Source organism: Erithacus rubecula (genome assembly GCF_903797595.1).
Source record: "Erithacus rubecula genome assembly, chromosome: 4".
In the NCBI taxonomy this organism is placed as follows: Eukaryota; Metazoa; Chordata; class Aves; order Passeriformes; family Muscicapidae; genus Erithacus; species Erithacus rubecula.
Genome location: NC_136686.1, coordinates 23,745,908 through 23,817,996, shown reverse-complemented (window position 1 = coordinate 23,817,996; position 72,089 = coordinate 23,745,908).

Here is a 72,089-nt window from a genome sequence, read left to right as displayed (position 1 = left end):
GAATTAAGATTTGAAAATAGAGGAATAAGCTTTAGTTCTCTCTGACACTGCTTCTCTAACAGGTTCATTTTCTCTGTAATGTAAACTTTCCCTCTTGAAATTCTTATTTGCAAGTTTGTTGAGGTTTTTAATTTTTTTTTAATTCTTAAATTATATCACAAATTGTTCAGAATACTGATAGAAAGTGCATGAATGTTGAACAGAAAATTGTCTGTACTTCAACTGTTATTATAATTCTTTTACTTTAGTATTTCTATTTTACCAGTGTATCTTTCCCAATTGCATATTTCACAATCCTTTGGTTTTTGGTTTATCAGGAAAGACCATTTTTCTCTCTTTACTGGAAGAAGTCTGTATGCCTTTCTGAAGAGCTGGATTTGCTCCCATGCAGTTGAGAAACTGATGTCAAATGCTCTGCCTAGCCAAAAGTTTTTTGAAGCTTCCTTGTGTTTGTGATTTATAATGCCTTAGCACAATCGTGTTCCACAATGTTTGTAGGAAATACTGTTGCCACCATGCACCAGCCCTGTAGGGAATATCCCTGCCAGGTGCTATTAGGAGTTTAAGGGGATTTGTTTAAAATAAAATCTGAAACAAACCTCAGTCTCCCACTCTCATACTAAGAACCACCAGATTGTGCAGCCCGAGGAGCCTGTCCAGCAGCCAGGTACCCTGAGGTTAATCCAGGTGTGAATTCCAGGTTCCATTATGATGGCATGGTGGAAAAGGGACATAAACTGTCAAAACCCCTCATGTCTCTAAGGTTTTTTCTAGGATGGGGACTTACATGCAAGTTACAGATGCGCCTTCTCCTGCTGGGATCCTGATGATGGATAGTGAATGGCGGGTCTGGTAGCCATTAACAGAGGCCATTCAGAGACTCCTGTTCCTGTTAATAAGCCCTGAGCCCTATCCTATTCCTTCTGATGCATCTACATGCAGACATCCCCATTCACTCTTCATTAACCGATTTTTCAGAAAATGTGTTCCAGTCTTCCTTATTATACTGCAACAGTCTTTTTGGCAAGTATGATTCCATGGTTATGTTTTAAATTACTTAAGGAAAAGTATTGGAGAATATACATAAATTATATACCAGAATGTAGAAGAGCTACAGATGTGGAACAGAGTATCTAAATGAGGAGCAGCAAACCTGTGAGACCTATTTTCTCCTAGAGACAAACCTGTTTTTTCTAAACAGAATCACTCACACACGGCTGTGTGCAGACCAGTTTTAATTATTTTTGCAAGGAGAATTTTTTTTTTTTTTACATTTTAATCTGTGCCTGAACAATTTCAGTACCCTCCTGGCTGGTTTGTGAAAGTTTTGCTACTTCTTAAGACATTGAATACAATTTATCAGATCTCAGCATCATGGAAGTGAGTGTACTGAAAAAGTGGAAAGGTTATGGAACAATAGTAACTGCTACCTGTGGTTAGCAACATTTTTTATTCTGCAACATTTTGTTTGTGCCAAAACCCCCAAGTTTCTCTGGAGTAAACTAAATCAAACATCTGAAGGAATAATTTCCGTTAGAAATAAATGCCTCTGGGGAAATGTTCTTTAGAGGATTTAGCTCTTACTTTCAAATCTGTAGTTCCTCACATGAGATTTGTGTAATTGTAGGAAATATTTAAAAAGTTTCCAGGCTTCAGTAGCAGCTGGGTCAATACATACTTGATTTTATCTGGCCTACTGATGAAATAGTCTCCCACTGAATAAAGTGTTTCCTTAACTCATGTTTCCCTACAGTCTGAGTAATGATTCTTTTTCCTTTTTTTCTTTTTTTTTTTTTCTTTTTTCTCTGTAATATTTTACTCTAAAGAAAAAGATTAGCAGTTAATTCCAATTTCTCATACACTTCCTCTCTTGTTATTTTCTGGTTGTTTTGTTTGTTTGTTCTGGGGGGAAGGGTATGGTGGGTTGATTTTGGTTGGATGCCAGGTGCCCACTGTACTTCTCACTTGGGAAGGAAGGGTAAAAACCCTCATGTGTCAAGATAAAGGCAGTTTAATAACACAAAAACAAAGGTTACACACAGAAGAGAAGGAAAATAAAAGATTTATTCTTTACTTCCCATTTCCAGGCAATGTCCAGCTTCTTCTCAGGAAATACTGCTTCAGTATATGAAGAGGCTGGAAGATTAGTGTCATAAATAATGACTGCTCTCTCCTCCTTCTTTCTCCAAGCTTTTATTGCTGAGCAGATGCCATGTGGTATGAAATGCTCTTTGGTCAGTCTCTTTCTGTCTCTGTCCCTTCCCAGCTTCTTGCCAAGTTCCAGCCTGCTGGCATCTGGAAAGGTGGAATGTTGGATAGACAGCCTTGGTGGTGTGTCAGCACTGCTCAGCAGCAGCCAAACTCTGGTGTGTTATCAACACCTTTGTAGAATCCAAACACAGCACAGCACTGAGAGTGAATGGCACAGTCCTGGGGGGAAAGTTAACTTCACCTTAGGTAAACCCCATATGGGTAGTGGTGTCTTTGTGTAGTTATACTGTGATAATCTCTTCACCTTCTTCATTCTATAATGAAAATTCAGGTTCTCATAATGGTCACCTGAACCAAAGCAAATGCTTATTTTTAATTAATCCCCTTCACTAAGTGTATGTACAAAGGGAAGTTTTTGTGTTTTCTTTAATGCAGCTTTTTTTTGGCTACTGGGCTGAATACTCTTTTACTACCTGACACACTTGAGCTCAATGCCTTTTCTGAACAGAGGGTACTCAAATTCTCTCTCTGGGAGAGTCATGCAGCCACTAGACTGCAGACAAAAGGAGACTATTTCCCTTTTTGTTGATTCTCTTTCACTATATGTCAAAAATCTATACTGCACTAGACCAGAAAGAAGGGACAAAAAAGCAGCAAGAGTTCGTATATGAGTGGTTGGGGATTGGCCTTCCAGCTATTGGAGAGCTTTCCAGGTGTGATTCAGGGACTGTGCATTTTCCACTAAACAGTGGCTGGAAAAAGTCACATAAACATTTCTCTGAACAGGAACCAGGTCTTAGAGTGAAGTAGGTGAATGTTCCAGGGAGAGATCTACCAGATCTCTAGTTATTCTAAGAAAGGAATAATTCCAGCACAGGATTCTTTGCTCTGCTTTCTGCCCTGCAGACTCTCTAGCAGAGAGCTGTGGGAAACCTCCTGGGAAACAGAAGCTTGCAATTCTGTAGTCAGGGATAAACCTTTGCTATGTACTGTACTGCTAGATAAAACAAAGCATCAGTGGGACTAGTAGCTTCTCCTTCAGAGGTCTTGTGAAAAATCAATAATTCTTTTGAAAATGACAACATTCTGGGCTGTCTGGTTTTCAAAATAGAAGGACAAAATCTAAGGTACCTGTAGTTTGTCTCAAATTAGGTGGCAACTGAGTGAGAAGTCTGGATCTTACTATTTGTACATAAGTGTAAGATGAGTGAAGTGGGAATTCCCCAGCTCCTCCTGCACATGTATTCTGGCTGTTTTAAATGTTAACTCTGATTCACATGACTACACCTGGTACATTTTACAAGGCACTCAAGGCACTTTTTTCCCCCATAGTGCTGGTAGTTAATGGGTTTTCAGGATCAGGAATTGGTAATGAGCAAAGAGAACACTTTGCAGAAATATGTCAGAAGTGGAGCCTTCTCAGCATCAGCCTTTAAGCTGAAATTGTCAATAAATTTCAGCTGAAAGTGCAGACTTCTTTCTGGCTGTGGGGATGGTAGCTTGTATAATACAGAGCTGTCACCAAGATCACTTATCCTACTTCCAAAATATGCTGCATATTTGCCAGCTAGTAAACAAGTTGAGCTATTTGAAAGATAACCATTCATTGTAAGGCTATGTCAGTGAAGGTGTTAAGTAAATTTCCCAAATAAAATACAGTCATCATGTTAAACAGGCTTTGGACTGAGTAGTTGCCTGCACCTTTGTTCTGTTTGGCTTATTTATCTGTGTCATCTGTCAAGGAAGGCTAAAGTGAATTTGGGTAAACAAATCTCACATATTTCATTTGTTTACTGATTGATACTTGGATGGATACTCAACGTGGTGCACCAAAAGAAAACTGACAACAATAAACCCTAGCTTTGCTCTTTTTAAAAGGGCAGTTAAAATACCCTTTAATATGGAGCAAGCTTGGGAATAATAGGACATGCTTTTACATTACACACTGACTTCTAGCAAAGAAAAGTGAGATAAATGAGGGGGAAATTATAATGCTGAAACACATGAAAACCCATAGCAATCTCTACAGAAATAATTTATATTAGTTATTTTCAGTGCCTTTAAAATGCCTTTCTGTCTGAAATTGAGGCTGGACAGGGTTGAAAATAAAAGTGTCTCATATTGATATGTCAATCATAGCTAACAAGCACTGTTGGGAGGTAATCTCTTTCAATCAGTTTCTTGCAGGCTGGGAGACAGCAGTTATTGCTCTGCAAATGAACCCTCCAGCTGCTTTTTGCAGGCTGTATCAGCAGGAGACATGAGTTGGAAAGCTGGTTAAGTGGGGTCACTGAGGAAGTGTAAGCATCTCTAAGGGTGAAGATGAAAGTAAAAGTGTCTTCTGTGGGATTTTTTTCTTTGAAAAACAAAAGAAGAAAACCTTTTTTTCCTCAAAAATAGTCTGGAGTATCTTGGGCTCTCTGAGATACATGAAAAATATGTGTCTTATTACAATAAAAATATAGTGTTTGTGACAAATGCTCTCTCTCTTCCTCCAATCCTCCCTCCCTCCCTTTCTTGTTTCCTACTTTCCATGATGGAATAGTGGTAATTTCTCAACAGTACACAAGTTTGTTTCAAAGGAAATATCCTACCTGATCTACAGCTGCCTCATTAAGATGTGTATTTTAATATACTATAGACACTAAAATCAAACTCACTGAGAGGAATAGTGCCCGTTTTGAAACATTACCTTTTTTCCTTTGAAAAGAAGCTCTCTTTCCTTACTGTGAGTTATGTAGGGCAACCTAGAAGCTCCTTCTGTTAGATCAGCATAAGAATGAGAAGGCACCTTTATCAGCTTCTTATCATGAGAAAACCATGAAACAGATATAATTATCACATTTTATGCTTTGGCCGGTATAACTTCTTGTGCTTTACAAATAATTCAAATCAATGTGTTTGACTATAATGCCAGCATAATTATGCTGGCAACATTTTTAAGAGTTTTGTGGTGAAAGATAAATTATATTTATTTGTTTATTGGATATTACACTATAGGAAGAGGGGAAGGAAAAAAGGCAATGATTTTCCCTCTACTTTACACGACTGGTATAAAACAAAGGCACAATCCTACTCTTAAATTCAGGCAAGGTCATGCATTGCACCTTAACTATTTTCACAGGACTATGAAGGTATGTCTAGAGATATAAAGGCACAGTGATGGTAATATGGTGAATTTAAAAAGTGGACAAGCTTATCTGCTTGCTACATATGAAGAAAGGTTGCTTTTCTCAAAGGATACATTTTAGTCACTGGCATTAGCACTAGGATGGTAGCTCCTCCAGGCTGGTTATCAAAGGCCATAGTGTGTATTACCTTCCTTTCTATGCACCAGGAAATTTTTTTCTCAGAAAAATGGGATTTTGACTTCCATCCATAAGACTGGGGCTGGGCCATTGCTGCATACAAACAAGTGATGTTGCGTATCCAAATCTGAAAATTATGAAAGTTTCAGTCATTATAGTTGTAGTTAATGCTAGCAGTTTCTTTATCGTATTTCTGTGAGAACAAACCTGTTATCTCTCTGTAGCAACTTAATTTTCCTGTTGAAATATGTAAATGAAGTGAGGTGTAAACGGACATGCTCCAGAGTTACTTTGGGTCATTGAAATTTTATTTTCCTGTAAGTTATTCATGTTTCTGTTCAAAACTCGCAAAACTATGCAATTTTCATGAGTTAATTTCAATGCAAAAATCACCTTTGCTGCAAGGGTTTTGGATTCCTCTGAGAAATTCTTGATCTTTCTCATGGGAACATCCTCCCTGTCCTTCCAAGTGGTAATACTGAAAGGCTCAGAAAGTGAAATAAAAAGCAGTAAAATTGTACGAGTACTCAATTTTCTAGGAATTTGCTTAACTAGGAGGAACTTATTCGAGCACTCTTAAGTGCCTGAACTAACTCTCCATAGTTTTGTGTAAAACTCATTTCTAATCAAAACACTAAAACTCTGACCTGAGTGGGCTGGGAAATGGTTTTCCTTCCTCACAAAACTCACTGGTATTGAAAAGAATAATGAGCTTTACATGAAAACAGCATCAGTCAATCACTGACCCTGTAACTGATACAGAAATTTGTTTTAGTTTGAAGATAATTAATTATTCAGCTATATGTTTCAATCTTATAGAATGAGCATAAAGGTCTACAATAAATCTGCAGTGGATCTTGAAATGCCTACTGTGAATGCTTTCAGCATCTGGTAATAAAATCACTTTCACCGATCTAATCAATAACAAAGAATGAATTTTCAATGAGAAACATAAAATAGAACTGTAAGCAGGCAGATGAATGATTTGATCATTCATGTTTGTGATAGGCCAGTCAGAATCAAGTACTAAATATCCCTTTGGTTAAAGGACAAAAGTGAATTTATCACTTAGAAAACAAATTACACTGGTCATGTTAATAGCAAATCTCTTATTTAACATGAACATTCACCAAAAAAGCTATGTTCCAACAAAAAACAGGAGAACAACAAAAACTATGCCTTTGAGTAAATAATATTCTCTAATTAAAATTGAACAGTTTTTAGGATAGTTTGCATGGGTTCTTTGGGTCAGCCTCGTTTTCAGTATAAGAAAGAAAAAATCTGTCCATAAATGACCTCCCATTTCTTCCAACTTGGTGATGACTGTCAGTGAAATAAAGTTTACAAAGTCTTAGACAATTCTGTGGGCTAGCTTCTTTTAAATGGTATCTGCTACTACTGTTAAAAGTTGCTAAATTAGTATATTAATATTTTCAACTTTGTAATTTAGTTGAAAAGTATTTATCAAATGATCTCCCCTTCTTTTCATTACAGTTCTAAGAAAACATGTTTGTTTTAATCAAGAGAAGGATAACTTGTTATCTAGACTTTTACTCTTTGCAAAATATGAAAACATACCTTTAGCAGAGAATTTTAATGAATCTAAACAATTAAATCCTTATTAGTTAAAGACTAAATAAAATTCTCAGGTAATCTGAAAAGTTTTGACAGGATTTTTCTGTTAACTGGACATTTGTTCCTTCCCAGAAAACAACTGCTGGTCACTGAAATGAAGAAATATTTCTTACACATTTTTCAGACATAAGGACACTGGCTACTCCAGGTCCTGATGTAATTTTCTGTGTGGTTAGAAAATGATGTGAACCTCAAGTGGGATTTCACTCACCTAGTTTTACATATCTACATTTTTGTTTAAGGCTAAATTTTATTAAATGTAGGCACCTAGAATGACATTCTTTGCACACTAGATTCATTTGAGTACAATGAAAACATCTCCAGAGACTAAAATATCAAAGAGGATAATTTCAGATATTTCAATGCTCGTGTGAGAAACCCACAACAAGCTAGATAAACCCCAGTGCTTTTCTGTGGTATAAATTATCTACTTCAAGGTCATATATTCAAGACTGGTTCCATGGTCAATGAATGACAAAGGCACTTTGAGTTGTCTGATTATCTCTGAAAATTGGCATCTAAAGCTCATCAGATGAATTGTGCCCTGTAAATTTTATATGGTGGATCCCTTCATTTCATCTAACTGTTCCTATGCCTGATGTAACTATAATAAAGATTCATTTTATATAGAATAAATTACATATTGTTTAAATTTAATGGTGGAATTTGAATAATGAATTCATATAAATGACAGATTGAGCAAGTGACAGATAGAGAGGTTTATAAAGTGGCATTTTGGTGAATACCCAAAAACAACATTGAGCTGCCATACCATGGTCCTTGCTTCAGTGGCTCCTCCCAGGTAGCACTCATAACACCTATGGTGGCTGTCTGTGCTATTTATTTTGCTCATGTCTTGCAATGATATATTTTTCAGGTAAGTGAAGTTATTCACTTGAAAGAGCTGTCTGACTGTCTCACAAGTAGTCTGAATCTCATATAATTCAAATGAATTCTTGAAGAACTAGGCACATGGTACTTATAAACTAGAAATCAGTGGTTTCATTAATAAAAATGTCTATGCAAGAAGCTGTGGAAAGGCCTTTCAGGGATTACTTGTGCTGCAAGGACTACCATTATATTGAAGTCTACCACTAACATAGACAGAGGATTAGAAGAAAACAGTTTGGAGGTTTTTTATATTCTTGTCATTCTCATGAGCACCAAGATTAATTAATTTAATGAAACTTATTTTATGTTGATATATCTGAGTCCATATCAAAATATTGTTAGCATGGTGATGGCAGATAAAACTTTTTTCAGCAAAATATATGGCAGCATAATTTTTCCCATTATGATTTTTAGCCTACCATTAGTGCATGCAAATACAACACAAAAAGTGATGTAGCCATTACAGTTTTTTGAGGGCCAAGTTATGTCTCATGAATAACAAGAACCATTTTGCTCTTATCAGGGGTATCTAAAGATAAATGTGAAAGATATTTCTGTACTTCCTAATAAACCTTATATTCAGATTGCCAAGTCATTCAGCTTTGGGCAGGACATATGGAAAATTAGACCAGATGAAATAAGTTTTTCCACTGAATATCTCACTATTAAGACATATGTTCATAATCCTAAAAAGGCCTAGGTCCTGCTGTGACAAAAATCATATATCCTATGAATTGTACATTCTGTGCAGCTATCCAAGATATATGGTCCAAGAATAAAGCAAAAGAAAGAAAATATTAGAAAACATAAAGGAAATTAAAAGGCATTAATATTTTCTTTCCTAAATGGACTGTGTAATACTGCAATTTTTAATATAATTTCAAATATCCCTCAGGTATTGATTCTATTGCAGCTCTGTAGAAAAATAAAATAGCAAGAAAAGATTTTAAAGAAGAATTATTATATCTAGGATAATAACAATACAGTGAGAATAAAACAACAAAATGATCAGTTGAGAACAGTAATAAGTGAAAAAGAACAGGGAAAACTTAACATTTAGAAAATTAGTAAAAAACCAAAAAAATTCTTTGAATATTTGATGTAATTATAGAATCAGAAATATTTAATTTGGGAAAGACCTTTAAGAGTATCAAATCCAACTCTTTACCCAGCACTGCCAAGTCCATTGCAGAACCACGTCCCTAAATGCTGCACCCACATGTCTACTAAATACCTGCAAGGACAGTGACTCCATCACTTCCCCCAGGCGTCCTGTTCTAGTGTTTGATGACCCTTTTCACTAAGAAATTTTCCCTAATATCAATCTAAGCCTCCCCCTGTGGAACTTGGGGCCATTTCCTCTCATCACTTGCTGCTTGGGAGAAGAGGCCAGCACTCACCTGGCTAAAACCTGCTTTCGGTCAGTTGAAGAGAGTGATAAGGCTTTCCCTTCCTTTCCCAGGCTAAACAACCCCTATTCCCACAGCAGACTTGTGCACTCAGTCCTCCACCAGCTTCATTGCCCTTGTCTGGGCATGCTCCAGACAAGACCTCAATTTCTCCTCCAAAGCAGCCCAGAACTCCAGGTGTGGCCTCACCAGTGCCAAGGACAGGAGACAATCCCTTCTGTGCTCCTGCTGGCCACACTACTGCTGATCCAGGCAAGGATACCATTGTTCCTGCCACCTGAGCACACTCTGGCTCATGTTCACCTCCTGTCAACCAGCCTCTCCCATTGCTGCAAATGCAGGATCCAGCACCTTGCCTTGATGAACCACACAACTGGCCCATCAATCCAGCCTCTCTAGATCCCAGCATATTGTCTTTGTGCAGGTCAATAGTTGCAACCAACTTGGCATCTTCTCTAAAAACATTGAGGATGCCCTTGATCCCCTCATCCAGATGATTGATAAAGATATTAGACAAATCTTGTCCCAATATTGAGCCCTAGGAAAAACCACCAGTGACCAGCCATCGACTGGATGCACCACAATTCCCTGGCCTGCCATCCCGCCAGTTTTTGACCCAAGGAAGAGTGTACCTGTCCAGGAACAGCCAGTTTCTTCTGGAGAATGCTGTGGAAGACAGGGTCAAATTTTTTACTGAAGCTTAAACCAGACAGCATCCACAACTCTTCCAACGTTCACTAAGCAGGTTAACTTGTGAATGAGAATGAGATCAGTTTGGTCTGCAGGACCTGCCCTTCGCAAACCCATGCTGACTGGATCATACAGAGAAAAAAATTAAACAACTGTTTTTTAAAATTGTGTCTGTCTGAAGGCTTGGCTAGAGTAAAAAAAAAAGAAAAAAAAGAAAACTAGTGGATTAAAACAGTAGATGGGTAGGAAAAGCAAGCACTTTTAAATCTGAATTAAAGCTTGATGAAACAGTAAAAATTAAGGGAAGTCAACTGCTTTTTCAATTGGTAACCCTAATTTTCAGACTATTAGAATGCCTTTTTTAAACTAAGACACTCAAATTCAGTTAATTGCTATGCTTTCTTGCTATATTATTAGCTGGCAGAACAAAAGAAAAGATATTTGATTGGGGTCAAAATTTTGTGACTGATATTTCAGGGCAAAAAAAAAAATGAAATCTGCTCTTCATTTCCAAGAGAATTGTTGAAGAGAAATGATTACAGAATCAAATAAAGTTTTCTTTCTTTCTTCCTATTAGTTGCTTTTTATCCCATTCCTTTGTTTATACAGATAAGACAGCTGTTATTGCTTTTCTCTCTGTCACAAAGATGCAAGGTATTCTTGTTTTGTATTTTGCAACCTATAGTAACAATGTTAAAATATATATGTGTGTATATATAGTATGCTGCTGATGTTTTACTGTAATACAGTGAGCAAAATCAAGGAAATCATGACACTAAACAAGAAAAATTTAGCACTCACTGATCTTTAAGACAGTTAACTTCATAGTTAGTCTTACCCATGGAACCCTAACTTGAATCTCTTAATTCAAATAATATTTCTTTACATTATAGTGCAACTCTATAAATGTGTGCTCTTCCAGAGCTAACATTTCATGTTTCTGGAGCCATAATAACCACTTGAAAAAAAGAGTAAGAATTTTATATATATATATATATATATATATATATATATATATATTTATAAATAAACTGTTTGGTATCTTATGACCTGAATGGACTTTTAAAAAGTGTAGATCCTTTGTTTGAGTGTTCAGTGGTCACAGCCTACCCATTCATATTGAAAGTCTGAGAAGATCCACAGAGGTTTTCAGAGGCAGACAATTGATTCAAATTTTAGCTTTTTCCATTAAGATAGGGCTGCAGTTTCAGTCCATGCTGAGAAACAGAGAGATGGTACAATATCTTCAAAAACTATTGCCTTGATGCTTTCAGTAAGGGCAAGACAATAGCTTTTTCTTCTCTGATCTTGTTCTCAGAAACATCTGAGTTGTTTAAAGTGGCATTTTCAAGGACATTTCAGCCTGAGGCACAGTCATTCTTTATGGAATTACTAAATTGAGTGTTCAAGTTCAGTAAAGTAAATTAAAACAGTGTTTAGATGATGGTTAGTCCTGACTAATGAAATTCCAAAATTTTAATTCTTTAAGTGTTTATCATTTCTTCCAAAATATACTTGAGTTATCTTGAAACAGAATGAAGCTCACCTAATAGCATTACATTGAATTTTGACAATACTAAATTTTTGCTATTAATGTAAGATAGACCTATGGAAATTGCAAATTAAACTGTATATTGAATACACTAGTCAGTAATTATCTGGATGAGTCCTGTGAGTCGCAATGAGCAAGTTGAGAGCTTGCTCTGTTCGTCTTGATTATACAAATTCTGAAAATATCCAACACAAAATTCAGACAACTAAAAAGCAAAGATGAAAACAGTGTCACAAAGAATTTTAAATGCTAGGAAATTAACCCCAGTATAAGACACTCAGTCACAGTTAAATCTAGAACAAACACAGAATATAATTATGTAAAAAGATGGAAATGGTTAACCATTCAAAACCTTGATTTCACCTGGCATATTGCCTGGGTATGGTTGAACTTATATACCCATATAAGTCACACTGGAGGATGAAGCACATCTACGATATTTTTCTCATTCTTCTCTGCTTTACAAACTGCTGCTTGATTTATTCATCCTGGAGAAGACTCTGGAGATATCTTAGTGCACCTTCCTGTACCCAAAGGGGGTCCCTCTTTAAAGAAGGACTCTTTAAAAATGGCACGAGGTGATAGGACAAGGAGGAATGGCTTCAAACTGACTGAGATTAGTTTTAGGTAAGATATAAGGAAGAAATTCTTTCCTGTGAAGATCACGAGCTACTAGAATGGGTTTCTCCCCATCTTGGGAGATGTTCAAGACCAGGCAGGATGGGACCCTGGGCAGCCTAGTCTAGTGGAAGATGCCCCTGACCACAGTGGAGGGAGGGAGCAAGATGGGACATGGCTTTATGGTGGGTTTGGCAGTGTTAGCTTCATGGTTTGACACAGTGATCTTAGAAATCTTTTCCAAAGACCCTTCCACACTAACCAGCTATGATTCTATTCTTCTAGTCTGAAAAATTTCTCACAAACATGCAGTACTCTTGGGAAAAGCTTGAAAGGTCCTGCAGATATTTATGAGGTTGTCTTCACACTATGCCAATCTACTGTGATTTCTTCTCTGGCACAGGAAAGTAAAAGTTTTGGCTGTAATAATAGTCAACAATAAAATAAATTGCTATTTAAGAACCACCTGATAAATCAGCTCATAAAATGTCTTCTAAAGAAAAATTATGTCTAGGGCACATATGTATGTTGTGCTTGTGTAACAGGAGGAAAAAAGAAGTCTTATGAGGGGAATGAAGACTTGTTATAAAAAGATATGTTTCATAAAAATTACTCTTATTTATTCAAAATTATAACAATGAAATCCTGCTTCTCAGACAAGAACTTGATTAGGATTGATTTCTTGTTTCTCAGGAGAGCTATATTTCACATATACCTTCCTCTGTATGCTGGCTTTTAATTGTAAACATTTCTGCTAAAGTGTCATGGAGATATTTGGGGCAGTCTTCAGCAGTACAGCAAACATAGCAATTGTGTGGTTAGAGGTATAGTCCTGTCAGGAATCATAATCTATGGAGAGAAGTGGTGGAAGCATACTTCTTACACACTAAAACAGTAGCACTTCAGGGAAACTGCCCATGGGGAATATTTAGCTAGAAATTTGCAGGTTATTTTTTTTCCCAGGAGTCAAATGCTATTACTCAAAATCTCCTGGACTAGGAGACACACTCTGGCTTTAATAAATAACCTTCACACAAACAATTGCTTACAGCCACCAGCTTGGACTGTTGCTAGGATATCAGTGACATCTCAAACAAATTTCTTGCTTTTTCTCTCTAGGCCATACTTTTTCTCAGGGCCTTGAGTGCAGCAGCATTGCAGCAGTCCTCTCATTAGAGATGGAAATGAGCCAAGACAGACACTCATTCAACAACATGAAAAGGGTCCCGGTTTATTCTTTACAGCTTTGCCATCCTGACTCTGACTGCAGCAAGCTCTTGCTGCAGGGTCCAGCTGCAGACTCTGACTGTGGCTATTTCCTGCTGGACTGTGACTGTAAGCATTGGTTTGCAGACTCTGAGCACAGCTTTCACCCAGCTCAGCTGTGGCTGCAGGCTCCAACAGCAGCTCTGACTCCATCAGACCCAGACTGACCTCACAGTAGATCTTTTATTCTCTTTTACAGCAGATCTTTTACTCTCTTCCTTATTTCATTCATCTTTGTGTCTCTCTGGAGTGTTTCTTCTTCCTAAGAGCTCCCTCCTTCTGAAGAGCCTCTTCCTCCAGCATCCTCTTTGACCAGCCAATCCACCCTTTTCTCATATTTATCTCTATTAGTCACAACTCTGACCTATTAAGGGCAAGGCTGTTCCTCTTCTTTGCTAATTTGTACAACTTTGACTTATCAGGGGTGAGGTCACCTGTACTCCCTACTTCTACACATACACAGCAGTATCTTGCTGTCCTGAAAGACTTTTCTCTGCACTCAGCCTTTGCAACCCTAACAGCTCTCAGGGATTTAGTTGTCCCTTTCAAAATTTGCTCTGATGTGGTTCAACCATGTAATATTAGATCAAGTCTCTGGAAAACAAAGGAGCAGTAAGAGGAGATAAAATGAGCATCCCCTTGCCTGGCTGTTGATTTATCCGTCTGTCCCCAATTATGTTGCAGTTTTCCCTGTGTCTGTGTCATGCCCACCCCTGGCCATGGCCTAACCTTGCTGAATCCTCTCCCAGCTTGACCTGGGACCTGCATTCCCATTACAGAGCTCCTGGAGGCTGGATTGTTGTCAGCCCTGCTCTTCATCACCTGACCAGACCTGTTCAGCTACAGTAAGATTGTGCCCCTGCTGAGGAGGTCTTGCTGACACCCTTAGCTCTCCTTCCTTTCTGGAAGCTCTTCTCTACTTCATAGGTATGAAATACATTATTTACCTTATTTCTAATAATAGTTACTTCCTAAGTGTATTGTATGAAAATTAGCATCCAATTCCACTTGTTATTTTCTGTTTCACGAATGAAAAAAGTGCATCTTTTTTATTTTGTACAATGAACTCTGCCCAGTCTTTAAAATTTAAATAAATTAATTTTGGGATAAAGCAAAAAAATGCACTTCTTTTTTTTTTTTTAAGTGTAGAGAAATCAGATGTGAATGATGCCAAAATCTTTAACTGGGCATAGGCACATTTTTAAATTTTCTTGTCAGAAAATTTTCCTAACTTTGCAATATTTTTGGAGGTTGTGATTATTTGAGGCTTTTGGATGGAAGCGTAGATGCTTTACACCAGCAAATGTGTAAGAACATCAACTTTTCTTAGCTGATAAAAATTCTACATTCTTTTTATGTATGTAACTATGTTGCCTCTCTAATGTCATTATTGAAGCATACTCATCACATATTTCACACCTATATGATTCAGCCAGGATTAAACTATCTGAAAGAATTTAACACATCCTATGTCATGAACAGCAATGAGAGGCTATCATGTCTTGAAATGAAACCTTGTTTGCACTATTTCACAATCTTAGGTTAAAAATGTGATGTAATTGCTTTGAGAAACTATTTTCCCTATAATTATAATAGCAAGCAGTGTGTCCTCTTTTGTAAGCTGAGATTCCCCCAGAAATGTTGAAACAAAGGTAAATTAAAAGACAGCCTACAGCATAAAGTTATCTTTAGATTCTTTTATAAAATACCTTGTAGTGTTTTTATAGTAAGGATGTGCAGTCTAAGGCAGGATAGGAAGAAATATAAATTGCAATTTCTTGAAAAAGCTAAAAAAAATTCAGGTTTATCATATTTTTTATTGATGGGTCATATATTTATGCATCCACAACCATAAATTAACATGTGTTTCAACAATGAGAGAAAAATTTTGCTCTTCTCTAATAGGAGAAGGCAGGTTCTGGTTCTATCTATATAGATGGCAAGTTTGCCATGTCTGTTACACTAGAATTAGAATTAGTTTAAACACAAAGGACTTACATCTTACTTTTGCAAAGTGTTTGTGCACAAACCAGTATTTATCCTTCATATTGAACAAACTCCATCAACATAGAGATAGATAGGCAGACAGACAGATAGATAGATAGATAGATAGATAGATAGATAGATAGATAGATAGATAGATAGACATGAGCACACAGATATGTTTTCAACACAGAAACAAGTCGTCTGCAAAAGCCTTATTCATAATTCCCATGTCTTTAATCTTTTCCCTGTTCTGTTCTGGGCAGTTCCATCTGATCAGACAGAAGGCAACAAAATCAGGGATATTTTATAAATTTCTATATTTTTTTAATTTAAAAGGTAAAGGATGTTGCAAATTAGATTATTTTTCTCATATTATACTTGCATCCTTTTTGCTATTATAGTTTTGACAGATGAAATCTGATGGAGTATCTGCAAGGAAAAAAAACCTCGCACCCAAAACTAGTAAAATTGACTATTCTCCTGTGGGTTTTCTACTAGGAATTGTGATGTATCTGGCAATTTCTAAATAGAGTTTGCTACACAGCTTAATGCAAGAGACATATTAGTGTTATCATTGCTGCTATACTGCATGCATATATTCATTTGACACATTTTTGCATTTCATAAAAATTTCAATTGATTTTGGGTCTTCTGCAAGTGATGAAAAACAGATACTAGAGACAATTAAAAAGCAATGTTGTTCAGTCATTCCCATGAAATCCAATATGCTCTCTCTCATAATATGGTCATTTTATCATCGAGATGTGTAAGTGATTATTCTGTTTGCATTAAATCTAGAAAAAAGAATGCAATAAGCTCCAATTGCAGGTGCTTAAGGGCCAAAAGACAATCAGGTACCCAAGTCCAAAGCAGAATGCAGCTGATGAACAGTAGCATAAATATTTTAATTATGGAATTGAAAATGCTTTGGGTTCAGTAGGGAAAAAAATAAATTATATATATATATATATATATTTTTTTTTTTTTTTTTTTATTGTTCACTATAGTCTCAGTGGCCAAATGTGACTAAATATGGATTTTGGTATTTCTTAAAATAATCTCCAGTGTCCTCTTGGCAGACTTTAGCTGGATGGTGGCATGTTAGCAGGAAAATATCTTGAGATGGGATACCAAAGAACAGACAAAGGAAGACTGAAGAAGACAAACCCCACCCCCAAAAAGTAAATTTAAAGAAAAAAAATGTAAAAAGGAATTAAAAAAATGTATTTTCAAGTCATACAGTGCTAATAGTAAATAGCAAATTTATCCTCTAAATAAATGCAGACTATACACTGTATAACACTGCATTTTGTTGTGGGGAGGACTACTCTCCTCACTAAGGTTACTTATTATGCCAGTAAATTCTGTCTATATTTGCACTCCAGTAGATGTTGGCATAAAGGAGAACCAGATGATGATTAGCCTAAATCAAAAGAATTTTAGAAATGATGATGGTCTGTAAAACAGTGAAAATATTTATTGAATGTGGTAACTCGTGTTGCATGATGTTGGAATCAATGGGAGGTAGGTATATAAAAATTCTCCTGGGATACATTTCTTTTGTGATTCAAACTCTGAAATCTGTTTGAATTCATCTCTCTGCAGATACATATGCCCTAAAGGGTGATTTTTGTCTTGGAAAATAATAGGTGTTTGGCACCTATTCCTCTCAATCTATTGTGATGAACATCTTGCAAAAAACATCTCAGTTTTTCAGGGAAGCATCTTTTACTCTTTTATTTTCAGTTTCTCAGACTTAGCAGGAGTGCTGATCTCTTTAACCAGAAAGACATTTTTCACTCATTTCCCTTAATTACTCAGTAGTTTTTATACTCTTACTACTTGCAATCCACATGCTGGGTGTTCCTTTTCCCCTGAAAACTACATTTTTCTGGAAAAATTACAGTGGCTAAGACTCTGACCACATTTGAACTAAAAATGTTTTTCAGTGTGGCAATCCTGGTTAGGGACTCAAATTTTGCAAAATGTTTTCCTGGAACAACTGCATATTCATAAGGGTATTTATATCACATAAATGGCTTTTGCTATTATAGCTTTCTTCATCTCAGCAGCTAGAATAAACAAGATCAGCAAATTTGAGCTTCTTACCAATTACACCTATCTAAAAAGACAGGCCTAAATATGCTCAGATCTTATCAAAGAAGGCTTGAATTCTATAAACTTAGATATTGATATCTACATATATAGATATCTTTGTACAATGCAAAGGAATAAATCTGTTGCAAACAGTAGCTTAAATTAATGACAAATTATCTGTACTTCAGTAGTAAACAAAGTAAAGCTTTGTTTGTGTCTACTAGGATAATTATATAACTCTGCAGTTCTTTGTAGCAAATGTCTAATTACAAAAAAGCTAGATTTTCTTCAGTACTCCCTACTGGTTTGTTATTATGTGCACATATCAGCAGCTTGCACTGAAGATGAATTGGGATAATCAGAACAGGCATCCCACTGGATTGACTTATTGGAACATTGCTGCATCTGACTGAGGCCTCACGAGGATTTATATCTCAAAGGTAACAAGGAGGCAGCCAGAGATTGTATTTAGCTAAAGAGCAAATGCCATGTTTGTGCCTGATTGCCCCCAGAGTGTACTTTGTTTCTGAGCTTCTGACTTACTGGAAATAATGATATAAGGCTGAAAGTCATTATAAGGAATCTACTTCCTTTAAAATACATATTTTTTGTGATGTTTAGCTTTGAAATAACAGTACTAATTTCTTAGAATATATTTTTTTGTAAGATGTATTTTTTATGCTGAAAAAGGACAGCAGAAAATGTACTACAGTTTATGTTATTTAAACTGCTATGCTAATAGCAAGTAGCTGGTATTAGTCACCTTGTGAATTCAGACTTACACAACAAGTACAATATAATTACTTTATAAAATTCTCATGTTTATTGTAAATCTTCAGATATGCTTTCTAATATATTATTTTCCTTGTGTTTCATTTTTATGCAAATGCCAATTTTCATTTTTAGAGCAGAGTCCTGTAAAAAGCCTAGAGCAGTTCCTGGTTTCTACTCGTATGCTTGGCCTGAGATGGAAATTTGCATTCTGCTGCATCTTTCTTCACTCCCACAGGGAAGATGTTCCTTTTCCTTGGTATGTCACACCAATACCATAGGAAAAAATCTTAATTGGAGAATGCAACCATCCCTGAGCAATTTTCCAACTACTTTGCAAAGTTTCATGGATAGCAAGGAACTTAGGAACTTTCCTCTGAGATTGTTCCTATGCCAGTAGGTACAAGGTGATTTACAATTGTTCTGCCTGGACTAACCAAGGAGATGTAGAAATGAGTATTTATGTACCTCTGTTGTGGCTGGATGAGTTAGCTGGATGAACAGTATATGTCTACCCTGAAAAGGCAAGTTGTTTTATCTCAGGTGCATTTTCGTCAAATGAAGTTGCATTGTTTTTAAATCTGAATTTAGGCTTACAGGGACTTGTTCTTTGCCATATAAGCTTGTCAGACACACTCTTCTGGCTCAGATTGCTGATCTTCAGTATTTTTTTCTCGGAGTAGATATACTTTCAAAGAAATCATGACTATTTTCTGCTTTTTTCAGTCACAAGCCAAGCCTAAACTTCTGTCAAAGACATTTGTTTCCTTAGAAATGCTGACCTTCCCAAAGCACTGGCATTCACCCAGGCACTTACACACTTGTCTCCTTGGAGTAAAGATGTGTTTGGCTCAATTTTGAACAGCACAGACACTTCCTTTCACATTTTACTAGCCTAGTTTAAGTGTCCTCCATGTGTCAAATGAGAGAGGTACTGAGATCTTGAAAGACACATAAGAGTAAGAATGACATAAAATAACCTTTGCAATAATATGTCTGTTGCTGTTATAGTGATATGGGCTACTTATTATTATGCAATGACTTTGAAACCTCTGTGTCACAGAGGAACATCTAAGAAATTCATAGCTTTCTTTCTTTCGTCCAGGCATGAATGGGGAATATGAATAAACGTTTATCCTTATGATCTTTTTGCAAGAGATTATAATAATGGATTTTAATTTTATAGCCTCTCTTAAAAAATCACTTCTGATTAGTTACTAAGAAATGAAAGAGTAAGATCAAGATAGGAAAAATGTAGTTGAATAATTGCTAGCAAAAACTAGCTGTTTGTAAAGTTCTGCATATGTGAGAGCAAATTCTTCCCAGAGAGAAACAGAGGATTTGTGTCCCAGTCTGGGGTTCCTCCTTTGACCCGAGATCACCCCAGAGGGACACAAAGGTGGTTCAAAACCTGGTTTTCCCCGAAGCCGCCGAAGAGAGACTGCCGGAGACAGTTTTCTCTTTTTCCAAGGACAGTTTATTGTTTCTTATCTCTGGGACATTTTGCCTGGCCAGCAGCGGTCTGCTCAGCCTGGCATCCATGGTGGAATCTGCCTGGTCAAGGCAGGGCTTATCTTATATAGTTAGTACTACGTATTACATGTTTACAAAATTTTACCAATACAATACAATTTTATTAAATGGTCCAGCCCTGACCCCAACCAATCCAAGAGGCCAACGTGTCACCCAACATGGATGACATGGAGAAGAAGGAGGAAAAGGTGTCCACCCCCCAAATTCTCCATCTTGGCCACGTGTCCCTTATCATAAACATTCAAGAAAACCTATTTATCTATGTTCTAACATTCTAATTTACAGTCTACTCATCATTATTTTCTGTGTCTCTTCTCTCAATGTGGGCAGATTCTCCCAAGGAGCCAAATCCAGGCCCTGCAGCTCCTGGGCAGCACACAGGGGTCTCTGAGAGGTCTGCCAGGGGGGTTTTTGCACCCCCAAAGGAGCCAGGGAAAAACCCTGGACTCCCACAGATTTGTTTTTATGCACTATTCAGCCATTTAAAATAGTTTCTTTTAAAAAAATTTGGTAATTTTTTCATGCATATCCCTTTATTTAATTTTTTATTTTTTTATAAGGCCTTCAATGGCTTAACAATTTGGCAAGTGAGGTTTAAGTGCAGAAGTATAATACAGAAGTATTAGGAACTTACTGAAGTTCAGTAGAATGGTGAAAACAAAAATAAACAAAAGGCTACTACTTCAGCCAGCCGGAAGCTGAGAATGAGAATAAAGCACTGTAAAACAAAGGACATTATTAGAGTTGTTTGAATGTTCTAGATTAAAAAAAAAAAAAAACAAATAAAACTTGGAAGAAATCAAATGTCTTGTTTTCATTAACATTTTAATTCTTGCACAATCTTTTCCAAACAGCAGAAAGTTTCTGCTCTTTGTAAATTAAATTCACTGATGAGTAATGATGTAATGTCAATCATTAGGTTGGATAAGCCAAGGAAAATACATGGGCCATTATATCCTGAAATACAGGTTTCCTCTTTCAGGCTACATGGTACCTGCTCCCTGTTTTGTCATCTTTGATCAAATGGCAAATGACCAAATGAGGAAGAATCTTCCTTTGTATGAGCCAAATTATATGCTAGAGTAGTGAATGGCAAAATTTTTCCAAATTACGTCATTCCCTTTACAGTATCCTAGAATCTGATTTTTAATGAAGGACCATCTTTGAATGCTTCCTTCCCGAACCCATAAGTGGGGCCTCAAAAAATATGTTATTCTGCTCTTGGAAGGTAAGTCCTTGAATAAATGTGTATTCTGTCCTTCGACATTCATAAACAGATGCTCCCAGCTGGTGCTTTAGGTTTCTCTTCTCAAAAAAAACCTACAACTTTGTAAAATGTCCATCACAAACAAAACTTTTCTTTCTGTATCAAAGTAACATTAGAAAAAATCCAGGTGCTGGACTTACAGGTTTTGGTCTTGTGTTTTCCCTTATCTGGCAAGTGTTTGTCATTGTTTGGTGTCATTGTCTTTGGCAGAGTATACCAACAATGTGAAGGACAGCAATGCCTACTTTTATTTCCTCTCTTCCTATCTAGGTGTCTTACAGGACCTACAGTGGATACCAAAAAAATATCTCAAGTTAAGAAGAAAATTAAAAATTTATTAGTCAAAAGATTTTAGCAGAGAGTTTATATGTAATTTCCTCTAATCACATGATGAAGAAGGTACAAAGAAATGGCAAATTTTTTTTTGTCTACTCTTACTTGGTGAGGCAGGAAGTTTCCTATGAATTACCATAGTGTGGGCAACAAGTCTGTAAGGATTACTTCCCAAGTGTGCAAGAATATCAACAGGCATTTGTCTTCTTTGGTTTTCAATTTCATTTGTTTTTCCTTTTTTTTTTATTTATTTTATTTTTTTTTGCAATTTGGGGGTATTGGATTTTTTTCTCCTCTATTTAATATTTTGCCTGATTTCAAATGAGTTCCAGCTGGGAAATTTATTATTTATTTATTGTTTATTTATTTATTAATGGTATAGTCAAATATAGTATAGTTTACATAGTTTTCTATAGTATATAAAATTTTAGTGATTATGGTTTGCTCCAGTAGCTGCTAAAATAGCGTTTTTGAAAATGGCAGATAGATGTTAATGGTTTTATACATTACCAGTCCTCAGCATGTCTATATTAATTGGTTTCATATCAGGATGATTAGCTATTTAAGTACCCCTTTTCTCCCAGGGAGAGTTAGTGTGTGATTTATAAAAATACATTCAGATTTATTCCATTCTTAAATATTTTTATTCATGATTTTTAATTTAAGGGAAGACTAGGTGGCATATAGTTATCTCTTTCTTGACTGGCCTTACATCAAGTAATTACTGTGCAGTCTTTACTTTAGATCATCTGCTTGACAGACTATTTCTTTTTATGGATATAGTAAAGACAGCAAGGACAAGTGGAGCTATTTGTCCATGGTGACTAAGCAACCTGGAGCAGCAGAGTCATGAAGGCCTTCTGAGACACACAATTCTTTATGTGTTGATGTGTTCAGGCTCTTTGCTAGAGAAAATTGCTGTTACTTTTGCCTTTTGTTGCTCTACAGAACCAAAGTATCTCTCAGGGAATGAGCCAGGCTTGGTTCCAGCTGGCACCTCATCAACCAAATTCCTAACAGTCAGATTGCAGGGTCTTTGTAGGAGATGTGCGAGCCAGAGAAAAGCCAGCTTCACTTTCAGAGCCTAGGATGAGTTTGAGAACGGAACACTTAGAGGGAAATACCACAGCTTTTTTACATTTAAACTGAGAACTGAGCAGAGGTAGTATGGAAATCATTGAGACACAATAAACAAGAAACTACCAATCCTTTTTTAATTATTTAGATTTTTATTTTGGGGCCAGTTGACAGGGCAAAGCACCACTTTAAGGATTGTAACTGCCATGGTCTGACTACATCTACTTATCTCTTCTTACCAGCCTACTAACTCCACACATGAGAAATTAAACTTGCAAAAATCTCTACAACTCTCTAACTGCATTTCTAATAATATTTATGTAAAACAAAGAAAAAAGCAAAACTAGAGTCTACTTTTTGTTATATTTGCTGTTTGTTTTTTTAGAGATTAACAAAATATTTTTAGGAAAAGTTTATCTGACAGATTTAATTCTTATGTATTATTAACAGAAAGACTATGCATATTTAATAATTTGCTCACTATTTATAGTTGATTGAAATTTTGTAAAAGTTAAATAAAAAAATATGTAATGAAATATGAGATTGTTAAATCTTTACTTGTTTACAAGGTAAGATATATAAAGCATTAAATACTAAGTAGTGAGAAACAGACCCAGATGTTGGCAATTTAGAAGCTGTTATAAACACTTTTGTTTGTTATTCTCTTATCAGTCATGTTAGTCATTGCTCAGTGTAATGCAATCATAGTTTCTCTTTCCTGATATGTTTAACAGCAATATAAGGCAGTTGTAAGCAATCCCTGGACTCCAAGGAAGGAAGGAATAGTGCAGCTTTCTGTGGTTTTGGTTTACTTCTGTTTTCCCTTTGTCAGTATTCCACATTAAACAGGTCATGTGTGCCTCATCAGACCTATGTGCTATGGGAAGAAATGAAGAACCAATTTGCCCTAAATGGGCTTAGGCAAACTCTTTTATTTTGTCAAATTAGCCAGAATACTTGATTTCAAATTTATACCAACTTTTATGGATTTTTTATGTTCCATGCAGGAGAACAGACTCAGCTCCATTTGGCATAAAGTTGCTGATAAAAACTTAATTCATCAGGCTGCTGGACGATATCTGAAAACAGCAGAAAGAAGCAATCTGGACTGGCCCTCTACATCATTGAGCCACACTGTTTTTGATCTGTCACCAGGAGCCATGCAGGCAGTTTAACATATTGTCACACCACGGCCAGATACAGCTTTGAGTGAGATAACTGAGGGCTGGAGACAATGTTGCCAGCCCTGTGCAGCTGTACCAGCATTGCAGTGATAGCACTATCTTGCTTTTGGACTCTTAATTTAGTATTTCAGCTTGACACCTCACTGTGCAGCATGGACATGCAGTGTTCTGGGACCTGAGTGAACAACTTGGTTTTGGCTGCATGCTAACAAAAGAGCATGAGATTTTACTTGGATCTCTTAGACTGTCTTTCCTCATAGCTGGAACAGGTGGATTTTTTTCATTTTCAGTTTGGGTTGTGTCTTCAGACAGATTTTTTCGCCATGAAAAATAAGATTAAGACCACATCTGCTACACAGTTTTCTATTTTTTTTGACCAAAAAGATTGGACTATGACAGTGCCAAAGGAAAAAATAACTTCACCAAACCAGCTTATTCTTTTTTATACAATCAAAAAAAAGTGTCCTTGCTTCTTTGAAATGATTAGTGGAATGCTGACAATTAGTTGCCATGAGCAATGGAGGCATTTCTACCAGCTATTGGGTATATATATATATAAATAATGTTTCAATGATTAATCAGAGAAATTAAATATTTAATATTTATTGGATGAAGTAAACAATCAATACTCAATTGAAATTACTTTAGACCATTTATTCCAGGCATCTTTACAGAACAAAATGAAAGTTTTTAATCAGAATCAGCTTGAAAACTGTTTATGAACAGAAAACTCCATTTTTATTATATAATATACTCACAAAAAGCTTTTTAATCTACTTCTTGATGGGTTGGATGCTTTATTGTGTCTATGAAAAGACTGTGTGGAATCACAATCTCTGTAACTACTCATAGTTTTATGCTCACAGAGTGTTTGGTTGCTCATAAGAATCTATGTAAATATTCATGAATATTTTGTAACATGTTAGAAGCAGTACTGTTGTTCTAAGAAAAAAAGTTGAAAGTTGGAGCCATGAGCAAGAAAAAAGGGTTAGCAATGTAATTATTATTCTTAAGATACTGTCAGGAAAATGAGTTTAACCTGCTACTCGTGTACAAACAAATTTACCAATAATCACAGCCTCACACTCTTCACAAATTTTTTGCATCCTGAATTTCTGTCAGATTATAAAACCCAATACAGTGGTCAATACCAGCCTATATTTTACTGACAGTCACAATTTCTGGTTTTCAAATACTTCCTTTTAGCAGTGAGGGAGAATGTGTGAAACACTGCAACACTTACATCCTATCAAAACAATTTTGCTTCTGCTAAATTGCATTACAACCATTTATTTGTGTTAAAACAGTTTAATATTTTGACTTTCTAGAAGAATAGCAGAACTATGTCAGAAATACATGTTGCATGTGTCATACAGAAGTTACCAATTATAACAGGTTCAATACATTTTCCCATCATGTTCTAACTGCTGTGGAAAAAGTTAATTGACTATTATCCAAAAGCCTAGCCATCTTCTCTTTTCTTCAGTGTCACACAATATGTTTGTCTCTTGGCATAGGATTTGATGAATTTCCAGCACTTGGCTTGCACCCCTTCTCTGTGAGATAAAGTATGCATCCAAGATGTTGAACCAGTCCTCTCACAGCTATTCAGTAGCCAGAAGAGTGCTCTGCAATATAACTGCAGTTTCTAGAACTTTTCCATTTCTTGCCTTGTTTAGGGAAAGAATTTAGTCAATGTCTAACTGGCTTTCAACAATACAAATCATAATTTGATCCAGTTGAGAGCTTCTGCGTTTGCTGTAATGAAATGCTTCAAAATATGAAACAGAGATCACTCTGTGCAGGGTTTTGTTTAGATGCTGATTCTCTGCCAACATACAGAAGATGGAAACCTATTTTGAGGAAAATAATCAGCCTTGAAAAGGGTCAAACTGCTTATTACATTATGGTATTAGGCTGATTTAGTTTGTTAATGCATTTGTACTGCTTAAATAAATGTTTGAAATGAGCCCTTTGGATTCATATATGAATGGTTTAATTGAGGTCTCCCATCAGCTGTTACATGGCACAAAATCTTTGATTTACACTCTCAGCTTAAATGCCACATGGTACTGCTTTCTCTGCTGTTTGCAGGGTATCATACAGTATTTTGTATAAAATATAATTTTGAATCATGGCTTATTATGCTGACTTTTTATGTCTGTACCCCAAATTTTCCCAAATGAATGTGATTGAGACTACTCTAAGCAAACCTTCCACAACTGTGGATATTAATTCAGAATGCTACCACCTGTTAAACAGGTCCCCAGCAGTTTTCTGTAGAGCATACTAATAGCTTACCACAGACCAGGACAGAGGTGACACATCTGTTCACATGCTCTTATGGCCAAACCACAAGCAGGAAAGGAAATGTTTAATGATGTATTTCATGTTGCTGCTTAACAGGAAAAAAAAATGGAGAGGGAAAGCTAACAGCTGTACAAATATGTGCAAGACTCAATATCTGGCCTGTTATGCAACTCTTTCACAGGTTTCAGAGCAGCCATCCATAGTTGTGGGGAGGCCCTGTGTGCTGCAATCATGGGGTGATGTAGCAGAGCACAGACTGTAAGATCCATACAGTAAAATCCAACAGGGAGGTTAGTGGCTAATCCTACCCAACATGAAGAAAGGATTAACATATGCCTAGCAGAATACCTGTGTTTGGTAATGGGGTACTTCTGCCTCCAAGAGGATGTTCTGAGATGGCTCCAGAAATCAAATTAAACACTCACTGCTTTTTTGTAGGATGTGTCCACCTAGACTTATGTGCCCAATTAGGGCAGCTTAATAAATATGTGCTGCAGAGCTGTGGACAGAGATTCTGACAGGTTACGTTCCTTGTTACCCTGAATTTATTTATAGAAGCACCTAATTTTGTTCATCTTTACATCTTCATGTAGATTTATTTGCCTTGGAGTCAGGGACAAAAGAGTCTCTAGGACTTTATGCAGAAAATCAATCTCAAGTAAAAGTGTTTTCTCTGTCCCCAGTCACTATCTGTACTGCACATAATGCATATGTATGCATTGAGGCAAGCATAATGCTGTCATTTCAGTATTAATTTTCAGTAACATTGTTAAGTGCTTTACTGAAATTCTAAAAAATCTTCTAAAGATAGTTTTGGGTGTTGCCAATATTGTTTTGAAACAGGGAAAGAAAAGATAGTTACAAACATTCTTTTTCATTATAAAAATCCAACATGGCTATTTTAGCCCCATTATTAATTACAACTGTAGAATTAAAAACACAGTCCTGTAGAATAAAATGTGAATTTTTAATTTTTTATTTTTAATAATAGTGGTTGTGTTTGTCATGATAATGTGGAGAAGGATGAGGTAATGCTCAAATTTTGGGTTAATTGGAATGGTTTTATTTGATGGTATTTATCAAGCTCCTAAGATATTTCAAAGATATTGCTGCTAAACTCACATCAGCACATTCCTCATTAATTATACATTCTGTACTGCAAAAATATCATGAACCATTTTGAAAAAAAAATCAATTAACATTTTATATTTTTTGTATAAGGATAGGTATGTATAATATCCATGTATTATAGTCCATTGGTTTGCTGTAGGACTCAAGGGAGGCAATTAACATTTTTGCCATGCAAAATGAAGTAATAATTTTCCTAGCTGTTCCATGAAGAAGATATTTTTACTTTATCAGCTCCATGGTATTGTTTGTTTCACTGCACTATCTTCAATCAGCTAAACATTTTATTGTAGTTTAATTTCATTTGTTTTAGTGACTGCTTTCCATTTTCCATTAAATATGCATTATTCTCTAATATGAAGAAATGCAACCCTTAAATCTTAATTCTGAGAGTTTTTAAAGATTCCTACTTTCATAAATAGAAAGACTATACTTATGATACTTGGCTTTTCATTCTGATGTGATTGAGTGATGTATCTAAAATAAAGAAAAACTCTTTCTGATTCATTAGAATCAAGATTCAGTTTATCATAGGTCCTTGATACATCCTTTACAAGAATGCACCTGTGATTAACTGGAACCATGTTCTGAAACACTGGTTTAGAATGCTCTCCACAGAGAAGCATTTTTAAATAAAATATTTGTGTTCATACCTTGATATTTCTTGAAAGAATTTATAGTAATCTTGGAAAAAACCAAAAAAAAAAAAAAAAAAAAAGAAAAAGACCTCTTCATATTAATTGTTCTGGAATCTTGCATGTCTAATAAAAATGAAGAAATATATACATAAATATAAATAATATTTTCCAAAGGGAAACAGATAAATGAAAATTATTTCTATATTCATATTTGAGATATTTTTAGTGAATTATTAGATACAATTGATACCACTGCCCCTATTTTTTTTCTAACACTTCTCTATTTTTAAAATTATTTGCTATTATTTTGCATAAATACTTCTGTATTTAATGCATTTCTTAAACAGTATGTGTTAAATTTACACACAGGCAGCAAGAAAAATCTAATCCATTAGCTCTCCATGACAAATGGTTTAATATAGATGAAGTAGTCATTGGAATCTTTCCTGCAGCCACAAGAAGCTGCTAGCTTATCAGCTGGAAACAAAGAAGGATCATAAAACATTTCTCAGCAAAGCCAAGAAGAATGATTTGATAACTAAGCCCCCCAGTAATTGAAAACATATAACCCATATATTTCTGAATTATAGCTGTGACTAATCTATTATGAAATAATTTTTTCCTCCCAAATACTTTCCATAGTGCAGCAAAAGCGCCTGTGAGTTAGCAGGATGCTCTGAGATATAGTCATCAACAGAGTTACTTCCCTGGATGCCAGCTCCTTCCCCTCTCACTAGCCACCATACAACCTACAAGGCAGATGTGAAAATGAGAAAAAATTCATTTTGGATCATTCTTGAAGGCACATGTCATTTTATTTATAGTTCTATCCTTCAAGTGTTTACACTTATGAATACATAATATAAAAGGAATTCACCTTTCATATACATGAATAGTACAGTTAGTACAGATTTTGTCATCAAACATTTTCTTAACTTACAAGAGTTAAGGAATGTGGCAATATGGGTGGAATATTAAAACTTGGGTTTAGGTAAATCAGTTAAATTTGATGAGTCATTAGCAGTATTTTTGTCAGAAACTTATTCTTTGACCTGTATGGGATAAGTGGGTGGTCTTTTTTGTGGGCCTACCCAGATTGCAGAAAATACTGCCACAGTTGATACAATCTGGCAGAAGGGATGGATAAACTTCCAAAGACCTATTGTATAGTAATATCCAGATAATTAAATCCCAGAGCTTTATGAACATCATAGAACAGGATGAAAATGTCCTAAAAGGCAACTTTTAGCCATGCTTTTTATCAGACATTATTTTTTATGTAGGATACTCAGAATGATTTTATTAACATGGGACTAGCAAAGAAATCTTGGATCAGACTATCCTGCCCTTGCCACAACAGGCAACAGAATCTATTAATATTGTCTTAATGACATAAAATTCTATCTCAGATCATCAGTCTCTGTTATGAGTCTTTCAAGACAGCTTCACTACTTCAGTTTCTCAGTAGGACACCACACTGCAATTTCCAGCATGATCTCCTCTGTTTTATATATTACTGTGAAACAAGGCCTATAGTTTTGTACCAAGTACTGTCACTGATTTAGGATAGTTTTAAAACTGGTAAAAAAGTATTCAACATGTTATGTCATTGTCCATAACAGGACTCTTTTAGTGTTTTCTATTAGCATATTACCATCAGGAGAGATGCTATAGCGTGGGAATTTCTGCTCTCAGATTCTTTCTGAATTCTTTTGAAAAATGACATATGGCGGACACATTTTTAAAACTATAAAGCTCAAATATCAAAAGAAAAATACAAATATTAATGCAGTTAGCAGATTTTTTAAAAATTCTTGCTTATGCTTGGCTTAATGAATTTTTATTGTTTTGTAGCCAGTTAGGATCTTATTATGTTTCATACTAATATTTTGTATCTTACAAAAAGAGTTTTCTTTGTTAATTTAAAAACAACTATTTAATTTTGTTGAAAAATAAGCTTCATAATAACCTTAATTTATTAATACATGATTTTTTCAATTAAACATATGTAGCTATTTCTGAAATATTTCTAAGCAATTTCTGAAATAACCGGTGAAAATGACTGGAAATGAAAGAAATTGTAGTTCAACCACTCTTAACTCAGTACAAGAGAGAAATAGTTCACCAACTTCACTTTTGAAGCAGAGATGTAGCAAAATCTCTAAAGACAGTAAAATTACAGGGGGGAGAAACAAAATTATTTTCCCCCCAGAATCTGCTGTCTAGACATCAGTAGTTTCTTCAAGGAAGGAGCAGATTTCTATGAGAGATTTTGCTACCAGTTGAGTCTGAAAATAAAGGCAGTAGAGCTTCCTATCACACCATAATAACTGAAGTTCTGTGAGTTCTTAGAGGAATAGAAATCAGGGCATGGATGGAAGACATTTTTTTCTATATATTTTGTGTTTTATGTATTTCCTGTTTCCTGGTGTATGCTTGTGTTCTTGAATGATTAAATGCCATTCTTATTAGACTCTTTCTGTAAGTGGTGCTAAGATAACACAAATTTTACTGGTACTGATAAAATGAGAAGGTATTGGTTTTATGATTTTTTGCTTTAGTTCAGTAATTGTACTTCAATTATTTAAAAAAAAAAAAACCCAAATAAATAAACTAAATCAACCAATTAATCCCCTCCACTCCAAAATCCATTAAAAAATCCTCTCAAAAAACCTTAGAAGAAATAAATAAACAAAAAAGATTGAGCAGTATTTTCCTCTTCATGTCTCTTTATCCCTGCACCCAGATATAAAGATACACTTACCTAGGAATTTGTAGAAAAAAATACTGTTAACTTCTATAGTGTGCTTGTTTTGTGCCCATTCCCCATTCGAGGTTTCCTGATGCCTAAAGAATGTCAAAGATTGAATTTTACCAGTGGCCCTCTAAATCACTTATCATTAGTTAAATATCTATGTAAATGTCAGAAAAGGAATCCTAATTAAAAAAAAGAAAAAAGAAAAAGAAAAACTGTTTTTGCATTTAACAATAGTATAGAACAATAGCTAATACATGCTCTTATATGTAGTAATGTGTTGCCTGGCTTTATATTTTTCCTGTGCTCTCTTCAGTTTAGAAGGTTGTCAAATTAAGCTAACTCTCAAGATATTTCACACGCCTCCTCAGGGGATGGAGCACATTCTTTTGACAAGTCCTATCCTTAGGCTTGTTTTTCCATGAAATGAATGTAGATTCGGAACATACATCTTCCTTCCTGAACCGAATATCTGTTGAGTAGAAATTCACCCCTGGGGCTTCAGACACCTTCCTTGCTCTTGCCCTGAACTTCCAAACCTGATAACATGGTGATTTATCACCTAATGCCTGAATACTCTGTTGTGGGGACACAAATCCACAAATGGTGACTTTTGAAGACCTCTCCTAGCTGGCTGGGTTTCAGGAAAGCATAACAGTTCTGTAAAAAAATTTATTTCGACATAATTTTTTTTCCCCTCCTGTTCATGTTTGTATCATCATTCTTTTTTTTTCAGTTCTATAGACTTAGAGTATCATGAGATATCAGTAAGGTTATCTTTAGTATGGATAAATGACTTTCAAAAAAGGAAAAGACTAAATTGACTCTTTCAAGTATTCTATAAGTCTATTTCTAGTGAAAGTAATATTTTTCAATCACTCAACACTTCCATATCAGAAGATAACAAAATTTCTATGAACATCTTTCACCTGGTTTAATTTAGGATAAATGCTTAATTTAGGATAAATATTAGTGGCAAGAAAAAGGAATAGGATGTTACTAGCATGAAGATTTTAAATGGGAGGATACACTAATAGTACTGGGATTTCTGTCTGGGTTGAAAGAGTCATGTTGGATAACATTTAATCTTCCCAGATAGCAAATGAAGAAGCAAATTTTATTTAGAGAATTTTGGACCAAATCAAGTTTAAAATATCCATTTGTGATAAAAATTTTGAATTTAAAAGATCCACTTCACTGTGCTGAGCAAACAGAAGGAATCTATCAAATCTATCACATACAACTTGCCCTACAAAGGACTGGTGTTTGTAGGTGTGTATTTGCTTTTATGTGTTTTCATGTATTGGTACCTGTCTCTGCCCACCCAGGGATGCCACATGTCCCAGCCTGAGTTTTCTCCTTTGCCCCGAGATCACCCCCGAGGGACACGAAGGTGGTTCAAACCCTGGTTTTCTCTGAAGCAGCCGAAGAGAGATTGCTGGAGATGGTTTTCTCTTGTTCCAAGGATTGTTTATTATTTCTTATCTCAGGGACCTTTTGCCTGGCCAGCAGCAGTCTGCTCAGCCTGGCATCCATGGTGGAATCTGCCTGGTGAAGGCAGGGCTTATCTTATATAGTCTAAATTACGTGTTCTATGTTTACAAAATTTTCCCAATACAATGCAACTTTGTTAAATGGTCCAGTTCTGACACCATCCAATCTAAAAGTGCCAACGTGTCACCCTAAATGGATGACAGGGAGAAGAAGGAGGAAAAGGTATCCACCCCCCAAATTCTCCATCTTGGCCACATGTCCCTTATCATAAATATTCCAAAAAATGTATTTATCTATGTTCTGAAAGTCTAATTTATACTTTACTAATTTTGGTAGCTTGTTTCCATTCCCTCTGGATTTGTAATTTTTCCCAGGGGTTAGAATTCAGCACCTGTGACACCAGGGTCTCACTCAGGAGTCTTTGAGACCCTTGCCAGGGGGGTTTTGAGACCCCCAAGGAGGCCAGGGGTACGCCCTGGGCTCCCACAGTACCAAATCTGTGGTAATATTTTTAAGAGTAAAAAATGCTGCACAACAGCTTCTGGGAGAGATGAGTGAGAAAACATAAGAGGAACAAGCCTGCAGACACCAAGGTCAGTGAGAAAGAGGGAAAGGAGGTGTTACACAACTTTCGTTCCCCATCTTCCTACAATTGATGGGGGGGAGGAGGAGGTGGAAATGTTCATAGTAAAGGTGAGTGTAAGGGAAAGGAACAGGTGAAAGCAAGGTGATTTCAGAGTTGTTCCTCTTTCCCACTACTGTACTTTGTTACATTTAACTTGGCAATAAATTAAATTCATCTTCCGTAAGTCTGTTTTACCCATGACATTAATAGGCAAATTGTCCCTATATACTTATCTCAGTTTCTGAGATTTCTTTTATGTTAAGGAGGGGAAGTGCAAAAATGGCTTGGTAGACAGGCAAATTTAACCACCCACTAGTTCTCATCCTTCTTCTATAAGAACATGTGAAAAGTCTCTTACTGAGATATTGTGCTTTGATTTTAGACCAATTAACCTGCCAACAACATCTACAGTTCTCTGTCTGTTAGGATAATTAAAAAATAATAAAAGCAAAGTTCAACTGAAATTTACCTCTTACCAAGGCCAAGGACAATTACTTAGACCTTCAACATATAATTTTCAATGCTTTTCCTCTATTCGGTATTTGCCTCTGTGTTAGCAGGGGACAGAGCATGTCAGCACAGAACAAGTTTCCTGCCTCTTTGAGTCTTCCATTGCTGATTTCCTGTTGCATTGTGATTGACTTATAGCCTCAATAAGTATTATTATAGAGCATTGCAAAAATAAAACACATCACTAAAATATTGCTTGATTTACACAGTCTGAATGATAGATACAATGAAATTAATATTATATTTTGCAAAGCTTAACACAGACAGATGGTAGAAATATCTGAACTGAAATGTTTGTTTGATTTGGTAGTTCATATGCCCAGATTTAGGAAACAACTACCTTTGTTTGAAATGGGGCTTTTTTTGCATTTAAATATGACATATATCTGCTTACCACAAGGCTACAGAGGCAAAAGCACATAGACACACATTATCCTCCAATTATGCTGCAAGCAGTTTTTGTCTTCAGAATCTCACATTACTTCTATATTTAATTTAATCAGAAAACAATGTTCTTTTGTTCCTCTCAGAGGGCTACTCTACCCTCTGGGATGATGTGAATAGTTTGAAAGAATGCAGAACCACTATACCCAAGGGAAATGTTGGTCTTGAATTGCCCTGGAAATCTGAGTGTGTATTGCAAGACTTCTCATACACCCTGCCAGCATCATCTTGCCTTCAACCTTTCTCAGAACTTAGGGAGCAGGGATGTAGCAAACAATGTTTTGCATGGTTTATATTGAGAACCTGATATGTGGCTGCTGACAGTAGTCATCAGACAGATCACTTATGTATTGTTCTGGCTTTGTGCTCGCATGCATATAGTCCTATGAAAATCCACACTTCTGACTCCAAATTATGTATTTCGTGGACTCCCTCTGTCAATAAATTACCAAATTTTTGCAAAAATTAAGCCTAGAAAAATAGCCAAAGCTTAAGTCAAAAATTGAACAAATGTGGGAAAAGCTTGAACACTGATGGGAAAAGCTTCTGGCCTCAGATTTCTTTTTAAAGCAGAATGAAGAAAGCATTTATAGATTGGCAAAAAGGTCAAGCAAATGATTTATTGCCTGTGGTTTTAATCTTTATTTTTCATATTAACTACTATGTTTCAGTTGCTTTGCAATGGGGAATGTAGAACAGCCATCAACAGTATTTACTGGTCCATTAGTCTGGCTAGGTGAAAAAGTTTCTTCGTGGAGTTGAGAAATGCACCACAGCACAGACTACCAATGAATCTGCACAGTGCTATTAAAGCAATATAAATAAAGCTGGAATACTCAGGATTTTGGGCTAATTGGTTTTTTTGTATACTAGTAAGCAAGGATTCAGAGAAAGGATACTGATCTTAGTATCTTAGCCACTTTGAATTGGCATAAATGCCTCATTATTACTTCTATCATCCTCATTTTCTCTGTTGCAGAATATGGAGCAAGTAGTTAAAGAGAGCTGGATGAGTTTTCCTGTAAAAAAACAGCCTGTATAAAACTAGAATAATAAAACATAACACTTCAAAATGTGCAGGTCTAGCTCATGTGGGCTTTACATAATGACTTTAGTGGAGTTACTCCATAAGTACACTGCTGGATGTCACTAAACCCACAGCATTAAATGCAGAGCTAGACATTGTCTCCAACAGAGTTTTGACTCACTGACTTAAAAACTAGAATGATCATATAAGTCCATTACCCTTCCAGCCTGTAGAAGACATAAATCTGGAAGGAGATTCTAAAAAACTGTGTTGCTCAGCAGGATTATTTACATATTCCCAAACTAAAAGTATTTTCTTTAAAATGCTATTTCTTTGCTGTGGACAACCTCTTCATGTACATAAAGGCAGTGGGAGAATAAAAAAATAAAGCAGTATGATTTTGTGACTAATCTTAGCAAACTCTGGCTGTTTTTGTCTGTTTATTTGTTTGTTTTCTTTTTTTGACAGTTTGATTTGGTTGGTTTGTTTTGTAAGAGTAGAATATTTTTCATATTTTCAGCCCGTTGGGGAACTTCTTGTCTCCTATAGTACACATTTACCAATGAAAAATTTCCTTTATAACAATGGATATTGTAAATTCTTCTTATAAGCTTCATGATCTCTTTCAGAATAATGGACCTACTCAACTGCAGAAAGCCATAAAATTCTTCAAAACAGTGTAAGAGACTCAAATGTCTATGCAAATTGGAGTTGTAGGAAAACTAACCTTTTGAAAAGTCTGTTTGTTTCTCTCTTTTCCAGTGTAGTGGCAAATTCAAGCAAAGCCTGTTGTATTTTTAATCTTATTTATTTATTCATTTTTACTTCCTGTTTTAGAACAGTTATTCTGGGTTCTTCACATGAAGATCTCTTACCAAAATCACCAGAATATGTTTTCCAAAAATCCAAGCTTTGCCTCACGTGTCATATTCTTTTTAACACAATGCTTCTCAAAATAATATTTTTAGCCTCCAAAACTGAATTTCCATCACAAATTCAACTCATTCTCTTTCTAGTTTTCCATGAGAAGATGAAGGGATGGGGAAGAAAAAAAAAAAGAGCCCTTAACTTTGGTCCTGGGATAAGATTACCCCACTGTGCTGATTCCCTCAAGATTTCCTGAGAATTGTCTGAAGCATTTAGAGCAAAACCAGTGTCAACCCCCTCCTGTGGAGCACATGCAAGCAGCCATAACATGTGGAGGCAAAAAGTGGAGAGTTGCTCATAAAGTCTTTTATATATTGGATAAACTGATCTAAGACTTGATTTTAAGCTATAAGGTAAAATTTGCCTGGTGTTATAGGTGCCTTCCAGGTTCTGTACACACTGGGGGCTCAATTATCTTACTACTTTAGTAGCATGTAAATACAACATGTGTAAGACAAATCACAGTGTGCTATTAGCATTGCTACCTCATGCAAACAGTGTTGCTGCTGAAGTACATGGCACATTACTTCCTGGTAATACCACAAATGGTTCCTGTCACCACTGGGTTATTAAGAGCTTTTGTGACATTCAGAAATTTTGTTGTTATTTAAAAAAAAAAATTTTATTACTCTTTCTATTTACACTTTGATAGTTTTCTAAAGCAAATAATAAACAGAGATGTCTTTTTCACTACATACATGAAAGGAAAGTGCTTGTCTGTTGTATGTTCTAGCCTCACAGGACTCAGATCAGAGCGTTGGCTTAATTCACTGTCATTTAAAACCAGATGTTTTTTTCTGGCACAGTGTCTTGCAAAAGCAGCAAGGAAATCCATCAGATGGTACTCAGGGAAGCTCTAGTGCATTAAATTAAATACCACAAAGTAGGAACAATGAAGAACTGAAAACAAATCCTTAAAAGAAATACACATGAACAAGAGACATTTTCCTCAACCCTCTACTGAGTGATGAGTTCAAAGGAGGTCTTTAATACAGCTTTGCTAACAAGATGGAAAGCTATTGCATTCCTTAAAGAAGGTGCTGATGCCACATAGACTAGTATACACAAGTCTAGTTATCACTACACAAAACAGTTATAGTCCTTGCTGTCAGGAAGGGAATAGTGTAAAAGTACATGTACTGGTTTGGAATTGTAGGTTTTACACAGTTAGAAGCTTTTGTAGAAAGTGAACTTTGTGTTGGTTCTATATGTCTGCTGAGCTACTGAACTTTAAAGTTGCTTGCCCCAGATCTGTACCTAGCCCCTTATATTGTCTATAGATCTAACAGGATAAAGGAGACAAGTTTAAATACAGAGGGGACGGGTTAAGGTATTCCTTCTCCTTCTCCTTCTCCTTCTCCTTCTCCTTCTCCTTCTCCTTCTCCTTCTCCTTCTCCTTCTCCTTCTCCTTCTCCTTCTCCTTCTCCTTCTCCTTCTCCTTCTCCTTCTCCTTCTCCTTCTCCTTCTCCTTCTCCTTCTCCTCCTTCTCCTTCCTAATAACATTTGGATAGCCAGCTCCAAGTCATGCTGAAGACTGTGTGTACAGCATCACAGACACACACAGGACACAAAACATATCACGTATTAGGTAAATTTCCCCATCAGTTTATTGATAAAACTCAGCTTTAATTAACCCTAAATTAAATAAATTCTGATTCCTATCTAAACCAAGAAACTCTACTAATTCATGAAACCTGAGAATCTACATTGAGAAGTTTCAAAGCTTAAATTGTCCTTTATCAAAAATATCATTGCCAAAAAGGTGAAGATAAGACTTTTCCCCTTGTGACGGTGAACAAAAAAAAAGCTGAAACTTTCAGGCTAAGAGAAATATGACTTAATTATCTAAAGTGTATACTCATCACCAGAAGGTTTTCATTCAAAAAGAAAGCCTAACTAAGCAAGAGAAGTCAGAGAATCAGTTGAGTAACTGTGAGTAATTTTAGCAAAATTAATAACAGAGTTAGGGAAGACAGTTCAAGGGTGAAAATTCTAACGAGAATATATAGTTATATAAATCAAAATTAAGGAAGATAATAGTAATATAAATCCTTCAAAACTAATTCTTCAAGCAACATTGTTTAACTCTAAAATGAGAAATGTTAGAAGTTCCACATTGCAAAGCCATTATGCTCCCTGGTGATGATATAAAGTCTAAAGACGGGCATGCATGTAATGTTCAACACATGAGTTTGACAGAATTTACAAAGGTTATATGTTAAAACAAGGACCTGCAGCACTAACTCAATACATAAACAGAAAATGTGAATAAATGGGCCTTCTTTCTTTCATTCACTGCATAAAGTCTGTTAATCCTAAGGCAATAGATAACAGAATTTTAACTCCCTTCCTTTTAAAGATGCTTTATTTTTCTGCTTTTTTGTCTTTCTTTCACAGTGAGTCTATTTTCTTCCCCTATTGTTCTAATTTGAGTAGTCCATCTTTGCTTCCCCTCAGTCTCTTATGCTAGCACAAAAAATTCTAAAATGCTTGTTGAACTCATCCCTCAGACATCATGTGAGCAGCATGAAAGCAAACTGCAACAGTTCAAAGCAATGTTTGTGGTACTGAGAATGTTGCAATATTTTCTCTCTCAGATACTGGGGTGCCAAAAAGAATATGCTGAATCATTTTCTCAGGTTTGTCAGATGCTTCTGAACCTCTCCCACAGAGACTAATCCTTCCTTAAATTCATAAGCACTCATGTGATTTTGAATAAATATGGCACATGATTACTACTGTATCCCCTGTCCTTCCTGGACACTGCTTAGATCCCTGAGTACAACTTTTATTTTTTTTATCTTCTGCATATTTAGAACTAGTGGGGAAAAAAAGAAATTAGAACTGCAGCACTAGAGGGCACTATAACCTCCAAGATAATATTGGGTAAAATTTTCCTCTATAACCAACATGCAAATGTATTATATAACCTTCCACTAATTTTGCTACATTTGAACAGTCAACAGAAGTGGCCTAAGAGTGACTATCAGTATTTTATTTAAAAAAAAAAACAAACCCAAATGATTTCTCTTTCCTTTTTATTTTAAGATTCATGTATGACTAACCAAATCCATGGGACTGGGTACTGAAAAATGCATTGGAATTTTTTAGATGCAAAGAAACAATAAGAGATGAAAAATGAACAAGGAAAGAAAAAAGCAGAAGGAAACAGAGGAGAGAAAAGGAGGAGACCATAGTAGATGAATTTATTATGAATTTATTTAGTGTAATATTTGATGTGAAATACCTGCAAAATCTCCCTTTCTGATAAATTTGATTTTTGCTAGATACAAATAATCTGGACTGAACACATGGAAATATGAAACATGATAACAAACAGTAAATTATTTTTTCCCTAGAAAATATATGGGGAGTAATAATATAATAATACAATATTCGTATACATTTATATAGGAAAGGTAGCAATACAGAAAAAAATCAGAAATTACAACCAGAATCCCATAGCACCCAAATAAGAAATTACTTTTAATAATAGTAATAATAATAATAATAATAATAATAATAATAATAATAATAGAGATAGAATTGCTGATATTTCACTGAACAAGAAAGAAATATTTTTTTTGTGCAATTCCAAAGCACAATTTGAAGTCTATACATACACAGATTCGTATCTCTGGAGTTATATTACTGATATTTATCATATATCTAAGAAGATTTACATGATTAAACACCTTTCCAGTTATGGACTACATTTTTTTACATATACTGTTTCCCAGAATATACCATTGAATCAAACAAGGGTTGAGTATTTCATTCTGTTTTGGCAACCTGCTATTTTTTGCAGCCAGTACGTCTTTCAAGAACCATTTATACTCAGAATGGATAACTGAAAGTGAGAGGAGTTATTATTCTATAGAATCATTATCATATATTGGTTTGAGTTTGAAAAGGACCTTGAAGATTATCTAGTTCCACCAGTTATGGAATTTCCCATAACAGTTCTCGACTTGTCCCGTAACAGTTCTCATACTGGTGCTACAAAGGTGGTCTCAAAATTATTTACTAGCATAGAATATGAGCTAAAGGAAAAATGTGATCAGACAAATCATCTTGCAAGGAAGCAGAAATACTGAAAGAAGCAGGAGAGCTAGCAGAAGACAAAAAAAAAAGCAAGAAACAAAACAAACCTCCAAACTGATTTTCAAGATGGGAGGGTAGAACAAACAATTGTTAACAAATTACTTAATAATAGACTGATAACAACATTTTGTTCTCCAGGGTATTCATCCCACTCTGTTTCCACAGTAAAAAGAAGATGGTTAAGCCAGAGCATTTTGAACAGCACCTGATACAAGTGCTCCCATTCAACTCTCTGGAACAAACCTTTTCACTGATTACAGACAGAGCCTAAGGACACTACCAAAGCACTTAATGACAGCCATTAAAATAAATAGCTGAAAGAAAAATAACCTATATTTCGAGATGGAAGTTGTGAGGCAAAGAAGAAATAAGAAGCTGCTGCATAGTGACAAATGTAGCCATGCATTAACTGTGTCTGAATGGGCCTGCAGGTGGTCTTGGAGGGAAATGCTCCTTTCCCCGTCAGCAGGAGATGCCCTGCTCAGAGATTTCATTACCTGGAGGAGTATCAGAACTAAATGGTTAGGATTACATAATTTGGCTATAAAATTTGTGGTTGACAGAACAAGCAGTCAGAAGCCAGTGAGCTCTGCAGAGATTGTAGTCTTTCACAGAAATCAGGAACTATGAAAGCAATTATTTAAAAGGTTAAAATGTATTAAAAGTTGTTAATGAAATTTCAGATTGTTACTAAACAATAAACATCTTCAACTCCTGACAATCTTCTAGCCAAAGAAAAGCAAATAACTTCCCAAAATTTGTCCACTTACAGCGCTATTTTGCCACAGATGGAGAGTTGGATTTTCAATTCTTGACCTTTCCCTGACTTAATAAAAAAAATCTCATCAAGTTTCACAATTTTTTTTTTTTTTGAACCCACATTTTTTGTCAACAATAACTAAACTTGTCAAGAGAGGATTAGTTTTAAGCTTCCTTAGCAGTTCTGTATTATGGGAAAACCAGTCCAGCTATGTTCTGGAAAAAAAAGAAAACAGGAGGTAAGCCTGCAGCTTTCATAAAATTTGTACAGAATTTGATATTTAGCTAAAATACTTCATTTTTCATCTCATTGATGAAAAAATATTTCCTTCTAGCACAAATGCTTTTCCCCTGTCTCTCCAAATCCCCATGACATTTCTTAGAAATCTGCAATGAAAATCTTTCAACTCACACAGCAATGTTACTTCCAGCTTGGGCTTTTATTAGGGACATTTTTTTCTGTTACCATTGCTCCAATGCAACCAACATAATCTATGTGAAAGTTCCAGGGGTAGATCACATCTGGCTTGTTAACCAGTCTAATACACATCACAATTGGAATGGGATCAGCATGAAGGATGGCCAGATGTTTGCCACGTCCTGGCAGCTTCCTCTGCCAAGGGCAGGGCTCTGAAGCAGGGGAGGCTGGCACTTCCTTGAGCAAATTGAGTCACTGTTCAGCTCCATAGGCATGACAAGACAATATAGGAGGGGTGTTGTAACCATGATAGAGAGAAAATTTCCTGAAAAGGTAGCAAATTTAACCCTCACAAGTAATCTTTTTTTTCAAAATTATCTTGAGGTGGACCATCTCTCTCCTCTACCTGTAGTAGAGACTGTCTATGAGCTTTATGAAAGCATCATATACTGAACACTCATAAGAAACTTAGTCTTTTATTTTTTCACGGATATTTTAAATTTTTTAACCAGAAATTCTGTTTTTTGTGATACACAGCTGGGATTTGGTGCCCAGTTGATTTAAGCACTAAATCTATATAAGTGAAAGTCAGATCTTTGTTCCAAAGAACAATTAGAAATCCCAATCCATCAAATACATTTTACTGTATTTCTCAGAAGTGTCAGTGTTTATCACCTTCAGCAGCTGTGTTGATGATGGAAATATTTTGAATTTTTTGACATAATGTATGGAATTGAGGTTTGGAGGTTTATTTGTGCTGTTACAATTTTCTATGAAATATTTTTCTATTTTTATAGAAAAACCTCTGAGCTAGAAGAAACACCATTTTTCAACATAGATTTATAGCTCAAGCTATATCAACAAAGAGCTCATAAGTTCAACTACAACATTGTTCATTTCTTTAAGAAAAATTTTAAGTCTGATAAACAAATGCGTAGTATCAGTGGCCAGAGATTCTATGATGAGTTTAATAAAATCAAACATTTTATGTCATATAGGATGCTTTCAGATGTCTGCTGAGAAGGGGTATTTTAGCACTTAGAAAATGAGTGTATAATTATATAATTAGACAACTTTGCAACTAATAATAGCTTCCAGGGAATTTAAAGGGAGAACTAATTTTCCTTTTTCTATTTTTCTCCCAACTCCCCCCTAAACAGTGCAATCAAATTATTTTATTTGCTTCCATTCTTATTTTGGAAAAAAAAAAATCCCCCCCAACCAATCAAACAAATCCAAAATGACAAAAGGTAAAGTAAATTAAATGGTAATGGAATTTTGGATATTTGAGATCTACAAATTAACATCTCACTGACTGAAACTATTCAGATTTTTATTCAACTTGACTCCATTTGATCAAAGTCTTCTCTGGGATGTTCAGTATTTCTGAACCTGCTAGTGAACAGAAGCACATTCAATAAATCACGGTTTATTTGATAGCTCATTTCAGAAATTAAAACAATAAAGACTCTTATTGGTCATATTGTCATGAGAGAGGAGATAAACAATATAGGAAATGAGGAATAATGAGGGAAGAGAAGAGGAATAATGAGGAAAGTAGGAGGAAAAGAGGGAGGAAATCGTTATGAAAGATTATTATTTCTGAGGTTATTAATTTAAAAATTATAGAAATTCTTAATATAGTTACTATGTTGAGATAGAATTTACATTATAAAAGATACATGTATATTCTCATAAAAATATATTAAAGCTGGCACATTCTTGCTTTTAATGAAAGATTTACAAGATTCCTCTCCTGATACTCAAATGTTCACAATGTTTTCCAACCCAAAGACAATGCAATGGAGGCCTGTGGTCCCATGAGGCATTAACCTCTTGACATCATCATCACTACTGGAGTTGGAATACAGCACTGTCAGGTCACAGAGGCTACCATATATAATTACACAGGATTACTACCACTGGAAGAAATGGAAAGTTGTGTTCTACTTTCCTTTCTGGTTTGCTTTTTAAACAAACAAAACCAAAAACAACAACAAAAAAGACAGATAAGTTTTCTCTCAGAGTTTGTGGAATTGCTACTTCCCCCACCTTTTTCACCCTGCCTGAGGATGAAGAACCTGATACTGTCAGATCATGGATGCATTGGACTCTGCAGGGCATGTATCAGGAGGTGAGCTAAAGGAAAGAAAAAGGATCAACAGAGGATTGTTAATCCACCATAACCATAGTGGAGTCCATCACACCAAACTATATCTCCTAAGAAAGGATTCTGGATGTGCATCCATATGTGAAAGCAATATGGGAAATAAGAGCCAATTTGCTGAGTAAAACCCTCACTCTTGAGAATACCAAATGTGTTATATGGTCATTGTATTTAATTTTGACCAGCTCTAATTTAGGGCCATGGACTGGACAGCCACTAGACACTTATCAGTGAGAGGCAGAGTACAGAAATGGTTCAATTCCACCTGAGACAAATCAAGTGTGCATGTTCCAACACTATTCAATGATATGTGATAAGGGATGCTACGTGGGTATATTTGGGAATGCACTTCTGACCCAAATGAAAATCCTGATTTAGACCATAGGAACTCTCATTTTTTCAGCCCAAGCTACTCAGCTTAAGGATATTTTTGAACTACTTTCTCGAGAGTAAGGCCATATAAATTGTCATCAATCCTAGTAACTATTCCTTTGCCCTTTCAGCCATGTTGGCCTGCTTTTTCCCTTTTATTTCTGCTGCATACTACACACAAGCATAAAAATGTTACATGATAGGGATTGATTTCCTAGTCTAACTAAACAAAATCTTCAGTTACTGTGACAAAGAATAACACTGTTGAATGATGTATCAAATAGTATGGAAAACAGAGTTCTGCCAAAAAAACAGAACTAGCAATCTTAGAAAATACTTAAATGAGAAACTATTTCCCCCTTTTTGTTCTCTTTGAGCTATAGAAATTATAGCTGTTACTGGAATCATTAGGCTGTAGCTGACTTCAGAGAAAATTATAATGTTTAAATAGTTTATTTTTATCATGAAACTACAACTCAAGAAGCTCCTGAAATAGAGCCTTAATCCATTTTTACTATTGCAACAGTAAGAAAATAAAGCTAAAAGAAACCTCAAAGGGTCATGCATGGAAGCACTTGCCTGGTTTACACTTAACCCCAACAGTGGAAGCAGAACTATACTGAGAATTAGTTATTTTTAACTTCAGAAAAATTTTAATATTTGAAATTGCTTTGTAAATTCCCTACCTAGTTTGTTATCTGCTTAACAAGATTTTGTCTGCTCCATAAACAAGGGGAGCAATTATTCCTGCCATTGGGAGATAACTGGCACAAAAATTTGAGTACAGCAGTTGAATGTTCTTTTATTTTCTATGGATTGTGAGCTGAAAATTTTTCAGTCTTCCCTCATTGATTATATTTCCCACATTATTCTCCAAAGATGCCCACAGTTGATAAATAGCTTTCTGATGGTTGTTTTTTTCCTGAAGCAGAATATTTTGTTGGATATTTCACCAGTGTTGAGTAGAACAGGAGAATTACTTAATGAATTTAGCAAATACTTTCCTATAATGCAGGAAGATCTTTTGGCCTTTTTGACCAGTTCTAATCAGACAGATCTTGGCCTTCAGGAATAACCTACAGTTGAACAGAAACACTGTGGGAGATATACAAAGACTTTGGGATATTAGTGAAGAGATCATTACATTAGTTCCTGGTTTCAACTGACAGAAATCCCAGAGAGCTGATAACTCAAAACTTAAGGAATTGCTGCCAGCATTGATTAGAGATGTATGACTCCTCAGTGGTTTGAGATGTGATGCTGACCAGGGAAAGGTGATGTATTACTTGTTTCCAAGTAGTCTGAACAACATATCAGATTTACACAAAGCAGTATCCAGTCGTTTGGGAAATAATTCTGGTTAAATGTTTGTTAACCAGAATATGATTATCTGCATGACTTAGCTGCCCCAGAGCTTTTGAGGAGCTCTAAGCATCTGTTTTGACTTTATTGTTTTTCAACAAAACCTTATAAATGATTTACAAATCCACCCCTGCTTTGTCAGCCTGAGAGGTTAGCAAGACAGATAGGCCAGAGATATTTTTGTGTGACTGATTCATCCAAGATTCATGATAAAGAAGTGCCCTTCACTCTCTTTCCTGAATTAAATAGATTTGGGAAATAAGTTGTAGCTGGGTCTCAAGCCAAAATAAAAGGTCAGCAAGCAAAGTTTTGAATCTGCTCTGAAGGATGTCAGAGAACTGGAGGACTGAACATCCTTTAGTCTTGCCTTTCTGATTCAGTTTCTTGGCCTAACAGGAATAGCATGACCCTTTTAAGAATATAATTCATATTTCCAGGTTTATCTAGAAAGACTAATTTATTCTGATTTTTAAAAAGTTTCTAAATCTTTTCAAGGATTTAGGCTGCAATATTCTAAAAGTAGTTTATTTCTAAACAGTTCTTTTCAGCGTAAAAAACAGTCAACATATTAGTGAATATGTTATTGAAAATGGAGTCTTGAGATTGCAATATTATGAATATTGGATTGGGTTTATCAGCAATCAAAGAAATTCCTCTAAAATGTTACTGATTGTTTGCTATCTATCTTAAAGCCAGCATTTAAATAAATACAAGAGAAATACCTGGTAGAAAAATATTTCTCATATTGTCTAATGTATTTAGAACAGTGTGACAAAGTATGGAGCCTGAGCATTTTCTGGGTTGGCATGTAAATTAAAAGGTATAATTTTTTAATTGGTGCAGTGGTAGAAATTAAAATTGTAGAAACAACTTTGTAATACATTAAAATGCTACTTTCTTTTCTGTGCGTTAATATTACATTGGGATCATCCCCAAAGATGCCAAGTAGGTATAAAGTAATAGGGTGCTTAGAATTAAGTGCTCTGCTAAGACATAAGTGAAATCACAGTAAGCCTGACATTAGGATTTAAGCAATGTTAGAACACATATTCCACTGCACATTATTACCTTCTATTAAGATAGGTATTTCATGTATGAGAGTATCTAGATGTTAAGGACAGGACCCACCTTCAAGAGATAAGATTGATTTCTCTCTGATTTTGTTCTTCTAATACCAAACCAGCTCTGAGTACTATAACGAACAGAGCTTTATTTTGAAGTGAGTTTTGGAATATTTTCTTCAATAGATCTTTCAGATTGCATCATGTTGCTTCCATTGTGTAAGTATTTTGCATTTTAATTTAATTTTAATATGACTGCGTAGGATGAAAAAATTAACACTTAACCAAATCAGGGTGGTGGATTTAGCACACATAAAGTCACTCCCTCAATGCCCAATATACCCTTGCCAGCTATGGGATGAGGTCAAAAATAGAAGTAAAAGTAAGAAAACCAATGATTTCAGATAAGGACTGTCTATTAAGCAAAGAAAAGAGGGAACTTGCAAAAGCAATCATTCACCATCTCTCACAACTGACAAATGGCCAGTCAGCCTCCAAGAAACAACCAATTTGTAGGCAATTCCCCACCTCCCTCTCCTCTCCCTTATCCCAGCTTTACCAGGCTGTTTCTCGCCTCCACCCCTCCACTCTAGAGGTGGGGTCCCTGTGTGCAGAATCAGAAAAAGAAAACACTGAGTCTGTTCACTAATAACCAAGGCTTTGGTGTGATACCAGCAGTGCTTTAGTCATAAACAGCAAGCACAGCACCATATGGGCTGCTGTGAAGAATGCAAACCCAGCCAGACCCAGCACAAATCAGTTCACTGCTATTTAAGTGTCAACACTATAAATGTGTAAAACATGTGACTATTGCTTGGACATTTTAGGTATTTCTTCACACTTTGGCCCTGAGGTAGAATCATAGCATATGCCAATGTTCACGTGTTAGGTGCAATTAATGCTGACAAAAGTGATGCTACCAGCCAAAATAGACAAGATAACTTAAAGCAAAAGACAAAATCAATTTCATTCCCATACAGCTTCTCAACTAATTTTGAATTAGAAAACGACTTTAATTCTAGTATTCTTCCCAAAATAATTTTTTAAAAAAGTAGTTAATCACTGTGAAGGAGAAAAATTCTGATCACACATTATTAATTTCAAATTGAACTCTTTTCTTTGACATTACCATCATGCTTGTTTGATATCAGAAAACAAGCATGTTATCAGACAACAACCAAGATTAGAAAAGATAAAATATCAAAGTGGATGCTTTCCATTCTAATCTTGTCCAGATTTTTCATTAAATGGAAGAGCTCATTTACCTGTGACATGAACAGGACCAATATTGGCTGAAATTTGGAATACCTAGAATTTCATTTTTATGTCAGTGCTTCTCATGTTATGAAAATCTCTGCCTCCTAATCAAATGCTTTTGATTGACAGAGAAACTAAAGATCATCCTTTCAGTCATTTAAGAAGAGTGACTACACACATGAATACACTCACAAATCCAAAGCTTCTAATCCAATAAAGTTTTCTATGATTTATAGATGCTGAATTCATCTTAAAAAAAAAACCAACCAAACCCAAAAAACCCAAAAAACACAACAAAACAAAACAACAAGATATTTAACCACAACTCTTTAAAAGGAATATTAACACTTGCCTTATCCTAAAGTCACACTGCAGCAAAGTACCTAGCAACAGAATGGAGAATAAGGTGCACAGGGAAAACTAAGCCTTTAGGGAATTAGCTTTAGCAGCTGTGTAAACAAGATAACTGTTTCTCAGTTTAAAAGGGGGCAATAGTGAGTTTCTTTATGTAGACTGAATGAACAATCCAAAATATTTGTTCAAATTTTAGTCATGTAGCCACTCAAGCAGACAACACTACATAGCAGAATTTTCAAGAATTTCAGCAGAACCCTGAGCATGTGAGCTGTGGTGCACTGGCAGATGCACTGCCCTGACTTTGTGTGCTATCCCACTATTATTAACACTGAGGAACACCTTCTAGGGCAGGCAGAGAATGATCCTAATCTTTGGTGCCAGGATTGGGAAATGCATTGGCTCAACTTCCTTCACAAAACTATCTGCATCCTGCTTTCCATACGGTACACAGAAGTCAGGAGATTATCTGTCTGTAAAACACCTACTGATTCTGAGCTATCCTACTGCAGCTTTTGGGGGATGACTTCTGTGCTATGATGCTCTTCCACTGAAGTCAGAACACCATGTTTGAATGCACAGTTAGGAAGACATCAACTGAATATTATAAAAATGGTAAAGAGAAGAAGATTAGTATAGTGATTTAGGGAAATGATGCACAAGCTTTAAATCCTTAAATTACAAGCTATCTGGATCCTACAGCATTTCTACTATATGCTAACTATCCCTTAGGACTGCTTTTAATCCAGATAATTTCAGCAATCTACTTTAAAGAGCTATGAAAACAGTCCTGGCAGAATGTAAAGCAGATGTGGAAATTTGTGTCCAGAATGAAGGGAAGGGTCCAAAATGTCTCTACTTTTCTCCACTGCTGAAGCCAGCATATTTAAAAATTATAATATAATTGGTTCCTCTATCTAGAACTATATATGACCTTTATATTAATTCTGTAAATGAGAACAAAAGTGAGGAATCTTCATGCTGTGGCTAAGGGAATGCAATGTGAAGAACCATTTTACACAAATGGATGAAAAAGCATTAAAGGAAGTTTCTCTACTCTTCCTCCTTAGGCTCTTCAAAATGTACTCTTCCCTCACACAGAAATTACCTCCCTCTGCCTTACCAGGAGTTATTACAGTGACTAACAAAGATTTAGTAGTTTCATAGTATAATTTAGAAAATTCTGTAGCTTTTTTTTTTTTTTTCATAACAAAAAATAATATTTAAAGTGTGAGTAAAAAAATTCTATGCATTCTCAGTTTCTTCCCCACAGTAATTCATTGCTAAAATTTCTCTTTAATGTGAATAAAACTCTTTTGACTGTGTGGAAAAATCATCTGTACAAATATCGTATGCACAAACAATAGTTGGTCTTAAGGAAAAAAAAATCTTTAATATAAATTGCAGTTTTTATCGCTTATTTCTTGCTAATTTGCCATGCACATTGTTAATGGCTGGTAATCTTATTAATCTGTAATTTTCAAGGTGACCAGAATTTCCTTTGAGCTATGATTCACAGCATTTACCATTGGACATTCTACTATAGATTGTTGTCCAAAAAGATTCTAGATCCTTTCTTTCAAAACTTGATGCTTTTTTTTGTGACATCCATCTGAAGCTTTGGAGTGCCTCCCCTTTTATCTCCTTTTCTCTTGCATGAAAGCAACAAAATAAGCATTTTGCTTTCTTTGAAAACAACAGAATGGATAAAGAAATAGAAAATGTGGACCAAAATCAAGACGTTTTCTTGCCATTAGTTATAGTTAATAAATGCAAAAAGTCGTGGTCCAAAAGCAAAGCAGAGAAGATTTCTCTTGTGATTGAATTTCTAAGAATCCAGATCTTAATGACTCAGAGAAGCAGGTAAAAAAATAGGATAAATAGAAGGTCAAAGAGATCTTGAATAGATCAAAGGTCTGTTAAAAGATAAATGATAGGAAGGGAAAAGAGTCATGTTTTTCCTAGGACTAGATGAAACGGAAAAAATCATTTCATCTGGAAGTTTCTCAATCAAATAAAAATAATTGCACAAGAAAAGAAAGGAAAACATTACTAAACCCTTCAACTTTTTAAAAATTCCAACGTTAGTAAGAAATCTATATTTTACCTAGATAGTTTTAGGATTTATCAGCTTATGTAGTCAATGTATTTTCAGTAAGTGAGTCAAATGACCTCTTATCAAAAAATGAGTGAGGAAAGTTGCCACCTTTTACTTAAAACTATCATTGAATTTAGTATGTTTTGAGCCAAGAAATTATAGATAATTTTTATCTGTTAAAAGAATGAAACATACTAGATATGTTAATTCATGAATGACTATCCAGATGTGATGTAGAATAAAATAGAACCCTAATTTCTATAATTCTCTTGCATAGTTACAAGATGACTAATTTCTTTTTATCTGCACATATTTCCACACCAGAATGAGAAAAAAAAAATACAAACAAACCACAATTTGTTTAGGTAGATTTTGGTTGTGGACCAAAGTTGAGCTTAAGCCTTGTTTTCTTACTTTGAAAACTTGAGAGTTCATGACTGGCTAACAGAAACTTTATCTCTTCACCCTATGGAAGTGCAGACCTTTAAAAGACTCCAACTCAGTAAGAGTTCAAAGCAATTTAAAATACTGTTTTAGTTACAGCCTGGATTACCAAGCAAAAGAATGCAGTTTTCCTAGGGTTGGCATCTTTGAAACTGAGCTTCTTAATGCCATCAGAAGAGAGTCTGGTGGTTTTATGCAATATTATTGCTCCACCTTTGCACTCTGACTTTGATTTCTGACTTTTTAAAAGCCTGAATGACACCAAAGTATTTGCTACTACTCTATAACACATTCATCTGGTCATCTCATCCAGATTAAACTTCTTTACTGGTAAAACTTTATTAAATGTGTATAAAAATAAGGAGGTCTGACCTTAAACACATTGTAGTGCAAGATATGAACATGGACCCTCTGAAATAACAGAAAGAAGGAATCAGAAAATATATAGAGGCTATGAAAATTAGTGACAAGAAAGATAATGTTATCAGCCATAAGGAGGGACAGGGGGAGAGCTAAGAGGCAAAAAAAATTCAATCTCTGAACACAGTTTTCATCTCATGTTTAAAAAGCCAGCTCTGAGCATTCTGCATTAATCCCCTTAAATAAATGAGTTTTTCTTAATTTTTCTCATCTGCTGATTTCAAAACAAGTCTAAAAAGTGCCATTTTGTATGGAACATTTCAGTCTGACATTCTGACATTACAACACAGAAATTAAATTTTTTGCATCTTTATCCTAAATAATTTAAATCCAAATTATAAATTAAGCACCAGAACTAGAAGTACAATAAAGAAATTTAATCCAATTGCATAATATATCTTACACATGTAGATTTTATTTTTTTTACGATTTCTAGTCACATTTCTCCTTCATGTGAGCAGGTAGCGACTAAGGAGAGAGGGTTGAATTAAGTCACTGTCAAAGTTGTGGTGCAATTACTAAACTGAAAACCTGAGTTGTTTGCTGATTAACATGTCCATTGTGGGATCCATGTCTGTCAGCTGGGAAAAGGTTAGTGTGATCAAATTTCTTAATGAGGGAATAGAAAAATCTCACATTTTACTCCAGTCAATCTGAGGGTTACATGGTTTTAATGGATTTCAAAACTTCTACTCTGTATTTTTGCTCAACTGCATGTTGTCTATGACTTTTCAGACGTCTTGTCATCAAATTATCTTGCTTGGGAACAATATCTACAGGGACTGAACACACTCTGCCAATTGGTGACTCTGGTAAGAAAAATATTTTGGTCATCTGCTGAAAATATTTTGACAGACATTAGGATGCTGAATGATGTTAAATGTCAAAAGTGTTTTGGAAAACTGACATCACACAAGTCAATAAAAAACTTATGAACTATGGGAAAGACCAGCACAAAAGGACTTGAACAGTAGAGCAGTGCACTGGCAGATATTGCTTTGTATGATCATTGATATTGGACTGGATGCTTATCTCATTGGTAGATACAGCTTTGGCTAAGCGAGAATGCTTTCCAGCTGAGTAGTACATTCAAGTTACCAGATGTCTTTATTAAAAGAAGGCTATAAACATGCTGTGTTTTAGGCTGCTGGAAAATCTGGAAGTTGTTTTCCACACACACCTTGGGGGGAAAAAGCCCTGCAAAGAAACACTGCCAATTTTCTAAACACACACAAACCAAACCCTTTGATTGCATTTTGTACAAACATATAGCTGATGGGGTGAAATGTTCAGATTATTATGGCCAATGTCCACAATTCAGAAATAAGTAACATGATTTGCTGCCCCTCCTCTCTCCTGGTGTGATGCTCATCCATCCTCACACAAGTCACATTCTCTTACACAAGTTGGTTATAAATACTGTTGACATCTTGCCTTGCTGATAGTACTCAAATTTTTTTGGTTTTTTCAGGATCACTAGACCTCATAAAATTTGTTCCTTTAAAATTTTCAGGGTAGTTCTAATGCTGTCTATATTATAGCTGCTTTAAATATTCCATCAGGGTATGCTCTAAAAAATTCAATCAGATTAAATATTTTTACCTTTGGATCTGTTGTTCCCTTGTGAAAAAGACACATCTATATAATTTCTGTTGAGAACTTCATAAATTGCTTCACTTCTAGGCAAAACCAGTTAAAAATAATGCCTCATACAAGATTAAGCCTACCCACTATCAATTAGAAAAGCATGCTTGCAAGGCTTAGTTAATTGAAAGTTTCCCAGCAGGATTACTCTGAGAACAATGATATATTTTCACTCTCAATTCTTGTTAATTAGTCAGTCATAAAAACAGTTCTTACCATAAATTCTTTCAAGTTCAATTCACTAGGATAAATTTCATTCTGCCCATTGTTTGTTCAAGTTTTGATCAGATGAAAATGCTGCTTATTATTTTTCTTAGCAAGATGCATACTTATTTATAACATATTTATATTAATTTACATATCAGAAAGTTCTGTTTGAGTAATACTTTACATACTTTTACAAAAATCTTCTTCTGGTAGCATTAAAATATGTACATTTTCAGATATAATTATTTTGTAGGAAAAAAATAGCATGAAGTATTCTGCCAGTGGTGTATAAGTTTTGGGGTGTGAAGAAAAATTAAGTGTATAAAGAAGCTGTGACCAAGAAAGCAGTGGAAATAATTTAGAAAGAACATATCAACTAGGTGACTGATAACTTGACTATCACCACATGAAGCACAGGTGGAGGCAGTAGTACCATACCAGTAAAACTAACCATGGAGAGTCAAATACTCCACAATTTTTTTCCAGTACTAGATTTTTTCCAAAATAGATAACACCACTAGTTTTCTTTAAATAGTAAGTTTCACAAAAGGTCTTACCAGTGCTTCATCCATTTGCTTAGTTACCGACATCTTTGAAAGGTGAACAGACTCTAGAATAATTGGTCAGAATTAATTGAGGAAATTAACTACTCTTTCTTCAGGGCATAACTTAGGGCTGTTGAACCTTTACAATTCAGCAAGATCACTTTGGCAGAGCATTTAGTGCAGCCTTCAGTTCACTCTCAGAAGAGCGACAGTTTTGACACCTGCTCAGCCAGAAATATGCCTTACAGTCTGCTTCCTTTCTCCAGTGCCATCTCTGTGGTTAGGATTTCCATTAACTTGTTGAAATTAAGATTAAAATATTCCCTTAAGGACAGATGGTTTGTAAGCATGTTGAGAAAAGAACAAGAACAGCAGCAAAGACTTTCAGGTTTCCTTGCCTAAGGCTTCATTTTAACACCTTCACAGAGCTCCATTTTCTTTCCCACCCTTCCCACTCTATTTTCCTCATTTATTCACTGAAGCAGACACTGAGCCCCATGAAGCATATGGTAGGAATATTACACATGCCCTTTTTTTTTTTTTCTGGAATAGTTCTTTGTTTCCAGGACTATCACATCTGTCCCAAGCTGAGTCATCATCCTTAGGCTGCACTTGCTGTGAAGGCACCTTGTAAATTATGTCAATAAAACCGTGCAATGGGATTCTCACAGCCGTCCCAAAAATGTGGCCTCACTTTGGCTGAGATGGTAAGAAATCCATGAATTTCTGAGTTGTCAGCTATATTTTTCTGAGGTCTACAAATTGCAGTTAAGAAGAGATGTGTAAGATGGCCTTTTTGCCCTTCTGATCTCAATCCACCTGGCTCCAGGACATTTTCTCATGTGACCAAAAGGTTGCTACCAGTTAAGCCAGCTGGCAATGACCTCAAAGAGCTGATATTTTTTCACTTTGTATTAGATCTGTAGAAACTCTTGCCAAATTGGCCTCTATCCAAAGCCATGGAAATTCTTTGAAATATACTTGAAAACCAAGTTTACCATCTAGAAAAGATAAAGATGTGATAGATAGGAGAGGCTCCAATCTACAGAGATTTCTGGCAGGAGTTAGGCTTCGGTAACATGGTCATCAGATGGTAAAGGGGAGACATTCTAGTAGCTGATGTAATTTTCTTTTATGGACATAGAGACAGTGATCTCTGTTTGTACCACAGGCTTTGGATAGTCCTTAAACTCCTTATGACACAAACAGGATTCCAAAAGTAGATGGCTGTTCTTCGAGCCACTGTTTCAGTTGGTTCTGCAGTCTCACACAGAGATGTTTCTATACTCTCCATGACTGCCATGCAGACTGCAGAGAACATTGATATTCTATCCAGAATGATGCATAAAAGACTTGGACTAGAGACACAAGATATGTGTTGAAGGAGTGTGGCTTTTCTATCAATTACATCCACATAAGAAAAGACATTATTATATCATCAGTGCTACTAGTACTGATAGTCCTAATCAGTCTTTACATACAGGGAATAATTTTCTCATATCAAATTTTAATATAAATATAAAATAGAAAAAGTATTTTCAAGTTGTAGTCTCACAGTTGTGCAGTTTCTTGCACAGAGACCACACATAAACACAGAAACTGGAAGCACTTTCCTGTCTGTAGATCAGAGCAAATACCTCCACTGTGTTCTGATTGCAAGCCAGTGGACTGTCCCAGTCCACTCTCATACTCTGGTGTGTTAGCAAAAGCACTTGTTCAGTTTGTTCCAACATGCATTGTTTTGCTGCCTACACTTCATTCAGTAGAAATACTACTGTGTCCTGTTTGTGTGTCTGTTTCCTCTAGCTATATATTTTGGTTTAATAGCAGCTATTATCTCTCTCTGCAATTATTCTGTATGTTATGACATACATGCCATATATGCCATGACAGATTTGGTGTAAAAATATGTGACTTTTCTGTGAAGTAAAGTAAAGCCTTTGTTTGTCAGCATGGCCCTTTTTTGAACTCTGGAATAGAAACTTTCACTTTATTATTATAGATATTATCGATTGAGAAAATGTAGAAATGAACATCCAGGTGGTATAAAGGTATATTACACATTAAGTCTTTAATACTGAAACTTAATGGCCTGTCTTAATAGCCTTCTTTTTTGTGTCTATCACCCCAGGTGCTTTTTGAGTAGGGCTCATGCTATGTCTCCAGTCTTCTCGTGGGGCTCATCACATACTCAGATTTAATTTTTTTTATGCTGGGTGTCTTTGGCTGTGGAATGCCCTAAGCAATAGAAGCTGGCAGAAAGCAGCAGCTGAGCACATTTCTGCTGCATGGCCTGTTTAAATGGTGGGAGGATCATTGTCTGTTGTTTGGCAGGACCCCTGTAAACAAACTCACTCCAGTCGGAATCATTCAGGCATCTTGAGCTTCATGGAAATGAGTTCTTAAAAAAGGTGGTGCTGCTCTTTGACAAGATTGCCAACACAGCTGATAAAAATAATAGCATTTTGGAGATGTTCTTCAGCTTTTACTAGGTATTTGAATAATAAAAAGATAATAAATGGGTTAAAGGTAAAAATGAAGAGAAAATGAAATAAAATAAATCTGGGACACATGAAAGTGGAACAAACCAAAACACCTTACTGGGAAATACCATCCAGTTAGAGACTTTCCTCATTTGAGGGTAATTCATCCCTCATCTGAGGGTAATTCTCACTTCAGTCTCTGTCAATACTTTAATTATTAAGTAGAAGAAAATCTGAAATAAAAATAAAGACGGAGGTCAGAGACTGTGGGAGGGTAAATTATAGTGGTGAGATGTGATCAAAGATAAAAAATATGAAGTCTTTCACAGTTTTGTTATTAGGTCAGATAAGAGCTGGAAAGAGCTGGGTCATCATTCATATGAAGGGGAAAATATTGTTTTGTCTACCCCTTGGAAATATTCAAAATTCAAAAAGCTAATGTGGCATACTCTTAAGTGGATAAATAGAATTTATTTAAAAGATCTAATTGAACAAAATATTAAAAATACTTACTTCTTGGAGATATCTTCATCATTAAGTATTTTAAAATACATTTTAAAATAAGAAAAATAAGCAAGAAAATATGCATTTTAGAATAAGAAAAAGATAATTTCAGCACTGCAAGTGATTTCTTCAAAAATATAAAATCATATACTATAAAAATATATGGTTTATTTTTACAAGGGATTTAAACACATACATGAAATATGTTTGTATTTTCAACATAGCTTAGTAACATAAAATCTAAATTTTCAGAGATTATAAATTATGGGAGTTATATGTCTTTTCACACTTTAAAAAGAGCATAAAATCAGTTTTCAGTGAAAAAAATATTCTCTTGAACTGCCCACACAGGAATTATCTTTTGAAAGCCACATATTTTGATTATCTGTACTACATTTCATTAAGGGATTCTTTTCTCCCCGCATGCCCCAGGTGAACTCTAGGTAATGTCTTGAGATCTTGAGTTAAGAAGAAGTATTTTATCACCTCTTGAAATTAACATGCTCAAAGATGATCCAGTTAGAGCAGTGAACTAGTAAAGAGTAACAATGATGGTAGCCCTTGTAGTGTGAAAAGAGGAAGAGAGGTAAGTTATTTTTAAAAAAGGGCTGAAGAGAAAACAATGTGAGCACTTCTACCTGCTAAAGGTCCTTAATAGATATATTCTCTTGCATTTTGACTTCGTGTATGTGGTAGCAATTGTTTTTAATAATGTGTCAGCAGTTACCCTTGAATAGACAATAGGAGAGTGCAGTTATGTATAATGCTAGGGGATTTCAGTTTATGAGATAACCAAATAGCAAAAAGCAGGCTTGAAATAGCTTCAAGTTCTTTTGCAATATTCTACTTTAAATGCAGTAATTTGCAGTTACTATCTTCTTTTCCTGCATATATATAAATATAGCAGGTGTCAATAAAATAGAAAAAAAAGAGGGAAATTAAAAAAAAAATTAAAATAAATAATGCAAAAAATTCCTGAGCAGACAAAATAAAGGAACTGTGAATGAGCAGAGCTAAACTTGCATAAAATATTTGTTAAATGAACCCAGCATTTTACAAGAGCTGGTATTCCTATACATAGGGTTCAGTGATGGCGGCACTGAATGGTTATTGATAAGCCTTTAGCACTACTTATGCCAGATGGATCCTTTCCTGCTTAATAAAAAGTTAAGGCAAAGCAATTTGCTTTGTGGAATGAAAAGGAATCTGAAGAGTCCAGGCAGAGAAATCCAATTTCATCTCCAGACAGCCCCAGTGCTATATGCCTTCCATTTTAATGACTGACAGATTCTATTCCTCCTATCCCCTAGTGAAGAGCTCAATGTTATATTTGGAGGGGCTTATTTTAGTTGTAAAAATCTTGCAATGCATATACATACATTTATTAATACCTTGCTTCCTTCTTCCACTAATTCAGCTAAAATATAATTGCCAGGTTAATGAACTGTAGGCCTATGTAAATTCTGTATGTTGCTCCATCAAGTTGATTTCCATTGATCCATTAAGCATGAGCCAATTGCAGATTTCTAAGACATAAAACACCTCTCACTGGAAGACAAAAGCTGTATCTAAGCCTCTGAAACACTCATGAACTTCTATGTCAATCTACAACACATTTTTAAAAGCCTATTTCTTATTTTTCCTTCTCCTGTCAGAGACAGTTTTTTAACTTTACTCTATCCTCAGACTTGTTTTACTTGCTAGTTCCAATAAAAGACTCAAATTTGTCCTGATTTGGCAACAAATTTTGAAGGGAAATTTCTGGGTTTAGGAGACAAATCTTCAATTTGTTTATACATCGTGAAGTCTCTTGATCCTATAAATACATTGAAATAGAATTAGAATTACTTAATTGCTAAAAATCTGAGAAGCTTTTTATTGTTAAAGATGTCATTCAGCTTTACCAGTAGTAAAGGTTCTTCTTTATTACACACTTCAATGTTTACATATAAATCTGTTCATACATTCAGACCAGAAAAAACATAACCCAAAATTTTCATTGTGTCAGGAATTAAGAAGTTAAAAAGCCAAAATAACTGATCTATTAAAAAAAAAAAAAAAAAAAAAAAAAAAAAGTGAATTATAGTGGCAAACATTTCATTAAACAAATTGGTGTGCGTAGAAATATTATTAATGAAACCACCTTCAAATCTAAATTATTAGGGCATTATTCTATGATTTTTGAGAGACAACCCCTAAACTTGGATCCCTACAAGGATTTTCAGATGTCCAGATTCAGCAGTGGCAAATAACATCTGACATTGGGAATGGAAAGCTAGAATTTGGGGACGGTAAGCCCAGAGTTTGTGACCTCTGAGCTCAAGTCTCTGCATGTCCAGAGTTAATAAGTAAGTATGCAATTGAAAAAAGAGTGGATGTCTTGGAGTAATATTCTACTGAACCAATATTCTATTCCTTCAGAAATTAAAATGAAACTCGATTTTTCTTGTAAAATATAAAGTGAATGTTGTGACTCCAAATAAATGAATATTTGCAACACTTGCGTAAAAAACTGAAATAATTTGTAATATTATTTTCCTTTGGAACCTGTCATAAATTTTACATTACTTACTTCTTGACTGTAGAAATCAACTTGCATGTACAACAGTTTCATTTCTCCTGATTAAAATGACTAAAATCTCATATGATACTTAAACTTAACAGTTGGTATAGTTCAGTCCTCAGCCTTTTCCTAGACTAGTAGAGATCACTATCCTAGTCACAGTTTATTAATCTATTGGAAATAAGTAAATTGAAAATGTCACAAAAGACTTTTTTTATCTAGTAATATATTTTTTCGTGCTATAATTTTTTTGCTGCAGTAGGAAAACTACATGAACTTATAAAATTATGACATATATAGCTAAATAACAGAATGGACAGGAACTTAATCTTCACTTGTTCCACTTTCTCATATGCTTGTTTCTTGAATTTCTTAGTATTATAAAGTTAAGCACAACCTGAATGGAGTTTGAGGAGGACTTTTCCTGCCTGCTTGCTTGTTTGCTTGATTTTGGAGGTGATGTTTGTTTGTCCTTTTTTTCTCTCTTCCCTATTTCTCTTCAGTTTCCAGTAGGAAAACAAATCACAAAAATCCAACAGAACTTGAAGTTTATCTATTACTTGCTCACTGAGTAACATTTCTGTTTTTTCTAAATGCTTCACTTTTAACTAGATCAAAGTGAAAGAATATGATATGATAAACAGTCCTTTAAGCATCCTTAGGATATGCAGAGAGCAATCTGTTAACGCATAGTATGCAATGCACTTTTAAAGTATTTAATTGCTCTTCAAATAAGGTCAACATACTTCCAATAGAGTGCATTAGTATAACATTAGCCTTCTAAATGCTATTCATTAACACATGTGAAATGAACTCATCCAAGTATTTTATGAGATGTCAGGATGTTTGGGTTTGAAATATGCTTACACTCAGCAATATAAGAAATGTTTATATTTTAAATCAATCTTGTGATTGTATTCTGCTTCTTTCTATTTCTTCTTCTGGTTTTCTGTATCATTTCCTGACTAACCATTTCCAATTTTTTCCTCTATAACTGTAAGAAATGAACTTGGCAGGTAATTGGTAGTCTTCATTTGATTGCTCCCTGCATGTGGGCTTCACAGTATATTATCTTTCAGCATTTTATTTTTTACCCTGGGAGCTGATTTCTAGAACTGATTACTTGGAAAAAACTGAAATCTGCTCAATGTTTTTGAAGTCTTAAGAAAAGCTTTTTTCAGCAACATCATCTCTTTTGGTATATTCTTCAACAAAGCTTGAACTGTTTATGTTATTTATTGTTTTTATTTATCTTTGTGGCCATCATCTGGAGATATGCTTAATCATATCAGCTTTGCTTTATTGCCAGACTCTAGTTTCAGGGAGATAAATCAGGATTTTGTTGTTTTAGTGTACTGAGACAGAAAATTGACTTTCAGTTAAAAAATGTTGGCAAGGGGAGAAGTATGACAACAAACTTCCAAGTTAGTACAAGCTTTCCTAAAGTGGGGTCTTAGGTTCTGAAGTAAGAACTTACCAACAACTAGAGCAGTTTTAGGACTACTCAAGCTTACTGTCATCATTTAGGGTGACTGTGACTCTTAGCACAGTTTTTTTGTCAACAATTTTAAGCATGACAGTGATCAACAAAATGTGGTCTTACATAAATAAAGAAGTGGCCTGATTGCACACACCAGTTCAGGTCCATGCAGCTGGTGCTGAGACTTTCCCCACTTTTCAAAGGTTGAGATTGAACACAGTGATAACCAGTATCTATGTGGAGTTAAGGATTACAGCTACAATTAACAGTTTGCTTAAATTACCACCAGTTAGTAGACTGTATATAATATTGCCATAATACTGTTAATATTGCCATAATACTGTTAATATTGCTGTATAGAACATCTGTGAGAACTAACACCTAATTCATGTGAATAGGTGACTTGATGGCTCCTTGAAAATAGTGAAATTATGAATCTGCATCAAAAATGTTATCTATCACTTTTGCACAATACTGTCCCTGTACTTAACTACTGACATCCTTCTGAAACAGCTTAGAATTTACACACTTCAGAAAGTATAATTTTCTAATTGTAGTCTTAAATTTGATGCATACTAAGAAAAAAAAAAAAGAACAAAAATAACCTAAAAATCAAACCAAGCCAAAACAGTAAGCAAAAAATAACATTTTAGAAGAAGATAAAATCAAAATTAAAAAAACTCTCCTAGCATGACTTCATGCACAAAATGTTACTGAAATGTGTTAAAACTATTTTAAACTCTGAAAAAAGTGGGCTTCTGCAAAGTTGTTCATGTTGGTTTTTGGGTAGTGAAGAGCCCTTTCATTTTGCTTTAAAATACTGTGATTATGATACAAGACACTTCTGTTTTACTACAGAAGTAATAATAGCAATTTAAAGGTGAACATGGTTTAAAGTTGCTACTTTTGCCAGTTCTGAATATAGCAGTTCTTCAAAACAATCATTCCTCAGCAGCATTCATCACACTGTTTCTAAAATGAGCTCCAAGTGATCATGGTGACAACTATAATAATGCTTTAAAGCTGTCCACTTTGCAGTTTATAAAGAGTAACCTTCATGCAATCAGCACCCTGAAAGATGATTTGAAAATTGATGGAAATTTTATTTTAAGATCATTGCTTCTTCAGTGTGATTTCATATAGAAATTAAAAAACAAAACAAAATAAACCAAAACAAAAGAAAAAAAAAAACAAAAAAAAAAACCAAACCAAAAAAACTCAAAAAAAGGCCTAGGAAATCTCTACATTTATATCTTACCTAAATGTAAAATAAGAACTTCTGAGTTGGCCAAGACCAACTTCTCAGCTCTAAGTGGCAGAGCTCAGCTCCTATTGTACACAGAGGACTGTGTCAGAAAGTGGGTAAATATATTTGAGACAGTCCCAGGAACAAGTTGAACACACCTGAGCTGGCAGACTAAGCCTTGCAGTCTGTGACAAGTCCATGTGCCCTAAGAATTTGTGATTATGTCTGTTGCTTTCAAAGGACAATATACCTGAGCTTCCCACAACCAGTTAAGATTTGAAGATATATTCTTTAGTTTCAGGATCTATTCCCAATCCAGCTACAACAGTTTGAGTGTTTCATTTGAGGGAAAGCAAACCAATTATGAAAAAATAAAATTAGCCCAATAATTTTATTGTTCATTGTTCTGCTACAGAAATACAATTCTAGTAGCCTTCCAAGGCTCCAGAGAACTGAAGTTAACAAGAAGCACAATTTTTTGTGTTTCTCAAGATTTGCACTTCCTTCTTAGATCTTTTGGTCACCTAAATCCCATTAACTGGTGTCCAAGTGTCTGAGTTTTACTAGGAGCAGAAATTAACATCTGTTTAGCATGTAACAATTGCAACACTGCTTTTAATAACACACCTACAAAGCAAGCAAACAAGTTCAGAACAAGCAAAGATAAATTAATGCTTTATTAGACTATTGAATTGGCACAAGTAATGCATGTTCTAATCTTTTTTTCTCATAAAAGCCTTGAATAATTTCTTTTCATCTTTAGATGGAATCTAAAATGTTGATTCTTAATTATACAGGCCTTATCACTATATTTATTGTTGGCCCTAAGTACTAAGTGGTTCTGCTCAAATCTCTACAATTGTAACTACCGTGCTTATGCTCCTGAAAGAAAACATTCAACAAAATTCATTAATTTGTTTCCCGTTTTCATTATCTTTTCATTATCTTTTGGAGTGAGTCTACTCACTGTAAAATATTTCTATTGATGTAGCTTCCAACTGTTAGTTCCAGGAGGCAGATTTTGACAGAGTAAATAAAGTACAGGAAGTAACTGATTATCTTGGATACTGTGAATTTCATGCTGTAGCTGTAGCTTAATTAATTCCTTTCCCATATACCTGAAGCTAGAGACTGGTTGCATAGCCAAATATCTATGCATGTGATGAATTAATCCCCTCAGAAAAAGTTTTCTGTTTTGTTTGGGGTTATTTTAAATTTTATTTATTTATTATTTCCTTCTCTTTGTTTTATCTTGGATGAGATTGCCATTTTACTGATATTGCTTTGACCTTTCAAATGTAACTGATTACAGATGAACAGATCAAACATAATTCTTTGTGAAATAGAAAACACCCCACATAAAACAACAAAAATCAACAAAGTTAATCTCTATGGCTCAAATCACTTCTGATATATGTGTATATATTTTTTCCTCTTGAATACTAAATTAGTAACTCTAGTGTGTCCAGACTTAGAGGTGATTTCCTTGTCTTTATTAACTGTACTTACAATACACTGAAATTTTTCCATTGGTATGTCACACATGCATCTGACTGTATGTATGATATAAATCAAATTATTTTGAAACATTTGGTTCTATAAGTGTATTCCAGGGAGGGAACAAATAGAAGGTACAATTATTTGAGTTAGAAAAAAAAAACCAAACAAAACAAACAGGACAAGAAAAAAATAATTTTAAGCCTTAAGATAAGGAGGCTCTCTTTATATAATTTTACATTTTTGAGGTTTAAGTAAATGAAAACTTTTGCAAAATCTGGATAATAAGGATGGCAGCTGGTTAAGATTTTTTTAATAATAATTTCTTTTTGTGAAGTGCTGATTTGGCAAACCCAAGGTTTTTATGGACACCTGCCAGTTTTGATTGATCTGCAGTTAGAAAACATTTCTCAGAGCCAGGACATTTCTCTCCAAAGTGAAAGGATCACAAAAAGAAATCAGCTGTGGAATTCACCTAACTCTGGCAGTCTCACATTCATCCAAACCCTCATTCATCTTGCACTGCCCTCATTCAGGTCCAATTCCTCTCTGTCTCATCTCCCCCTTTTTTGGTTCACAGATTTTGAATCCAGATGGATGCTATGGAAGTTCCTCCATAGGGATACCTCAAAAGTTTCCAGAAGTGGAACTGTTATACATCAATTCAGAAGAGAAAGTCATCATTTTTTGCTATTTTTAAAAGGAAGTAAAAAACGAACCTGCCCTCCACATGAAATTTTGAGATTTTGAATAACCCATGGTTTCGTAACACCAGCTTACTACCATCACTAATTATATGTTCACAAGGGAACTTTTGGTTGCACACAAACGGGTTTGAGCAGCCTGTGGCAAGCAGCTAGTTTGGTTTTGCAAGGTCATAACAATAAGGTCACAAATGACAATAACTCTCCTTAAGAAACAATGATTTGACTGAAGACTACAGAAAATCAACTACTTCTCAACAGACTGAATGTCTATCTATAGGATGTATGCTGAGTCTGGATAATTTGTGAGTAGTAAAAAAACCCTCAAATCCAGTCAATAGTTTAAAATAAAATGTTTCATTTCATAGATAATATGGAATCAATTATGGCTTTTTTACTCGGAGATTGTGCCATAAAAAAAACAAACCATGAGATAAATACTTTCCAACAGCAGGGGAGGTTTAATATCCACTATCTACCTGCTGCACAAAATCAAAACTTACTATATAAATAGTTATATTTACAAAAAAACCCCAGCAAATACAGTAATATTTTTTGCTTTTTTCCCCCCAAATTGTGTTTGCTCAAACAAGTTTTGGAACTCTTGCAATCCAACATCTGTGCAGAAGAAGAACTGGATGACTCAGAAGACAATCTACAGTGAAACTGCCTTAAGACATCACCAAGTCCCTTCTCCAAAAAAAGCTGCATGGAGGAAAATAAATAACTCTAGGCTGACTTAGAAGACCTCTAGACTGTACAGGAAAAAATGGTGAATACTGAAGGAAGAGGAAAATGTTGTTATACATATTGATCCAGAGAAATAAAAACAGGATCAACACCTGAATTTTTCCTTCAGTTTAGAAATGCTATATTGAGTCCATTATTAACAAAATGGAAACCATATTTAATCTCCCAGAGTTTCAAGACATTTGCTGGTGTAAAATAATTAAGGGGGTGGCTAAAGTTTCTTATGTATTGTCATCATGCAAACTGCTGCTGAAAATATAAATGTGACTCCATTTAGCTGTTACAGAATGGTGTTAGGACAGAGAAGCTATGAATAATAAAATATTTTTGTATTCCTCTACAATAACATTTTTAGAGAGCAATGGAAGGCATCCATCTAAACAGATGCATAAAATCTACTCAAGGATTCCTAATCTGGGGACTGGTGTGGCATAGAAGATGAAATTTCCATTCTGTTATGAATAAGTAACTAATGTGAGGTGATTTACATTTAGAGTTTCTTGCTTTCCAAAAATGGAAAGACACTCATAATAATATGATTATTAATATGGCCATAATAGTAATATATTATTAGAAACTGTGTTTCAGAAGATTGCTTTTGGATTTCTAAGGTACCCTGGGTTTTCCTCCTTAAAGATTCCAATTTTCCATCTGTTTTGATTCATGTTAGCAAAGCGTTTTCTTGATAAAATGGTATTCTTGTTTAAACAATGAAGAAAGAACAATATCTTTAGGAGGGAAGAAAAAAATTGAGAGAAACTCAGATTAATTTAGGGAGACTAAAAATACAATCAAGGTATATTAAGATGTTAAGAAATCTTTTATGTGGTAAAATGGGGAAGAAGTGACAGAAAAAGCTGTGTGTAATGTCTATTGTTTCCCCTGTCAGATCTACACAACTGACAGTATATGCTGAGAAAGAGCTATGAAAATGAGCTCAAGGTAACAGGCTTTCTACAGGAATGTGAACTAGAATGTATATATCTGTGCTTTATTACAGTGCACTAAACTCTTTTATTACTTTAAAGAGGACTGATATGGACCTCAAACAACAGAGAGCATAGATGTTCCCAGGAGACTTAACTCTGGGTCAGACACATGCCTTTTAGAAGCATGTTAATCACTGAGAATTTTACCAAAAAAACCCCTAAGGTTAGAAAAAATATTGTTTTGATTTCTGCATTCTCTGATCACAGAGGCGCTGAGCTGACATCAGTTAATTCTTGAACAAAAAGTAGGTGTGCCACCTTATCCTGCTTTAGCAAACTGGATTGAACACTAAAATAATCCTAGCTGTCTTGGGCAATATAAAAAGACCTCAAGAAAAGCCTACAAAGGAAATTCTGTAAATAGGTCATCCTGAAGATCACAGTGGTTAGAAAAATGATTTACTGTGGATGCTAAGCATCTCTGACTTTTCTTTTCTATACTGTCACTTGCCACTAATGCAGTTTGAGTTTTTAACTTCCACCATGCTGGCTGCGTGGTTCTTAAGTGATATAGTAGAACTTTCTCTCTTGAAACACAAATTTCTTGAAAAAAGAAATAGGCAGGAAGAGTAGCCATTAAAATTTTGTAAGATTATTCATCTGGTTTACTTAAATAATTCCTGTCTCTTGATACTGAGAGTCAGAAACAGATTTTTTAAAAGTCTCTTCCTTTTTTTTTTAGTTGGAGTCTTATTTTGCCAAATTTCTAGGAGTGAAATTAACAATGGAAAGGTATTTTTGAGTTTAATTTTATTCTCCAATTCTATACTGAACTGTATGTTCTGAACAAGATACGACATGTGATATAGTCAGTTGTTTGATTTCAAATGGACAAATATTTTTTAAAATGCACTGAATTACCATGTATGATAATGCAACAAAATCTTGAAAGAAATGTTGCAGCACTTCCTATAGTAAAATGGGAAATATTAATGATGTAGTCTGTATAACAAGGAAGATATTATTGATTTGGTGGTCACATTTATCTCTACCATCTCTTCTGAAGTCCAGGGGACACACACACAGAAGTTTTTTGATTGGTTGGCTTTGGTTTTTTTAAAGTAAGCCGCCGACAGCTGTTCTTCCTTTTTTTCAGACGTCCAAATGTATTTTCTAAAATGTATTTTCTCTATGAAAATAGTGTAGAGTTTACAATACTGTGTTGGTTTTCATCTCTTTTCATCCAGCAGGCAGTTCTCTCAGCATTTAAACCACGGCTGTTTAGGATTCACAAAAATATTCCTGGCTATGTGTCTGTTGTTCAGCCAGTTGAGTGATTAAAAAGCTTGTAAAGGTGCAGTATTTCATCTTCCAGAAAAAAAGCCAGCACATTTCTACACTCACAACCCAGAAATGTAAATTGTCTATAATAGTTGCTGTCTTACCGTTTACAACCATGTGGTGTGCAATTTGACAGTGTTTATGGACCTAGCATCTTTATTTGATGAGCGTCCAGAAGTTTTTGAAAATCAGATTAACTTTGTTGTCTCTTTCATTTGAGTTTTCTTACAATGTTCACCAGTATCTTGCAAGAGCATAGGTTGCATTTAGTTATGTCACATGTTGTGTATTCTCTCCCACAAGAGACAAGGACAAACAGTGTGGGTGTTGCTAGAGTGTGTTTTATATGCACCTGTGTTTACATAGGCCCTCCTTCCTGATCTTCTTGAAAACTGGGACAACATTCAACAGCTTCCAGCCAGCTGGGGTAACTCTCCAGATTCCCAACATCACTCAAAAATCCTCAAGAGAGGCTTTGCAATGACATCAATAAGATCTTTGAGGGTTCTCTGATGAATTCCATGATACTAAATAGATTTAAAGGAATTCAGTTGGAATAGCAGATCTCACACAATTTCAGGGATGTGTCATTATCACAGTCACAGTCCTCTAGCTTAGGATACTGAGACCCCCTTGGTCCATCTTCAGTGCTGAAGACAGAGGCAAAGAAAACATTAAACATCTCTGGCATGTCTCTGTCCCTGTTGGAGTTGGGGCTTCATCTCCAACTGAGCTTAGGCAATATGAATTTTCTCCCTACATTGGCAAGCAGCATCTCTGTATTCTTCCCATGTCACCTGACCTTGCTACTACTGGGTTTACATCTTCATTTTTGCCTTATTTCTGATAGATATTCCTGTTCAGCCATGCCTTTCTTCTCCCTTATCTTCTGTATTCCAATTTTTGTGATTTGCCTGCTCCTGTGCTCTTAGAAGATGATGCTTAAAAAGTGAGCAGCTCTGATGGATCCCAACACCTGGAAAAACATTTTCCCAGGGGATTTCACTCACTAATTCTCTAAGCAGCCTGAAGTCAGTTCTCCTTATGTCCAAGTCCAGGGTCGAAGTTTTTCTAACACTTTTTCCCTGACAAGAGAGATTTTAATTTCAATCATTTTGTGGTTGCTGTGGCCAAGATAGCCTCCAATCTCCACTTTGTTAACAAGATCCACTCTGTTGGCAAGCAGTAGATGAAGAAGGGCATCTTTCTGAGTCAGCTCCCTTAGGACCTGTTCCACAAAATTGTCACCCAGATGTTTTAGGAATCTTCTTGCCCAGGTTGGACTAGCCATGTGATGTTCTCAGGTGATTTTGGCAAGTTGAAGTTCTCCATAAGAAGGAGGGCAGTTATCTTGGAAATATCCCATAGTTCCTCAAAGAATAACTTGGAGTCACTGTCCTGACTGAGAGGTCTATAGTAGACTTCCATGGTGGCATTGCATTATTTGTTTGTGCTTCTGTTCTTACTCAGAGGTTCTCAACTATGCTGTTGCCAGCTGTGAGCTCCACACATTCTAGCACTTTCATTATATAATACCACCCCCTTGCCCGTCTTCCCTGCCTATTCCTTCTAAAGACCCTGTAACAATAAATTAATTACATGTAAGTAGGCATGTCCCTGAAATGTATGTTCTAATAATTCTGGAGCAACGTGCTTTCCTCTTACTGTGGGCACAAGAGATGCTCTGTGTGCGTATGTGTCTGCTTGTGCAAGATGGTTGGATGTCAGAGTGGTAAGAACAGGGGGGAGGATGGGGGAATGGAATATTTATTTTGCACTCAGTTAAACCTTTAAGAGATGTTGTCTGCCACAGATGACTGTGATACATACCACAGAGCATTCAGTTTTCCACAGAAGTCAAAACACCTCTTGTGGTTTTCACTTCCAAATCTTTTAAAATGTATTTTCAGTTGCCTTGGAGGACACAGAAATAAAGACTCTGATTTCATATTCCATGGAAAGCCAGTGTGTAAATCAGAAGAGAGGTCAGAGAAGTTTGTTATATCCTGAATAACAGGAGAAAGATATTGAAGTGTTCTGTAGGGTAGCAGTAGAGTTCCCATCCACATCACTACCACTACTTCAGCCACTTGTGTGTCTTAGGCCTCATCAGTTAATTTAATATTTCCAATATAATTAAAATGACATCATTAAGTATTTATCTGTATTGCTATTTGGAGTTTCTTACTATTTCATTTTAAAAAAAGGCATATATATGATCAATTACAGTAAAGAATGACATAATGCAAAGTGGTAAAAAGGACTGCCTGCTTTAACTTTTGAAATGTTATATAAAAATCTCTAATTCTTTTTCTACAAAACATGTTTAGGCTTTGCATTTAAGCAAATTTTTTTTATTCCTTGGGACCTTGGGCACAATATAGTATACATAAGAACTGGAATACCTAAAAATCTTTGATTCAAAAAGTTTTCAGATTCTTGCATTCTAGACAAACATGAATTTGGTAAGAATTTTAATATAATTATTAATAATATAATTAATAATATAATATGTAACTATTATTTTTATATAATTTTCTTAAATTCTTATTAATTTTTAAAAATGTATTTATTTTTTATTCTTGTACCTAGGCATATTCCTCTCTGAATTATGTTTTTTCTACTGTGTTGAAACTGAATTCAGGGTTTAATCTTGCTTAGTTCTGAATTCTTTATCTTTTCAAATGTTCTCCCATTTCTTTTTTTTCCCTAACAAATAATAATAAAAAATGCATTACCTTAAAATGTTTATTTAAAACCCTAAAGCTAAAGTGTCTAAGTATTTACTTATGAGACTGGCTGCATATAAAGCTGTTTACACAAATGAATGCATTTGCAGATTGTTGAGTTTCACAGGATAATACATAGCCTGATCTACTACTTTACTTGAAGCACATTTATCTGCACTGTGTTTGTCTGAAAACAGTTTCATTTATTCAGTATCTCTGCAAGACACATAAGTGGTAATGAATTGCTTTAAAGAGTCACAGCCTGCTTCCTTGCCTTCCATTCTCTGTGGTACAGCAGTGCTTCAGATACTGCATTTCAGTTGCAAATCCCCACTCCCTGCCAGTGGCACTGCAGAAGCAGCTATTCATCTTGCAGTGAGGTGTTCCAAAGATACAACTGGGAACCAAAGGCTGGGTAGATTGTGGCCTCTCATTTTACTTTCATAAGAAAGCAGTAGGTGCTGTATTATAAGCTGAGGCTTAAATGCTGTAACACTAAGAGCTTATAAACCAACTTCTTGGAATTGCTCAAGGGACTTCCAAAAGGGGAAAAAAACCAACAAACCAAAGAAAAAAACACCCTTGAACTGTTAGAATTGGAATTTGAGAGTGTATAACTGGGGACTAGAGTAACTCATAATCTTTGTTCTCAGACTTTTAACATGCATTAAGCTATGTGCATGCTCTGGTGTGAGAGTTTACACAATTTATATGATTGAGTGCATGCATTTCCTGTCAGAACTTATAGGTTATTTCTCAGAGGAAGCCTAGGAAGTTTTAGAAGGCATTCTTTGTCACTGTACCAAACAAGACCACAGTGGGATAGTCACCATTTAATTGACATGAAGGCAAAAAAAGAAAAAAGCTATGTTTATTATGTTCTCTTAAAAAAAGTCACTTTTAAAATGTATTCTTTTACAAGGACACAAGCTCAATAATTTTACTTCTGGAAACTGGGGTTTTCTGATGGATTATTATTTTTCCTTTGCTTATATTTCTTTGGATATAGAAGGAGTGAATGTACAAGAAAACAATTTCAAGGATTTTTTTTTTTTTCAGACATAGTGATCAACTTAAAACATGTTTTCATAAAAGTTTCTGCCTACTATTTATGTAATGTAAATGGAAAACATGCATCTTTCACACTTTTAAGGTATTCACAATAAGGTTTTATATATCCAGATGAACAATGTAGGTGATTAATTAGAAATCCAGTTTTCTGAATTTTACATTCCATCTGTGTTGAACACTCATGTGTAAAGTGCAAAAAACAGTTTTACAAACTGTGTAATTTCGAAATTAAGGTGCCTGTTGCTGAAATTTTATTAGGAAATAGAAGGAGCAAATGTGCATAGGAATTACTTATCTATACAGGGACATATGATGAAATTCTCTGCTCCTTTTTCCATAATTTGTGAATTGTACTCTGCTTCCAAAATTCTCATGCTGATCAACACTGAAGTATTTAAAAGTTATTGGCATTGACAGCTGAGTCTAATGTGGAAAGCAGCATACTGCTTCTTGCTCAGTACACCTGTCCACATGCAAAAGAGGTTGCTGGGCTGCAGTTAATCTCATGAAGCTTAGGTATTTCAAAGCTATCAATAGGATTCACAGCACACTAACCTGAAAGTAAATGCTTACCAGATTGGCAGATGTGTCACCCTCACTCTACCTGTCTGCATGTGTCAACGTGAAGGTACCTTTGGATATCCAGTCGTACATAAACATAATTTAGTTATTTCGTACTTGAACTGGTTCCCACTAGAGATGTCCAAGATTTCATGGGTCATCTTCTGTTCTCATCAGAGTTATTTGAAGGAAAAGTTGCCATTTCTGCTACATTTAGTGCTCAAAAAAAAAGTGATTTGTGGTTTCAATTTGGCAGGCTCTCAGCTACACAGTGCTCATCCTGTTTATTCTGGACAGTTCATGGTGCCTATGGCCTGCAACATAATTACAGTTCTCATTTTTTCATTTCCAAATGCTTAAAATAAAATAAAAAATAAAAAATAAAAAAATAAAATAAAAAAAAAGGTCATCAGGGAAAAAAGAAACCACTAAAAAAAAAAAAAAAAAGTAGCACCAACACCCAGATGGACAAAACCTCACAAACCTCCACTGCAAAAACAGAATTATTTTTCAACAATGTAAAGCTTAAGGAGAGAGTTATATATATTGGTTCAAGGCAAGAAAAGAAAACAGGATATTTGAGGGAGGAAATCTCAGTGGTATAATGATGGCAGAATATAGGGCATGCAGCAGGCAAAACACCTTCATATAGAGATAGCTGTATGCTGCAACATACTTTTATGCAAGGAAAAACATGAAGAGTCTGTTTTCAAGTTCAAATACTACCAGAAAGCAAACTTTGTAGGAAAAAAAAAGCTCTTCCTTAAAGGATAAAAAAACCTAACCACAAATAATGGTGTTTCTAAATTCTAAAGACTACTACTGAATTTATGTTACTATACTTTAAGTTGTACTGAAGTATAACTTGTCATTTGTTCTCTATAAGGTGCTTGTTTGGAGTTCAGCTCTCTTTCTCAGTGAAAGTTACATATTATGCTCTTTCTAGCATTCTAGGATACATGTTGAATACTCAAATCCTAAGAAACAGTATCAGACCAAATGCACACCATCTCTTACATATGCAGTCTCTTAAAACTTTGTTCTACCAAAGATTAGATGAAACCTGCAGGTAATATTCACACACAGCTTGCAGGATCTGCTTAGTTCACAGTACAGTATGATAATTCTACTTATGCTTCAGAGAATCACACACTCTTAGAATGGCTTGGGTTGGAAGGGACCTTCAACACTACTTTCTTCCAACCTCCCTACCATGACAGAGACATCTTTCACTAGACCACATTGTTCAGAGCCCCATCCAAACTGGGCTTGAATATTCCCAGGGATGGGGCACCCACAGCTTCCTTGGGCAACATGTTCCAGTGGCTTAGCA